This window comes from Papio anubis, chromosome 5 (assembly GCF_008728515.1).
Source record: "Papio anubis isolate 15944 chromosome 5, Panubis1.0, whole genome shotgun sequence".
In the NCBI taxonomy this organism is placed as follows: Eukaryota; Metazoa; Chordata; class Mammalia; order Primates; family Cercopithecidae; genus Papio; species Papio anubis.
Genome location: NC_044980.1, coordinates 167,224,126 through 167,296,214, shown reverse-complemented (window position 1 = coordinate 167,296,214; position 72,089 = coordinate 167,224,126). Strand labels below are relative to the sequence as shown.

The window sequence follows — 72,089 nt, the reverse complement described above, 5'->3', positions numbered from 1 at the left end:
AAGGTTCTTGAGAATTTTATATCAGCAGAAACACTGCCAGTTTGGACTGGCAATCCATGGATTAAATGAAAGATGGCTGTCAGGCTCCCAAAATTCAACAGACAGGAAACAGACTGATACAAGTACTCAGTGCCAAACATCTGCTAGCCTTCAAGAAAAAAGAATGATTTATAGGGCAGAATCATAAGATCAGAGGGTAGAGCCATGAACTAATGGAATTATGCCCAGGCCTGGAAACCTAATGTTTTCCTAACTGGGTTTTAAAAATTGTCAAAATCGGTAATTCCTTTTTCTCTTTTATCTTCTCCCTTTTTGAACAGGAATGCCTATAATGATATCCTATGCTTGTTCCATCACAGTATTTTGGAAGGAGATAACTTGTTTTCTAGTTCCATAGGCCCAGAGATGGAGAGGAATTTTGCCTCAGGATGAATTATGCTCAGAGTCTCACCCCTACCTGATTTAGATGGAGAGATTTGAGACTTTTGAACTGATGAGATTTTTGAACTTTGAGTTGATGCTGTAATAGGTTGAAACACTTGATGATGTTGAGATGAGTTGAATGCATGTGGGATGGGGGTTCATCTTTGAGGCTGTAGGATGGATAAATACAGTGACGTCTACTAGCAGCACTCCAGGTACTGCGAATGCTGCTGTCCATGGCTGCACACATTCTTCATCAAAGAAAATACTACATTTCACTTAGGAGTTTGTGAAAATAATGATGTCATTTTTTCACCAACCAACCTCAGAAATCCCAATGTTAAGAATTCCTAACTAGGGGAAAGAAGTTACTCGGTGGTACCAGGATCTTTGTACCTCTCTGCTGCTGCATCCTGGATATGTGGGCAAGGTTTTCTCTCATACCAGAAAATGGTTGCCACAACCCCCAACATCAAATTCTTTTTTTTTTTCTTTTCTTTTTTTTTTTTGAGACGGCATCTCACTCTGTCGCTAGGCTGGAGTGGAGTGGCATGATCTCGGCTCACTGCAACCTCCGCCTCCTGGGTTCAAGTGATTCTTCTGCCTCAGCCACCTGAGTAGCTGGGACTACAGGTGTGCGCCACCATGCCCAGCTAATTTTTGTATCTTTAGTAGAGACGGCCAGTATGTTGGCCAGGATGATCTCGATCTCCTGACCTTGTGATCCGCCTTCCTTGGCCTCACAAAGTGCTGGGATTACAGGTGTGAGCCAGCACGCCTGGCCCCCAAACATCACATTCTTATGTACCAGCTTCCCAAGCTGAAATAAAAGCAGGAAGGAGGAAATAGAATGCAAGGTCTTTTTCTGTAATGTGCTCTTACTTTTTGTCAGGGGTGAAATCTTCCCTGGAAGTCCCTAGCAAGGCTCTTTTGTCCCATTCACATGGTCACTCAGGCACATGACCACTGGCAAGGGGGAATTGAGGTACCATGATTAGCTTGGACCAGGGGTCAGCAAACTTTTCTGTGAAGGGCCAGAGAGTAAATATTTTAGGTTTTGTGGGCCATACTGTCTGTGTCACAACTATTTGACTCTGCCGTAATCATAGAAAAGCAGCCATCGCTAACATGTAACAAACAGGTGTGGGTAGGGCTGCCATTTACCAAGTCTAAATGCAGAAGGCTCCAGTTATATTTAAATTCCAGATCAGGCCTGGCACAGTGGTTTATGCCTGTAATCCCAGCAATTTGGGAGGCCAAAGTGGGAGGATTACTTAAGCCTGAGAGGTTAGTAGGTGTGGTGGTGCACACCTATAGTCCCAGCTACTTGGGAGGCTGAGGTAGGAGGATCACTGGAGCCTGGAGATAGAGACTATGGTGAGCCATGATCGTGCCACTGCACTCCAGCATGGGCAACAGAGAGAGACCCTGTCTCAAACAAAACAAAGCAAAACAAAACAAAACAAAAACCAAAAACCAATAACAAAAACTATTTTCCTCAAAAACAAATGATTTTTTAATGTATGTCCCATGTAATATTCAAGATATATTTAAGTATTCACTGTTTATCTGAAATTCAAATTTTCTTCTTGTTGAAATCAAAATTTCATCTTGTCGTTTACATGGCAACTATAGGGGTGACTATCATGATGACCAACTCTTGGTTTGCTGGAGAGGTTCCCAATTTTAGCGCCAAAAGTACTGAATTCAAGGGATCCTCTCAATTATCCAGCAAACTAGGACAATTCGTTACCATACCAATAAAACTTGTGAACAAAGAAATTTGAATTTCATGTAATTTTCATATTTGTTTCACAATGACTCATCTTTTGATTTTTTTCAACCATTTCAAAACAGTAGTCTTCCCTTATCCATGAGCGGTTATGTTCTAAGACCCCCATGGGATGCCTGAAACTGCAGATAGTACAGAACTCTGTATCTACTATGATTTTGGGATCTAATAACCAAGATGGCTACTAAGTGGCTAACGGGCAGGTGGCATAGAAGGCGCGGATACACTGGACAATGAGATGATTCACGTCCCAGGAGGGATGGAGTGGGACGGTGCAATATTTCATCATGAGATTCTGAATGGCATGCAATTAAAAATTATGAATTGTTTACTTCTGAAATTTTTCATTTAAGATTTTTGGACTGTGATTGGCCACAGAGAGTGGCCACAGAGAGTGAAACCACAGAGAGTGAAATTGCAAATAAGCAGGGACAATTGTCTTGAGAAAAACATTTTTAGCTCTCAGGCTGTACAGAAAACAGGCAGTGGGTCAAATTTGGCCCTTAGACAGTTGTTTGCTGACCCCTGGCTTAAACCATCCATGATTCATCCCCCGAGGATGGGCATATTGTTACTCAAACAAAATTAGCATTCTGTTAACTAGAAAGACAGGGAATGACTGTCGGGAGGCAACTGAGGGTGCCTGCCAAAGATTGGACATCTCCGCCTCTGAATACCTTGTGTGTTTAATTCTGTGAGGCTGCCGCGGGCCCGGATTACTCAATCTTTACCTTGCAGGCATCTCTGCTGCTTCTCAAGCTTGTGTTTCCCTTAAAAGCTTTTCAAACAAATTAGGGGTGTTCTAGGCCTGGAGAAAAACATCTGCCTCTTTTCTTCTCCTGAGTAGACTGTGATCTTCAGCAATTCTGTTCTTCTCTCTGGGTCACAGTTGTCTGAGAGCCCCTGGCTCAGTGTGACCAAGAAAAGACCTCTTTGGTCTTTAAGGGCGCTGGGGTTTCATGGTTCAACTCATACACATTTATGAAGGCGACCTAATTTGAATTGCAGGAGGACTCTGTAATAGGACATTATTTTCTTTTTTCTAGAGAAGGACATTGAACTCCAGCAGGTTCTCCTTCCTCCTGCGTCCCCACTGCTCCTCTTCATGTCTGATCTCCACCCTGGAAGACCAAAAGGGAGGAAAGTCACATATTCCAAAATAGTGTAGGTCTTATTGTCCCTGGGCATAAATTATCAACACACATAACTTCAGATGGTGCCTGTTTATTCGTGGTTCTAACCCAATTAGGACAAATTATCATTTCTTTGGTTCGATGTGTCTCCCGGCATCCTTAAATAGTCAGCAAAAACCACATGGAGTTTGTATTGTTTCAGCTTCTCCATCACCGACTTTTATGATCCAGTTTAGAAACTGGTTGTAAAAACTGGCTTTAGACCCCCACTTGGCAATGCCAGACAATTTACTTCTTTCCTGTCCAAAATTTAGAAGAATTCTCCCCTAGGCTGCCTCAAGAGGGAAGGAGAGTGAGTGAGATGCTAAATTTCTTGGCTCTTAAAAGGCCTTTCTCTTCTAAATCAGTGTATAGTGTTTCCACTGGTAGCAAGAGGAGGGAGATAAATGAATAGAAAGAAAACATACAGCAGCCCTCACCAACTAATCTTTCTGTCTTTTTGGTTTTTAAGTGAGCAGTCCTACATGCACGGAGTCAAAATCCTGAGAAGAAAGCTCTTGTCTCTAGCCCATGAGGAGAATCAGTTAGTGAAACGAATGGTCACACTGAGCAAAGTTGGGCATTTATCATTTATCTTGCTTTCTGGAACCTCACGTTCCCTCCAGCTGCAGGTGGGCTTTGAGGAGGCACCAGCGGCGGGGGCACCGTGGCACTTCCCCTGCCTCCTGGCGTACGGCTGCCCAAATCTCTCATGTCCAACAATCTCGTTGCCTTTTTCTTCCCCCACTGGCTCATGGTCGGGGGAGCAGTCTGGATGAATACAAGGAACACGCTGGCGTCCACGCTACCTAAAGTTTCTGAGCATTTGGGGCCACTGAGTTCATCCTGCCGACCTATCGTTCCTTCCCAGGGAGTACTTCAAGGGAAACAAAAGGAGTCCTGGAGGTGTCAAGCTGCTACTTGTTCTCTCCCCAAAGAGAACCTTCTCCACCAACAATTACCACATCATCATAAACACTCGGGAGAGACATGATGTAAAAATGAAATTACTGAAGACATTTTTGGACTAACACTCGGCTTTATATAAACTCACAGACAATCCTATAAGGCACTCAAGCAGATTATGGGTTTGAGCAAAGCTGGAAAATTGCTGCCATTATATTGTTATTATTAACACCTTGTAATTAGCCCTAAGGAATCCCAAAGTTCTCTTTCTTGATTTGGCTTTAATGAAGGAAAATTGCTACCTTTGCAAGTTGGATGGCGCCCGTCCTGATTAACCTTAAGTATACAGGACTATTATTTTGAAAATGTTTGCTGTCATGTGAATATTAGGGTTACATATGACTGGGAAGGAGGTGGGGGCGGGGAGGGTGGAGAGGAGAAGGCCCTCGCTACTCTTCTTTTTTTTTCCCCAAAGGAGGGTGAATCATGGGCTTACTTCAGCTGTGGTCACTGCTTGAAAGATCAAGAATGAAAGTCCCATGAAGGCCATGACCACAATGCCTTTACCAGGCTCTATGGGCAACACTGTTGGCTGCCAGTTTCTCTACCTGTTGACTGCACAGGCTGGAGGAGTAATTGTATGGGGTGGTTTTATCATTATTTTGAGAGTGACCCGTGGAGATGAGATCACACGGGAGTTAGCACCTAGTGCAATAAAGCACATTTTATTTGCATGTCCCAGAACTCTCCAGAGGGCCCTCTGCAGCCTTCACAGGCACCGTGTCTCCAATGAAACGCCGCCAACATTCATAAAAGATCCTTCTACCTATCCTTGAACTCTCCTCCCACCGGCCGTGCACTATTTTCATTACCTTCTCTGGGAAAACCATACATTAAAGAGAATTCGTTTGATCTTATCTATAATTAATTTGTATTTTGATAATATAGAGGAGGAATTTTTACATGTGATGACTTAGCTGCTCATTATTTTTCTCTTTTGAACTCCTGTGACCGCTTAATAACTCAAGCCAATGCATGGCAGATTAGGACATTTTCCCACCCACCTTTCAGGAAGGGGAAGGTGTTGCCTCTCACACAGAGACAAATTGCTTTAAATAATGACTTTGTGCAAAATTAGTCATACATAATTGAAAAATTCTATAGATGAATACTGAAGTAACTTGAGATGATCAGTTTACACAGTGCTTGGAGCTTGTCTTCCTGATGGAAGCTGTTCAAACTCACCCAGGACCTTGGCAGTTGGTCAATCGGTTTTTTAAATTTGTTTTTAGAGTCTTTTCCCCCTGTCTCCCATTTCTTCACGAGAAGGTGAAAAAGCTTATTTACAGGGAGGGATGGTACAAGAGTACTCATGTAGAAACTTAGTAACAACAGCAAAAATAATACCCTTAAGACAGCTGACACCTCCCCACTGTGGGAAGAAGGGATGGCGCTCCGGATCTGGACACTTTAGACATTTCATTACTCTCATCGCCCTCAAAGTTCACTGCGTACCAAAGGCAAACCTTTCTTGTGTTACTAGGAGCCAAAGTCTGAAAACCTCCTGAAAATCTGACATTTTGTACACCTTTCCAAGTGGCCATTCTCAATGTGGCCTCTGGGTGTGTGTGTGTGTGTGAGTGTGTGTGTGTGTGTGTGTGTTTAAGAGTTGACTCCTACCCAGCAGGCTGAGCCTATACTATCTAGCACCGCAGACAGACCGGGGTCGACTCTCACCCTTGCCTCTGACTAGCTGGGGCAACTTTGGGCAAATCTCTTAAATTGCCCAGCTGGCAGGGTTTCTGTGCATCTAACTGGGGTTCAAGAAAGATTAAAAATTGAATAATGTGACCAGGCGTGGTGGCTTATGCCGATAATCCCAGCACTTTGGGATGCCAAGGCGGGGGGATCACCTGAGGTCAGGAGTTCGAGACCAGCCTGACCAACATGGTGAAACCCCAACTTTACTAAAAATACAGAAAAAAAAAAAAATTAGCCGGGCATGGTGGCGCATGTTTGTTATACCAGCTACTCAGGAGGCTGAGGCAGGAAAATCACTAGAACCCAGTAAGCGGAGGTAGCGGAGGTTGCAGTGAGCTGAGATCATGCCATTGGACTCCAGCCTGGGCAACAGAAGCAGAACTCCATCTCAAAAAAAAAAGAAAAAGAAAAAAAGAATAATGCAAACCAATGGCTGTCACGGTGTAGGTGCTTCCTACATTTCAGCTCCTTCCCTGCCACCTGTTGGTGTAATGGGCTGCACTGATGTCTGAGCAAAGCCTTTGTTCTTGCCACTCCTTGGTGCTGGTCTGCAGAGAAGCATTAAATCTCCCTGTCTCAGTTTCTCTCCTGTATAATGGGATAATAAGACATGACAGCTGCCCATCGCTCAGGATAAGAAGAGGATTAATGAGTTAATGTTTATAAAGGACTTTGAGATCTCCCTCTGAAAGTCTCTTCAGATGTATTTTATTGGCATATTAAGACTTCCATCATCTGTGGGAAAAAAGTCCAAATAGGAAAACATAATCATAATTCAAAGGAGCTAATGAGGATATTACAAGTGTAAATTCACCCCCTCGATTGCTTGTTTATGAAGTCGTTTCAGATGGCAAGGAGCACACCTGTGCTGGTCCTGAGCTTGCCTTGAACTCCATTCAATTGTCATTACGTTCTCCAGGAGCGTGGCTGTCTCTGGTGGTGTTTAGAAGCCCATGGGCCCATGAAGGAGGAAAATAAAACAGAGCTGCCCCACCTGGTGTAAATTTGCTGAGGGAAGGGATGACTCCGTTTATATCTTCCGAGTGTTGTCTGACACAGACTTGCTCAATCCTCCATCCTGAAGTATGAGAAAAGTTACGCATTGCTTACCTTAGTCAGCAATTTGCCTCTTCCGGACTGGCAGTTAGGGGCTACAAGTCACTGGTCAGTAGGAAATAATAGAATAGATCTAGTCTGAGTGGACTTTTAACACGTTTGTAACATAGTGTTTATTATCATGCCCCTAGGGAGGCACTTTTAGAGGATTTTTTTTCCCCTGATCTTCAATCTTCCTCACCTTATGAAATTTTAATATCATAGATATACTGTCTGTTTTACGTACTGTGTGTATATATGTGCTTTATACATGAAAAGAGTAAGATTTTTTTTTTTTTTACCCTCCGTAAACCAATATTCACTCCCTGTGGGGAGATATCCAACCCTTTGAGCAGGCATGCTTTAGCATGAAGGGGATGACAAACATCTCATTGTTAACAAGAGCCCCAGTCCCGACTTTGCTTCCACTTTGTTCTCATGCCCGTCTCTCAAAATAAGCATAATTTATAATAGGGAAAACTTGGAAAGAATCTCAACATTCAAAATCAGGGACTGGTTAAATAAATTATGGTGTATTCATGAAATGGAACACTCTGCTGCCAATGCATGTGATATTTACACACCTATTGGTTTACACAGGGAGCTGCTCAGAGGACAATTATTAAGAGAAAACAGCAGGTTACCAAGTGGTATATATATTAGTCAGAGACATTTAGAATTAGGCCTAGAGTTGTACCTGCCATATTATTGCTGGGTTGCTGAATTTGAAGGGCTTCTTCGTCCTTTCCCCTCCTTCCCTTCTTTCCCTCTCTTTCTCCCTCCCCCCTGCTTCATTCCTTCCTTCCTTCCCTCCCTCCCTCCCTTCCTTCCATCCTTCTTTCCTTCCTTCTCTCTCTCTCTCTATTTCTCTTTCTTTTAATTGACCTATATTTTCTAGTTTTTCTATACAGAACATGTAAAATTGCATATTTTAAATGGGGAAATTAAAAGACATGGGAACAGCCCCCACAACATAGATTTCTCAGAGACAGTCTTCTGGGGGTCCAGGCCATCCATCTGGTGAGGACTGAGTAGCCTCTTAGGTACTCCCTGGAGGGTGATAACCACCTGCCCATTCTCCCAGTTGTTAAATCATCAGAATCCTCCTTGAAGCAGCAGCTCAGGATCCCCTGACTCCACCGCTTGGTCTAAGAAGATGATCTTCAGCCACTTGTTCAGGCTCTGTGAAAAGTCTGACTAAGGCAGGGGCAATGAATGTGGAGAAGCATGGGCCACAGCGTCTGGGTCCTTCGTCAGGACTTTCAAGGATCTCTGCTTAGACCCACTGAGGACTGGAAGGCTCAGAACTGAGCACAGCTCAGCCTGGTCCCTTGAAGAATAGTGTCCACTGAAGCCTTCTTTATCATTGCTTCCTCATACCAGGTTCAGCTGTTACACAAGTTGATGTCAAATTACTGTTGACTCTGGTTCTTCACTGCATTTGTTTAGCACTGAGGACAGCGTCAGATGCACAATAAACTTGAATGCTTTCCAAATAAACGAATACATTATTGGGCCTTGAGTTGATCCCTATCTCTGTAGAAGGTTCAACAGGGCCTAGCCCCAGTGCCTGCCGCAGAGTTAGCTCTAAAGAAAGATAAAGCAATTTCTTGGAGAAGTTAACACGTAAAAGTTTCCCTTAAAGAGATGTTATTCTTCCTACCATCAGGGATTAAGAATTCTAGAACTCATTCCATTTCCCTTCTTGGCTTTGATTTCTTTCTACTTGGGCTTTTGTACTTGCTGTAGATTGTACCCAGAAGCTAAGTCCCCCAAAATTATTTTCTGCTCTAACTCACCCCTGCCTCCAATGTCATTTTCCCAGGGCCCTCCTGATGCTCTCCATTAGGTCAGGTTCCCTGTTTGCTATTCTCAGAACTCACTATACTTCCCTCTTTCTCCCTTAATCCTTATCAAAGTTGTAATTATATAGTTATATGTGCAATTATCTAATGATATTAATAACCAGCACTTAATGAGTACTTACCAGACTCCCATCACTGTGCTAAATGCTTTAATTCTGAGGTCATCATCATTTAACTATCATGACAATATGATAAAATTCTATTATTATTGTCATTTTACAGAAGAGGACATGGAGGCCCAGTTAGCCTAAAGTTGCCTAACCAGTTAGTTGTAGAGTCAAGATTAGTATCCAAGCTGCTTGCCCCCAAAACCCTACACAGGGAGTTTCTGTAACAGGGGCCTGCACCGTGTGTCCAATGGGGGCAAATCTAGACATTAAGAGGTTAGGAACTTCCACATGAATACAGAGGTGTCCAGTTTATCTTGAAAAATCAAAAAAAGTGGTAACACTGGGTCACGTTCTTTCATGCCGACAATTGCTATATGACTGCTTCCCTATTTGATGGAACAAGCTCCCTCCAGCTTGCTGGCTCCTATCTGGCCCTCTTCTGCTATAGGCACTGGAGTTTGCAGTCCTGGCACATGCTGTGTTGCTTCCATCATTTCATTAATATTTATTCTCCCTGGGCTAGAATCCAAGCCATGCTGAAGGAGTTCACAGTTTAGTGGGGGAGGCAGATCTTTAAAGTCAATTACAGGGCAGTGAGATAAATTCAATAATACCAGTGGTATGACTGGGCTGTGGAAGTCCATAGTTCAACCTGGGTGCATGGTGGGTTTGGGGAACAATGTCAGACTTCTCAGATTAGGGCTTCTTGAGGAGTAGAATCTTGAGAGTTAGGGAAGAGTTTTCTGGAGAATTAAGGGACAACTCCCTTGGCAGACAAAATAGCACATGCAGAGACATGGAGATAATATACATAGGAAGCCTTAGAACTTCCAGTAGTGTAGTGTGGCTGAGGCCAGGGAAAGGGATAGAGGACTGACAAGGAGGATGCAGGCAGGGGCAGAGTCAGATGACAAAGGACCTTGTGTGCTAGGGTTGTGTCTTGGTCCATTTGTGCAGCTATAACAAAATAGTGTAGACTGGGTCCCTTATAGATAATATAAATTTGTTCCCCACAGTTCTGGAGGCTGGGAAGTCTAAGATCAAGGCGTCAGCATTTGGTGTCTGGTGAGGACCTTCTTGCTGTGTCCTCATATGGCAGAAGGCAGAAGGGCAAAAAGGGCCTAAGTTGTTTCCTCATAGCCCTTTTGTTAGGCACTAATCTATTCATGATGGCAGAGCCTTCATGACTTAATCACTTCCCCAAGGCCCCACCTCTAATGCCACCACAATGGTGATTAAGTTTCAACACATAAATCTTAGGAAACATTCACACCATTGCAGATCATCATTAGGATGTTCACAGGTATTCGATTCTTTTCCTCCTTCCAGGCTCATGGTAAGATTGCTCTTCTCTGCCCCCTTCCACATTGAAGGGTTCATGTGACTCTCCTGGCTGACGAAATGTGAGTGTGAGAGACACATGTTGCTCCTGAGTGACAGCAACTCAGTGCATTCTGCTCTCCCGCCTTGTGCGATTTTGGCACGTGTAGAGATGGGGATTTTTGTCTGCCTGAGCCCCTGAATGACTCTGATGAGAAGAGACTGTCCATCAACCTACAGTGGCCAAGTAGGATGTGCAAGAGTGAACATGCTATATTCACTGAGGTTTGGAAGATGTTTGTTATCACAGCATAGCAGGGCCCTTCCTGATGGATCCATCTGCCAATTGAAAGAACTTAGAATTTACTCTGCAGTCCAAGGGATCAAAATGTCAAATTTCCTAGAGGGACCATGTAGGTAACACAAATGCCTAAGGAGGCAGCGTAGGATGTTATGAGCACAAGAGCAGTGCTCTAGTCATTCAGTGTCTCCCCACTGATTCCAGGTATGTCAGGCTTTCTTGTCCTCCAAAATATCACATTCTTTTCTATCTCCCCACCTTTGCTCATGCCGCTGCCTGTCCCTCTGACTCCACCTGGAAAATTCCATGCCTTCTTTTCTTCTTTTTCTTTAACCAGAACTTAAAGTTCTTATTATTTATTTATTTATTTATTATATATTTTTGTGTGTGTGTAAGTGGTGAGAAGAAAGGGTCTCCTTCTGTTGCCCGGGCTGGAGAGCAGTGGTGGGAACATGGCTTACTGCAGTCTTGACCTTCTGGACTCAAGTAATCCTCCTGCTTCAGCCTCCTGAGTAGCTGGGACTACAGGTGGGTGCCACCACGTTCAACTCATTTTTGTAGTTTTTGTAGAGACGGGGTCTCACTTTGTTGCCCAGGCTGGTCTTGAACTCCTGGGCTCAAGCAGTCCTCTAGCCTTGACCTTCCAAAGTGCTGAGATTACAGGCACGTGCCACCACACCCAGACTATTTTTTTCATTTTTAAATTTTGTGAGTACATAGTTGGTAAATATACTTACGGGGTGCATGAGATGTTTTGACACACAAAATAATCACATCACGGAGAATGGGGTTTACAGCTGCTCGAGCATTTGTTCTTTGTGTTACAAACAATCCAATTACACTCTTTCAGTTATTTTTAAATGTACTGTTATTATTGACTGTAGTCACTTTGTTGTGCTATCAAATACTAGGTCTTATTAATTCTTTCTACTTTTTTTGGACCCACTAACCATCCCTAACTTCCTATAACCCCCTACTACTGTTCCTAGCCTCCGGTAACCATCCTTCTACTCTCTATGTCCATGAGTTCAATTGCTTTGATTTTTAGATTCCACAAATAAGTGAGAACATGCAATGCTTGTCTTTCTGTGCCTAGCTTATTTCACTTAACACAATGGTGTCCAGTTTCATCCATGTTGTTGCAAATGACAGGATCTTATTCTTTTTATGGCTGAATAATACTCCACTGTGTATAAGTAGCACATTTTCTTTATCTGTTCATCTGTTGATGTCTGTCTGTTTGGACAGACAAAATTTGCTTCCAAATTTTGGCTATTGTGAACAGTGCTGCAACAAACATGTGAGTGCAGATATCTTGTCCATATACTGATTTCCTTTCTTTTGGGTATATACCCAGCTGTGGAATTGCTAGATCGTATGGTAGCTCTATTTTTAGATTTTTGAGAAACCTCCAAACTGTTCTCCATACTGGTTGTACTAATTTATATTCCCACCAACAGCGTACAAGGGTTTCCTTTTCTCCACGTCCTCACCAGCATTGGTTATTGCCTGTCTTTTGGATATAAGCCATCTTAACTGGGGTGAGATATTTCATGGTAGTTTTGATTTGCAATATTCTCTGATGATCAATGATGTTGAGCACCTTTTCATATGCCTGTTTGCCATTTGTATGTCTTCTCTTGGGAAAAGTCTATTTAAGTCTTTTTTTTTTTTTTTTTTTGAGACGGAGTGTTGCTCTGTCACCCAGGCTGGAGTGCAGTGGCACAATCTCAGCTCACTGCAAGCTCTGCCTCCTGGGTTCACGCCATTCTCCTGCCTCAGCCTCCCCAGCAGCTGGGACTACAGGCGCCACCACCACACCCGGCTAAGTTTTTGTATTTTTAGTAGAGATGGGGTTTCACCGTGTTAGCCAAGATGGTCTCGATCTCCTGACCTCATGATCCACCCGTTTCGGCCTCCCAGAGTGCTGGGATTACAGGCGTGAGCCACCGCGCCAGGCCTATTTAAGTCTTTTGCTCACTTTTTATCAGATTATTAGCTTTGTTGCCATAGAGTTGTTTGAGCTCCTTATGTATTCTGGTTATTACTCCCTTGTCAGATGGATAGCTTGCAAATATTTTCTCCCATTCTGTGGGTTGTCTCTTCACTTTGTTGATTGTTTCCTTTGCTGTGCAGAAGCTTTTTAACTTGATGTAATCCCATTTGTTCATTTTTGCTTTGGTTGCCTTTGCTTGTGGGGTATTGATCAATGAATTTTTGCCCAGACCAATGTCCTGGAGAGTTTCTCCAGTGTTTTCTTGTAGTAGTTTCATAGTTTGAGGTCTTAGATTTAAGTCTTTAATCCATTTTGATTTGATTTTTGTATATGTTGAGAGACGGGGCTAGTCCATGCCTTTTTTTGGATGCAACTTAAATTTCAGCCTCAGATATAAATAATCCCCCAAATGTACACCCACTGCCACCAAGCACCAAGACGTTTTGTTATCATGGCTACCACAACTGTCAAGAGGGACGGCAGGCTGAAATGCCTCCCGGGCTTAGTAGGTAGGGAGAGAGTTGGGTGGGAGGGTGAATGCAGCTGTAATTGGAGAGCACAGCTCCCAACTTCACCAAGTAGACACATGGCTCCACTCCAGTAATGGCAGCCACGTGGGAATACAGGCCCTGTCTTATTCCATCTTTCGACTTTTTACAAGAATTGGGAAGTACGCAATTGCCTGGGAAATCTCCAGATCTGAAAATGTTGGAAACTATTTTAGATTTCAAAGAGATGTGAAAACCTAATGTATGTTTTCCCCAATCTGGCCCTCAGGTAATTAGTGAGTCTACTTGGTTGTGGGGGTGGGGGACTATGAATACATTTGTGAGCAGAGGTAGGGCTGGCCCAGATCAGAGTAGAGGAGACCCTTCAGAGATCTCTCCAGGGAGAGCAGTGAGGAATGAAAGGAGGAGTTGGACACTGTAGGTAGTTGGGTTCCATCAGGACTTGGTACCTGCATGAGGGCGGGGAGTCCAGTCACAGGCAGTTGACAGGTTCTGAGGGTGATGAAAATATCAGCTTTAGGCAGTGGTAGACGTCTAGGTGTTTCCTGAGGCCGCCTCTAACTCTGCATTTTGGTCAGTGCTTGAGCCTCTTTTGCAGGGCAGGCACCGGGCTAGAATTGGAGGGCACAAGGTGGTTAACATAAGGGCTCTGCCTTCAGGAGCTTTTGACATAGACTAGTTATCAGGTATAGTTAGGTTAAGCTGCAGATACCAGAAAATCCAAAATAACAGTAGCTTAAACAAGATGGAGGTTTGTTTTTCTTGCATAAGGGGAGTCTGGAGGCAGACAAGAAGGCAGTCCAGACTGCCTGGACAACTCCAGGGCTCTCGGGGACCCAGACCCTGCTTCTCTTGCTTCTTTGCTGTCCTCATGATGCAGCTTCCACTTCATGGTCCATGATGGCTTCTAGAGATACTGCCATCACATTTGCATTCCAGACAGTAGGAAAGAAAAAGGAGAAAGGGAAGAGTGCCTCTGTTTTTCTGCCATTAGCCCTAACTTAGCCACCTGATCACACTCAACTGCCACGAAAGCTGAGAAATATCTTTATTCCACGTGCCCAGCTACAATCAGAGGTTCTGGTACCAAAGAGGAAGAGGAGAGAAAGTATTTCAAGGGCTGAGTGTGGTGGCTCACGCCTTTTATCACAGCACTTTGGGAGGCCAAGGTGGGTGGATTGCTTGAGGTCAGGGGTTCGAGACCAGCCTGGCCAACATTGTGAAACCCTCTGTCTACTAAAAATACAAAAATTAGCCAGCCATGGTGGTGGGCACCTGTAATCTCAGCTACAGGGGGAGGCTGAGGCACGAGAAGTGCTTGAACCCAGGAGGTGGAGGTTGCAATGAGCCAAGATCGAGCCACTGCACTCTAGCCTGGGAGACAGAGTGACACTCTGTCAAAGAAAAAAAAAAAAAAGAAAAAAAGAAAAGAAAGTACTTCAGGGCAGCTAGCAGCGTTGGCCACAGATAGGGGCAGAATGTAGTCCTGTTGGCTGAGGGCATTTGGGAAGACTGAGTGTCCCTCATAGCCCCAGGTTCCTTATTCCAAATGAGAGGCTAAATTATAGATGTGTATTCCAGCACATAGAGCAGGTAATGTCTTCATCACAATGAACTCAATGAAGGGTGGAGCAGAGTGTGTATGATATCCCGGAAGCTCTGGCTGCAGAAGTCAGTCTCAGCAGTGGGCCACTGGGAAACAGCATGCAGAGAAGATCACATAAAGGCACAGGCACTAGCTGGGCGTGGTGGCTCACGCCTGTAATCCCAGCACTTTGGGAGGTTGAGGTGGGCGGATCACGACGTCAAGAGTTCGAGTCCATCTTGGCCAACATAGTGAAACCCCGTCTCTACTAAGAATTACAAAAATTAGCTGGGCATGGTGGCACGCACATGTAGTTCTAGCTATTCGGGAGACCGAGGCAGGAGATTCGCTTGAACCCGGGAGACGGAGGTTGCAGTGAGCCGAGATTGCGCCACTGCACTCCACCCTGGCAAAACAGCAAGACTCCGTTTCAAATAAAAAAAAAAAAAAAAGACACACACACACACTCTCCCCATCAGCCTGACAAGTCAGTGGGGGTCAGATGGACCACTTGTGGCTTTATGCCACCAACTTGCCATGTGACCTTGGTCAAGTCACTTTACCTCTCAGAGACTCACTTTCCTCATCCGTAAAATAAAGCAAAGCACAACCCCATTGCCAGCTATGGTGTCAAATAAATGAGAAAACACATGAAAAGCAGGTAGTACAACTCACAGGGGCTGGCACTGGCAGAATTGTTGGTTTTCTTCTTTCTCTTCACATTAGTTTAACAAAAACGTAATAGCCTATGGGTTTTCCAGGGAAGATGAAGCTTCGGTTGTGGCCTAGGTACTGGAATTGATCAATGATGTGACTGGGAACCCAGACAACATAGGGCCGGTTAGTTTCATAACAGGAGCATACGCTCGACAGGTTTGGCAATAAGAGTTATTCATTTCAACGGATATTTATTGTCCAGGGCTGGGCTATGTCTCAGAAACACTCAGCAGAGGCACCACGAAATAGCTGGCTAAATTTGGAGTTGGAAAACTGATCACATAGCTATCATCATTTCTGCACGGAAAGACATGTACGTCGTTTGTTACCAAAGGGAGAAACCCTACAAATGTTATTAAGAAAAGCGAAACCACTGGCCTCCTTATGTTCTTAGCTGTCTCTTACTTACAGCCGCCTGCACAAAAGGTTAGGTGAGGAGCCCGGGAGGCATACCCTCACTTTTAGGTCTTGCTCCCAGATTTTGCCCATAAAGCCAAAGGTTTGCATGGGCCAGCTAGGGAACTGTGAATTTTATCTGGAGCTAAGTTACGGATGTGTTTACAATTGGGAGGGGTGGCCCTGCTCTGTAATCTGCTCCATGGATGTATGTATTTATATTTTCAGGAATACCAAACTGTCTTGATTACTGCAGCTTTATAGTATGTCTTAAAAGCATCTGGGTCATAATGAGTCAATTAGAGGGAGGCAGCCTGGGTGCCTCCCAGGGGAAGGAGCTGGGTGACTGTCACCTTGTCATTAACTTGTAAAACTTCTGTAAGGGAGACTGTTGAAACTCCTAGGTCAGAGTGAGAGGTGAAGCCAGCTGGACTTCTGGGTCTGGTGGGGACTTGAAGAACTTTTCTGCCTTACAAGGGGTTTGTAAAATGCACCAATCAGCACTCTGTAAAAACGCACCAATCAGCGCTCTGTGGCTAGCTAGAGGTTTGTAAAATGGACCAATCAGCACTCTGTAAAATGGACCAATCAGCAAGACATGGGTGGGGACAAACAAGGGAATAAAAGCTGGCCACCCCAGCCACACAGGCAGCCCCCTCGAGCACCCTTCTACCTTGTGGAAGTTTTCTTCTTTTGCTCTTCGTGATAGATCTTGCTGCTGCTCACTCTTTGGGTCCATGGCATCCATTTTTAAGAGCTGTAACACTCACCATGAAGGTCCACAGCTCCATTCTTGAAGTCATCGAGACCACAGACCCACTGGAAGGAACAACTTCTGGACACAAGAGGGTCTGCTCTGGTACCCCAAAGAGTTCCTGAGTCCTTGGAGCTCTTTCCTTTGGGCCACACAGACAAGCTCTTCTAAGGGCTGCCCCTTTTTTCTGCAGAACAAAGAGACTATTCTCTCAGAAAGACAGCCAACTCGGAGGAAGGGCTACCCTTTTTTTTTTTTTTTTTTCTTTTTTTTTTTTGAGACGGAGTCTCGCTCTGCCGCCCAGGCTGGAGTGCAGTGGCCGGACCTCGGCTCACTGCAAGCTCCGCCTCCCGGGTTCCCGCCATTCTCCTGTCTCAGCCTCCCGAGTAGCTGGGCCTACAGGCGCCCGCCACCTCGCCCGGCTAGTTTTTTGTATTTTTTTAGTAGAGACGGGGTTTCACCGTGTTAGCCAGGATGGTCTCGATCTCCTGACCTCGTGATCCGCCCGCCTCGGCCGGCTACCCTTTAAACATCTCCAAAAGCAGAGCCTGCATTTCTGTTTCCTCTCCTTCCTTGGAACATCACTCATTCTCCCTGATCTGGCTCTCAGTGAGAGGCTGCACCATCCACTCCACTGTACAAGACTTACCAGCCCCTCCCGGCAGTCAGCCTCCACACTGCAGCCTGCGGTTCCGCTCTGTGGACTTGCTTCTGTCTGGAAACCTCTTCTACTTTCTTCTGTAGTTCCTGGGCACTCCTCTGGGCCTTTCCTTTGCCTTGGGCTGTTGGAGGCCTCCTGACCAGTGACCAGCCTCCCTCCCTCTCGCCTCAGCCACAAGGTCAGTCAACATTTCTGCTGTGTGGACCCTTCTCAAAAGAACTTCTGAAAACTGTCCTACCTTGTTGCCCTCCCTTTTTTTTTTTTTTGAGACAGAGTCCCCCTCTGTCTTCCAGGCTGGAGTGTAGTGGTGCCCTTCATGTTTGGAAGAACCTGGGTCCTTCCTTCAGCCCTTCGATCTCACCTTGCCTCTCTCTCTTTCTTTTTTTTTTTTTTGGGATGGAGTCTCCCTCATGTTGCGCAGGCTGGAGTTCAGTGGCACGATCTCGGTTCACGTAACCTCCATTTCCCAGATTCAAGCGATTGTCCTACCTCAGCCTCCCGAGTAGCTGGGATTACAGGCGTAAGCCACAACGCCTGGCTAATTTTTGTATTTTTGGTAGAGATGGGGTTTCACCATGTTGGCCAGGATGGTCTCGAACTCCTGACCTCAAGTGATACACCCTCCTCGGCCTCCCAAAGTGCTAGGATTACAGGCATGAGCCACCGCGCCCGGCCTGCCCTTTGTTTTTATTGAAATTATTTTTTAAGGCCATCAGTTTCTCTCTTTTGGTTTCTATATTTATATATAAAAACTTCAAAATCCCAGCTGTGAATAGGGTCAAGAGTTATTCCTTTCAATTCCTTTTCTGCAACTATCATTCATTTTTATGTATTCTTATGACCTATTTATCTCTGCCTATATTTACCTAGATTCATACAGTTTGGGGTTTCTTTAGAAACACAAATGGAGGGGTCGGGCATGGTGGCTCGCACCTGTAATCCTAGCATATTGGGAGGCTGAGGCAGGTGGATCACCTGGGGCCAGGAGTTCAAGACCAGCCTGGCCAACATGTTGAAACCCCATCTCTTATACTAAAAATACAAAAATTAGCAGGCCGAGATTGTGCCACTGCACTCCAGCCTGGGTGACAGAGTGAGACTTTGTCTCAAAAAAAAAAAAAAAAAAGAAATATAAATCGAATCATACTATGCATTTTTGTTCAATAGCTTACTGTTTTCCCCAAGCAACATCCCCCTCATGTCATTATACAGGGTTCCTTTGCATTTTTACATTTTTTAAAAAAAGAATTAATATCCTATAGTTTGGCACTTATTGAACCAGTACGTGCTGAAGGATATTCAGGTTGCATAGAAATTTAGCTGTTGAGGCAATGCTCTAGTGAACATCCTCAAACCCTTATCTCTGTGGCTATGCATGTTTGCAGGGGCAATTCCTGTGAACAGGATTGTTGGGTAAGAGGGTGAATTAGCTCTGTGAGGTGGAACTGTGAGGACACTGTTTGCTCAGAACATTCTATGGCTCCGCACAGCTCTCAGTCCGATCTCTTGATCCAGGTCTGGTCTGGCCTCATGCTCCTACTTGTCCCCTGCCCTGATCCCCCAGTGCCTCAACCCAGACAGACTTGCCTCTGTTAATATCTCATTCCTTCCTGCTCTCCTAGGCTAGACTATGTCCTCCTGGTCTTCTTCAGCCTGCCTGGCCCCTGCTTATCAATTAAGAGCACAGTCACTTTTCATGGTCTCTGAATCATCTTTCATCTGACTGTTCACGGTGCTTTGTTCACAAACCTTTGCTTTGGCACAGGGTACATCACGTGGTAGTTTTTTACTTGGCTGTCACTGCACCCCTTCACACACACACTAGCCCCTGAGCAACTCAAGGGCAAAGCTTGTTCTTATTTAGATCTATGTCCCTGGTGCCCCAAACTGAGCCTGGTCAAGTAAACATAGCACAGATGGTTGCTGAGAGAAGGGATGGAGGAGTGGGTCCGCTTACATTCCTAGAGGTTTTTTGGCATAGGAGAGGTTTATGTCCTGACCTAGCTTCCAGGAGAGAAGTGCCTCATTCTATCCCCCATGTCCATGACATATGGTGTGGCAGGCTGAATAATGCCCCCTTCCAAGGGAGAGTCAGGTCCTAATCTCCAGAACCTGTAAATGTCACCTTACATGGTGAAAGGGACTTTGCAGATGTGATTTAGTTACGGATCCTGAGATGGGGAGGTCATTCTGGATTATCTAGGTGGACCCTACATGCCATTGCAAAGGTCCTTATAAGAGAGAGGTAGAGGGAGAGTCGACAGAGAAGAGGAGAATGTGACCAGGAAGGCAGAGATTGAAGTGATGTGGCCACAAGCCAAGGAATGCTGGCAGCTGCCAGGAACTGGAAGAGCCTGGATAAGCAGCGTGGCCCAGCTGACTTCCTGATTCCAGCCTATTGCTACTGATTTCAGACTTGTGGCCTCTCGAACTGTGAGAAATTACATTTCTATCTTAAGCCACCAACTTGGTGGTAACCTGTTACAGTGGCCACAGGAACTACCACATGTAAGTGTTCCTGGTGCCTGAGAGGATGCCAGAGCTGTGGGACCGCTTCACCAAGTAGGGACATAGCTCTTTCCTTGTAGCTTGCAGCATTGCATTAGGAAGATCAGTTCAACCAGTGGGAGACAATCTGAGCAGTATAGCATGTAAACTAGGATTTTTAGCCTTAGTTTAAAACCTAAACTGTAAACGTGAAATGCCTTAGAAGGTGAGGAGGGGAGAGACCTCATACAGGGGGCAAGCTTTAGCTGTGGGAAATATGGTGAGAATTAGGAACGCATTAAGGCCAACCTGTAAATGGTGTTTTGTGGTTGTCCATACGCGGCGAGCCACACTGTGTGACTCTCTGACTCTTCTATATTTGGGCTTGTTGGGCCGGATTGCCTTAATGCTTCAGTTATGTCTTGGGAGTTAACTTGGTAAATTTGGAAGCAGCATTAACTTACTGGCCTTTTTTTATACTACAATTATTGTTATTTTAACATTCAATGGTCCCACAGTGGTAATTTAAAGAGTTAACGGAGCTCTCCAGAAGTTCTTAACATATTTTTAGCACTGGAGGAATTTGGCCTGATACAATCACAGAGCTATCATTTTTATGAGTGTGATGTTTTTCCTTCCTTGCATAAATATTGCATCAACTGTAACATAAAAAATTAGCCTCAATCCCACCACCCAAACAACCTAACTGGTTTCATTTTTTTTTTTGGTCCATGTCCCTTTCTTTTCTCTGTCCATTTGCAGATACACATTTTCATCATTTCAATCATAGCTTAGACGCCATTTGGTAGACTGCTCGCAAAAACATTTTCCATCATGCTACATAGCGTTGAGAATGAAAAATTTAAATGACTGTTAAAGTCTTCTAAATAGATGCCCCATGACTAATGAACGCAACAATTACTGTACTGTTGGGTATTTTGATGGTTTCTGATTTTTGTTTTGTTTTCTTTGTTATTCTAGTAGAGAAGGCTGCAGTACAGCTTTGCCTTCATTTTGCATTATTTACTTAGATTCATTTCCAAGCTTGGCATTACAGTTGAGGCATATGAAAATGTGGTTAACATTTGAAATATGCTGCCAAATGATTTTTCAACCAGGCAGAACCAATGAAACCTGCTTAACAGCTCTGCTCCTGTGTTTTAGTTTCTACTCATCTTTTCTAGCATTAGGTGTTATCATTATTTTCCACGGAATTTATTTGATATTAAATAGCAAATTCTTGTTTTCATTTACATTTCTTTGAATGTTCTCAAAGATCAAATTGGTTTTTAATTGCACACATTATGCTGTTCTTTGCTCACATATGTTAGGGTCTGGATTATTTTATGATCAAATGGAATGTACTTTTTATATCCAAGTAGGTGTTGATTTTGTCTAACACATTTACTGTAATTTTTTTTTTTTTTTTTTTAGAATGAGTCTCACTCTGTCGCCCAGGCTGGAATGCAGTGGCAGGATCTCGGCTCACTGCAACCTCCTGGGTTCAAGCAATTCTCTGCCTCAGCCTCCTGAGTAGCTGGGATTATGGGCGCCCACCACCGCACCAGGCTAATTTTTGAATTTTTAGTAGAGACGAGATTTCACCATCTTGGTCAGGCTGGTCTTGAACTCTTGACTTCGTGATCCACCTGCCTCAGCCTCCCAAAGTGCTGGGATTACAGGCGTGAAGCACTGCACCAGGCCTACTGTAACTTTTTTTTAACTTTTCAAGTCTCCTTTTCTTCCTCTTATTCTAATTACAGAATAGGGCTCAGTAGCTCATGCTTTGAAGAACAGCTATGGATTGAAAAACAACTCAGCTGCTGCTTGATCTTGGGCAAGTTACTTGATATTCCAGAGCCTCGGTTTTCTTATCTGCAAAATGGAGACAACAGTTTCTCCTCTCCATAGGTTCGGCTTTCATTTCCAGTCTGCTTCTTTTCTTCTTCTTCTTTTTTTTTTTTGAGACAGGGTCTCGCTCTGTCACCCAGGCTGGAGTGCAGTGGTGCCATCTCAGCTCACTGCAGTCATGACCTTCCGGGTTCAAGCTATCCTCTTGCCTCAACCCCCCTGAGTAACTGGGACTGCAGGCACATGCCATCATGCCCGGCTAGTTTTTGTATTTTTTTGTAGAGATGGGGTTTTGCCATGTTGGCCAGCCTGGTCCCGAACTCCAGGACTCAAGTGATCTGCCTGCCTCAGCCTTCTTTTTTTTTTTTTTTTGAGACCGAGTCTCGCTCTGCCGCCCAGGCTGGAGTGCAGTGGCCGGATCTCAGCTCACTGCAAGCTCCGCCTCCTGGGTTCACGCCATTCTCCTGCCTCAGCCTCCCGAGTAGCTGGGACTACAGGCGCCCGCCACCTTGCCCGGCTAGTTTTTTGTATTTCTTAGTAGAGACGGGGTTTCACCGTGTTAGCCAGGATGGTCTCGATCTCCTGACCTCGTGATCCGCCCGTCTCGGCCTCCCAAAGTGCTGGGATTACAGGCTTGAGCCACCGCGCCCGGCCCTCAGCCTTCTTAAGTGCAGGAATTACAAGCGTGAGCCACCAGGCCCGGCCTTCTTTGCTTTTTATATCAGTTCCTTTTCTCCCCCATCTCCCTCACACAGAAGTATTTTGTACGTTTACTGAGCCGACTCTGTCTTCTTATTTTTTTTTTTTTTTTTTAAAGTTCCCAGTGAACTGTCTCTGGTGCATGTTCTCAGGATCACAAATGATTATGACCCTTGGTGCCCAAATGTGTTCCAGATGGGCCATGCTCACTTGGTAGCATCGGTTCCAGGGCCAGCCTTTCAGCACGTAGGCTCCTCCTGTCATCCAAACAACGGGTGTCTAGACTCGGAAGGTGGAGATTTTCCAGTACAGAAGGAAAAATGGAAGGAGTAACTCAAATCCTGAAGGAACTGCCCATCAATGCTCCCAGTGAAAGTTAATATTGGTCTAGTCATGGGCAAGAATGCCAAGAATGCTTTGTAAAGTTTTATCTCTTTGCAACTCTCCATTTTAATTACTGTCAGGAGGTGACCTACATGCCTGCCAGGGAACTCTCACCCCCAACATAGTGAGTGCCGTGACCCACCAGGGATGGGGGGACAAGACCCTGCTCCCCTCTTCCTTGTCATTTGCTCTACTGTGTGAGATGGAGAGAGCTGGTCTTTGATGTTAGATGCACCAGGATCTGAATTCTGTCTCCACCATCTAGTGATGGTAGAGTCATTTGCTTCCTCAGAGCCTTAGTTTGATAATATAGAAATGGAAAGAATAATAGCTGCCTGGATTGACTGGTCACGGTGTTGCAGTGAGATCATGGAAACACAATGTGCTGCCTGGCTATTGGCTGAAATGAGGGCGACTGTCATCTTTCTGCCCAGTTCATTGTAAATCTGACCATGCCGCTTACTCAAAACCCTTTAGTGATTTTCCAGTTCTATAAGTTCCAATTCAAATTGTTTTTCTGAGACTTTTCATGATCTGAACTATATTCCTTCTCCGCTTGCATTTCCAGCTCTGCTGCTTACTAGCTGTGTGACCCTGTGCTCAGGGTCAAACTACTTCATCTTGCTGTGCCTCATTTTTCCTGTCTGTGTAACGGACTGACACATACTGCACAGGGTTGTTGTGAAAATGAAATCAGTTGCCACATGTAAAGCACTCAGGAGAGTATGTGGCATCTAGTAAGTGCTCAGTAAACATCAGTTGTTACGGTTATGATTACTTAACCCTCACTCTCCCCAGTGCACCCTGGGCCTTCTTGCCCATAGGTTTGTAGGCAATAGTTTCCATGCCTGCGAACTCAATTTTTCCCTCTTTGCTGCCTGCTTCATTCCTGGGCATCCTTCCAGACGCAGGCCATCTGTGCCTCCCCCAGGGAATCTGTCCGGGTTGAACAAGGAGGATCAATTATACCAGCTCTGCCTCTTGGCAACTTCACTATCTTGGGCAAGTTATTTAACATCTTCATGGCTTGGTGTTCCCAGATGCGAAATGGATGCAACAGAAGCTAAACCTCATATGATAAAATGAGAAGATGTAGGTAATGGGTTTAGAACGGTGCCTGGCACATGATAAGCACACAATACAGGAAACTATGGTTTTGGCATAACTTATTACACTGTACTGTAATTATCTATACTTTTCTCTTGCTCTCTCTCCAATGCTGCAAGTACCTTCATGGCGGAGATTGTGTCTTACTCATTTTCATCCCCAGTATCTGGCACATAATAGGTACTTAATACAATTTTTTTTTTTTTTTTTTTTTTTGAGACAGAGTCTTGCTCTGTCACCCAGGCTGGAGTGCAGTGGTGTGATCTCTGCTCCCTGCAATCTCCACCTCCTGGGTTCAAGTGATTCTCATGCCTCAGTCTCCCGAGGAGCTGGGACAACAGGTGTGTACCCCCAGACCCAGCTAAATTTTGTATTTTTAGTAGAGATGGAGTTTTGCCATGTTGCCCAGGCTGGTCTCAAACTCGTGGTCTCAAGTGATCCACCTGCCTTGGCCTCCCAAAGTGCTGGGATTCCAGGCATGAACCATTGCACCCGGCTATAATAGGTACTTAATACTTGTTTGCTAAATGTAACTATCCCAAAATGTCTTTATTTTTTTAATTTACTGAGCTTTCTGCTGAGTGAAGCATTTGAACTGCAAGAACAAAGTAATGGGCTTACATCTCAGACATATTTAAATGTGTGGCTTTAAGCAAGTTAGTGACTTCTCAGAGCCTCAGTTTACTCATTTGTAAGATGGAGATAATTATACCAACTTTATGGAGTTTTGTGAGTATTAGAAATAATGTATTTGAGGCCAGGCGTGGGGGCTCACGCCTGTAATCCCAGCACTTTGGGAGGCCAAGGTGGGCGGATCACGAGGTCAGGAGATGGAGACCACCATGAAACCCCATCTCTACTAAAAATACAAAATATTAGCCGGGCGAGGTGGCGGATGCCTGTAGTCCCAGCTACTCAGGAGGCTGAGGCAGGAGAATGGCGTGAACCCGGAAGGTGGAGCTTGCAGTGAGCCGAAATCATGCCACTGCACTCCAACCTGGGTGACAGAGACTCCATCTCAAAAAAAAAAAAAGAAAAAAAAAAAAAGAAGTTCATTTAGAAATAATGCATTTGAGTGACGTATCGTGGCAATTCTTTCCAACTAATTCTGTCCAAATCACAATAGAATTTTTCTTAGAACCAACAAATGGATTGTAAGTTTATTTGGAAGAATAGTAAAAGATGATTTTGTAAAAGAAGTGGATGAGCATTCTTTTCAGATGTTATATATGCATTAGTAAGTTGCAGTAATGAAAATAGTATACAATTTGAATAAGAATGGACAAAGTGGTTACTGGAATAGAATAGACCTTCTGAAACCAATTCCTGGGCATTTGAAACCCACTTTATGATAAGGAAGTACCACCCAACAGTGGGTAAGACACAAATTTAATCAATAAAAGGCATTGGGGAAATTGACTATACCATATTTCAAAATAAATTCCAGATGGATTATACAGTTAAACCTAACAAACAATATACATATAAGTTTTTTGAAAAACACTAGAAGAAAAATAGCCATGCCTTTTTTTTTTTTTTTTTTTTTAGATGGAGTCTCACTCTGTCACCCAGGCTAGAGTGCAGTGGCGCCATCTCGGCTCACTGTAAGCTCCGTCTCCTGGGTTCACGCCATTCTCCCACCTCAGCCTCCCGAGTAGCTGGGACTACAGGCGCCCGCCCCTACACCCAGCTAGTTTTTTGTATTTTTAGTAGAGATGGGGTTTCACCATGTTAGCCAGAATGCTCTCGATTTCCTGACCTCCTGATCTGCCCACTGAGCCTCCCAAAGTGCTGGGATTCCAGGTGTGAGCCACCACACACAGTCGCATTTTTTTGTTTTTTAATTTAACTCTACTATCCATCTGGAATCTCTCCTCAGAATAGAAAGTTACTTTCTTAAGACAAAAATACTGAAAGAATCTACACTTAAAAATATAACAACATATTTGTATAAAATTCAAACTGGTTTTTACTTTAAAAATCATAAAATCTTTAAAAAGGGAAATGAGGAACATTATAAAAATTGGAAGAGATTAAAACCCTTCTATGTTCAAAGTTATTACAAATAAAAAAAAATAAAAAAAAACAAGAAATACACACAGCAAACATGGAAAAACAGTCCAACCTCCCTAGTAATCAAATAAAAGCAAAATTAAATCATCAGTCAGGTAACTCCCCTGGTCAAAATCTTCCAACGACTCCTCACTGTCTTTGGGATAGAATCCAGAATCAGTAACCAACATCCACAGTCTCTTATGTTTTGGGGCCTGCTTGCCTCTCTCTTCCCAGTCACTCCCCTGAACATCCGAGGCCTCAGTTATACATGAATCTCTCCATTTTTCTTTTTCTTGTTTTTTGTTTGTTTGTTTGTTTTTGTTTGTTTGTTTTTTGAGATGGAGTTTTGCTCTTGTTGCCCGGGCTGGAGTGCAATGGCATGATCTCGGCTCACCGCAACCTCCGCCTTTCAGGTTAAAGCGATTCTCCTGCCTCAGCCTCCCAAGTAGCTGAGATTACAGGCATGAGCCTCCATGCCTGGCTAATTTTGTATTTTTAGTAGAGATGGGGTTTCTCCATGTTGATCAGACTGGTCTCGAACTCCCAACCTCAGGTGATCCACCCGCCTCGGCCTCCCAAAGTGCTGGGATTACAGGCATGAGCCACTGTGCCCGGTGACTCTCCGTTTTTCTGCACACAACACCTCCTTGCAAAGTTCTGAGGTTTCGCACATGCTGTTCCCTTTGAACTGGCCTTTCTGATCCTCTCCTTGGTGAAGCTCCATCTTTAATTTCTAGACTCCAATTCTTGTCTGTCTGTGCTCTTGGGAAAGAAGTGTTGGAAAGTGCCTAGCAATTCCTAGATGTATTACTCCTCTCAGGAGGAAGGGAGAAGAGAAAAGGTTAATTTCTCTAAAAGGTTAATTTCTCTCGAACTGACTGATCCACTTGCATTTTCTCTGGGAAGCAGGTATGAACCCTGAATCGGCCCTCAGAGCTGGGATAAGGAGGCGATGAACAGTGAAGGTTAAACTTCTGACAGGCTTGAATTAAGATTTGGAGAGTCTGCCTGGTTCCTTCTGTCCCTCTTCCTATCCAAGCTTGACTGATGCTCTGCCCCCAGCCAAACGTGGTGGTCAGCTGAAAGGAGGGTTATCAGATTTAAAAAAAAAAAAAAATTCAAATACTATTTGCCCCTAGATAATCTATCCTAATACTGAAAATGTATTTTTTTAAAATTTGAAATTCAAACTTAACTAGGCATCCTGCACTTTTATTTGCTAAATTTGAACATACTACCCCAGAAGGAAAGTGAAGGGCAACTGCCTAATTGTAAAGACTTTGGGAGGGACCCCTCGATGGGGATGGAACTCAGAGGGGCAAGTGCCTCACTGCTTGAATCGTGAGTGGTAAAGGAAATCAGAGCTGTCAGGGCTGCTCTGTACATGGTGGCTGCTACGTTCCCTGAATAAATGGCGTCTCGAAGACTCATATGCACACCACCTGTGGGCTGTCAGGAATATACAGTGGCAAGTGCAAGGCCTTTTGAGTTAAACGGATTTGGGTCCAATCCCAGCTCGTTAGTGTGTAACCTTGGGCAAGCTCTGGAACCTTTCTGAGCCACTGTTTTATCATCTGCAGAGCAGGGATCATGACCACTTCCCAAAGCCCATTAAATAACAAAGGATGTAAATGCACAGAGCGTGGTACTTGGCATTACAGTAGCCACAGGTGTTTTTCTTTGGAATATTTATAGAGAGCAGAGTAGCAAAAGTGTTCTACCTATCATAGTCAAAAGGAGCATGGGCTCATTTTGTTTTCTTACAATAAGATGTATGCTGGCTGGGCGCGGTGGCTCATGCCTGTAATCTCAACACTTTGGGAGGCTGAGATGAGCGGATCACTTGAGGTCAGGAGTTCGAGACCAGCCTGGACAATATGGTGAAATCCCCGTCTTGACTGAAAATACAAAAATTAGCCAGGCGTGGTGGCTCGCTCCTGTAGTCCCAGCTCCTCGGGAGGCTGAGGCACAAGAATTGCTTGAACCCAGGAGGCAAAATGAGCGGAGATTGTGACCCACTGCACTCCAGCCTGGGTGAGAGAGTGAGATTGTCTCAAAAAAAAAAAAAAAAAAAAAAGATGTTTGCTGTGCCATATGCTTATTGTTTAATGTTACAGACATTCTCTTCTTAAATCTTCTATGAAAAGCTTGGTACATAGATCTTATTATCACCATTTTAGAGTTCAGGAAATGGAGATGTGAAGGGGTCCAGGTCATGCAGTTGCCAAAATGAAATGTCAACTACAGCGTGGCAGCAGCCGTGGGAGCGGGGCCCTTCCCATGGGAATTCCTTACACTGAAGTCTTCACAGATCTGGTCTCAGTGGACTCCCAACAGCCCTTTGAGGGTTGTTCTGCTCACTCCGCCTCCTGGGCTCAAATGATCTCGTGGCTCAGACTCCCGAGTAGCTGGGACTACAGGATCATTTTTCCTGTTAAGAAGAATTGAAGCTCAGAGGGGGATTGGATGTTTTCACAGAGCAGGGAATGTTGGGAGCAGGATTCAAACCCAGACCTCTTTGGGTACAGATCCTTGGGTCTTACATTTTTTTTTTTTTTTTAATTTATTTTCTTTTGAGACAGAGTCTTGCTCTGTCACCCAGGCTGGAGGGCAGTGGTGTGATTTCAGCCCACTGCAACCTCCGCCTCCCGGTTCAAGCGATTCTCCTGCCTCAGCCTCCTGAATAGCTGGGATTAGAGGCACACGTCACCATCCTGGGCTGATTTTTTGTATTTTTAGTAGAGACGGGGTTTCGCCATGTTGGCCAGGCTGGTCTTGAATTCCTGACCTCAGGCGATCCACTCACCTTGGCATCCCAAAGTGTTGGGATTACAGGCGTGAGCCACCTTGCCTGGCCCTTACCTCTTGTAATCGCCCCACAACACCTGAATTGTAGAGGTGACAAGTTTTAAGGGCTTTAGGGGTTGCTATTCCAGCACACGCACCATTTCTTCTTCCTGCTGCAGACTACTCTCACTTCTTGGCATGTAGTAAGTGCTCAATAAATCTGCATTGGCGAAATGACTGGATGCATCAGCAGAGATGTAGGGAAATGGATTCCATGTGCAAAGCAAACATTTTCTGAGCTTTTGGCCATCTCGAGAAGAAAATTAATGTAGGAGAAACAGGTGTATGTCACCAAAGGTGCAGTTTTAAATGTTTGGCAACAAAATGGAGACCCCTAGGCACTGACTCTTAGAGACTTGGGCTGTGGCATCTGTGCAGCCCAAATCCAGAGAGTGGACGGTGGGATGTCAGGCTGGTAGCTTCACCTGTGCTGGGGGTTCTGGCCCACATCGACAAGATGATTGAGTTAATTCAGAACGCCCTAACACACATTCTTCAGGCATGTTCAGGACTCAGAGCAGGGGCCCGTAGGAAGATACCTTTGCAAGGTGCAGGATTTAGGACCAGAGCGGCTGGTTGAGGTAGAGGTGTTGTGAAACCTCAGAACAGTCTGTTCCAGCAAAAAAAAAAAAAAAAACCACGCGTAGCCAGTCAGTCAGGATTCCTCTGCATCCAGCAGAGGACAAACAAAACTGAGAAAGCCCAGCTGGGCTGCACAGACAGGAGGGTGTCAGGGTCGCCCAGCTGATCCTCCTCTTTCTATGTGAACCCAGGCATGGCTTCTTGTCCTGGCCTCTCCTGTGTGGCCCTAATGTGGCGCCACCCATCATGGGCCAAGGTCAGGCCATCTTTAGAAGACATTCTGGAGCAATTGCTTCCTAATACATCTAGCCCAGACATGGTAACCCAAATGAAAAGCCCTCAAAGCAAGAGGGAGCAGACATTTAATCAGTGCCAACTGTGTGCCAGGTGGTGTAACCAGCAACCCTCTGGTTGTCCTAACTGGCCTTTAAGTAACCACTGCCCTCAGCTTTGGACCACCTGCACTGGGGAAAGTCAGAGAGAGGAGGAGGTTCGCCTTCCCGGAAGCAATGCAGGAGCCAGACACACTAATGGTTCCTAGGACTTTCCTGGCCCTTGACCTTCTCCTCCATTTTTCAGATGATGAAGTCGAGGTGCCCTGAAGGGCCAGAGCAAAGCTCGGCTTTACCCACTGTAGAGTGGAGTTAGCCCTCAGCCCAGCACACAAGGTCCCCGGTGACCCACGTTCTGCACAGTGACTATACCCACTCCCCTCCACCTGTTTTGGATGGGGATCCTTGAACTGCGCTCACCATGGGTGCATGTTGTGCACAGCCTGCTGCCCTCTGCCATGGCACCCGCCGTGCCCTCTGCTCGGCCTGCTGTTCCTCTCTCCCTATCACTCCAGTCACTGAGTCCCAATTCACACAGCCCGACCCAGCTCAAAAGCACTGGTCACTGCTGTGGAGAAATTCTCCTTGATGCCCGGCTCCCTTGCCCCTAACCTTGCAGAGACTGTCACCCTGTCATGGACGACCTCACAGTTCCTGAAGAGAAGACTTTTTTTCTTCATGATACCTAAAAGATTGTTTTTATTATCATCAAAAGAAATGATAAATTATACAATTCTCATGAAACTCCAGTATCCTCAGGGATAAATTTCAGCATCCAGCAAGCACATCATACTGCACTCATTGTTTGCAGCTTGTCTCTGTTCTAGACCTCAGGCTCCTTGTGGGCAGGGCCATGTGGGGTGCCCCTGGCATCTCAGCGTTCCCCCTGCCCAACGTAGGATCCAGAGGCTGCACCCAGCACATGCTTGTGCAATAAACCAAGAAACAAGTGAGCAAGAAACTCCATAAAACCCATGTGAAATGACTTGCGCTGGGGCTGGAGCTCAGGTGTCCTGGTTCCCGGCCCAGCACGGGTTGTACTCCATGGCCCTGCCTGGCCTCCATGGTATACTCCCTTTCTAGAGGTGCATTCCGCCACACTGCTGGCCTTCCCAGATTTCCAGTTTACATCTGAACTAATTTTCCTGTGGGGCAATGAATGGTTCTGGTGCACTTGAGGGTTCTTTTTTTCTTGCTTGCTCCTTTTATTAATATGTAATTTTTTATTATTTCCCATGACAGTTCACATTATAAACCAAGACAATGCACGTAAATGAAAACACACTCTATCTAGCACCACAGCGTTACTATAAAGACCTTTTTTTTGATATGGTCATTTACTTTTTTGTTGTTTTTTGAGACGGAGTCTTGCTCCGTCGCTCAGGCTGGAGTGCAGTGGCACCATTATGGCTCACTGCAACCTCCGCCTCCCGGGTTCAAGCAATTTTCCTGCCTTAGCCTCCCGAGTAGCTGGGACTACAGATGCCCACCACCACACCTGGCTAATTTTTGTATTTTTAGTAGAGACAGGGTTTCACCATGTTGGCCAGGCTGAATTCGAACTCCTGACCTCAGGTGATCGCCCACCTTGGCCTCCCAAAGTGCTGGGATTACAGGCATGAGCCACCACGCCCGGCCGGTCATTTACTTTAATAACAATACATATACCATGTTATCACCATGGAATGTAAATTCAAGTTAGACAAGAGAATTTCACAAGTGAAATAGCATTCTGTAGTATATAGAAGTTTGGGTATACTGTCTGACCAAACCAGCTTGTTCATAAGTCATTAATAAAATCCATTATAGGTGTTCAGTTTAATATTTACAATTTTTATGGAAAAATCAGCAATGCACACACTTAAAAAGTGTTCATTTGCGTTTGCATGAGCGCTTAAAATACATATTTCTATTTCAAGATGACATTTAAAAGTTATTCTAATGTAACAGCAGCAAAAATATAGTTTGCAATTACCAAAGAACTAAACTAGAATCTATAAGTTATTCTCATGTTTACAATTGTGATTCTTTAATAAATACTGCTATCATGCAGCTCTATTGTAAGCTTTCTAGATTTGGTTTAAACACACACGTATATATGGTCAGTTGTGGGAAGCTTTACCAGTTATATTCCATGCACTTTTGGGACAGAGTTCTTAAAGAGCCAGCCAGTCCACAAAACAGGTAGAAAAAAGTTACATTAACTGGGGCAAATAGGACGCTTATATAACATCCAAAATAGGTGAGATTCTGCAGCAAACTGGGAATACTACAGGGTTGGCTTGTTATCTTCTTTAGAACCAAGTTCATCTTAACAATTTTTTTTTTTTTTTTGAGACGGAGTCTCGCTCTGTCGCCCAGGCTGGAGTGCAGTGGCCGGATCTCAGCTCACTGCAAGCTCCGCCTCCCGGGTTTACGCCATTCTCCTGCCTCAGCCTCCGAGTAGCTGGGACTACAGACGCCCGCCACCTCGCCCGGCTAGTTTTTTGTAATTTTTAGTAGAGACGGGGTTTCACCGGGTTAGCCAGGATGGTCTCGATCTCCTGACCTCGTGATCCGCCCGTCTCGGCCTCCCAAAGTGCTGGGATTACAGGCTTGAGCCACCGCGCCCGGCCCATCTTAACAATTTAAGAAGGTGAACATTTCAACACCATCAAGTGCATTTAGGTGACATGTTTCTTTTAAGTCAACGTGACTCCCTTGAATGACCTAGTTAGTAAACTAATCACTAGTAATTCGGTTACCAGGCAAATCAAGCCTGCAAGAAAGGAAGCCAACATTCAAAATGCCGTGTTACCATCTAAACCCATACAAATTCGTTTATTTTCAACGCTCATACGTCACTTCAGTAATGAGGCGTCTACCTAAAGCAAGCTCCTGCAGCAAGACCAAGGCAGCATCTCTTCATTAAAGGCTTAGGTTTGGCCCAGAACTCCTGGTACATGGAATAGCCCATAACAACAGTCATTGCTCCTACAACACAGCCTTGGGCTGCCCCATGCATGTGAATCAGATGAAGGGACATTTGAGTATTTCCCCTGCTCTTCAGTGTATGTAATCCGTATGCAACAATTGCTGCAAAACCTGCCATTCCAATGGGTACCAATGGGCCTCTTTGGCTTTTCGAATAAGTTTGGATCCCTGATCTTCATCACATGAAGAAAGGGAAACATCTGTGTCTGTTGATATAGGGATTGATTGAAGATTCTCCCTAGAGCGAGAAAACCTCTCACGACAACCGGCTTCTGGTCCCCACCCATGCGCCCAGTCCTGCCGGCTTCTCCTATAAAGACCTTTTTAATATAGACAAATTAGTTGCTAAATGCAGAAACTGAAGTTACGCTTCTGGATATCTCTTGTAGCCGAAGAAGAAAAAGGTTTTAGAATCAGTAAAGATTTTATTATAAGCCTGCTATTAGCTTTCCCTTACTAGCAATTAAGGTTCACAGGAGAGGGAGAGGCCAGGGACAATGGCAAGGACCCAGATGCATCCAGGATGGTCTGGGCTCAGACTCAAGCCTCTGCCACTTCCCAGCCAGGTGACTTTGGGTTATGAACTCCTCACCCTGACTCTCTGAGTCCATTTCCATCAGATGGGAAAGGCCACCAGGACCTTGCTCCGCTATTACTGGGAGGATTCATTAAAATAAGGCTTGGACTAGGGCTAGAGCACACATATTCAAAGCTAAATACTGGTGATTTTTAATTAATGCTTATATGAGTTAGCCAAAAAAACTACTTGACCAAAGTGAATTCGAACAAACATGCAATTTGGAAGAAAGCTAAGAACAACTTAGCCCCAGCAAAAATACCACTGCAAAGCAACACCCCCAGTAGTGAGCACTGGAAACCCTGCAGATTAGTCTTCCTCTATGCAAAGCATTTCCATAGTTTTCCAGAGATTTTCTATTGTCTTTCAGCTGTAGTTTGAATTGATTTTATTTCATTTATTTATTTTTTTATTTTAGACAGAGTCTCACTCTGCTGCCCAGGCTGGAGTGCAGTGGCACAATCTCGGCTCACTGCAAGCTCTGCCTCCTGGGTTCACACCATTCTCCCGCCTCAGCCTCCCAAGTAGCTGGGACTACAGGTGCCCGCCACCACGCTCGGCTAATTTTTTTGTATTTTTGGTAGAGATGAGGTTTCACCGTATTAGCCAGGATGGTCTCGATCTCCTGACCTCGTGATATGCCCACCTCAGCCACCCAAAGTGCTGGGATTACAGGCGTGAGCCACTGCGCCCAGCCTGAATTTATTTTCAATAATTTTTTCTTGCTCTTCATTGTAATGGGAAATCTTAGGACACAGTAACTGTTCATTAATAAGAAAACAACTTAAATGGCCAAGAAAAGAGAAAATGCTTGAGACAATCTCTCCTACTAAGGTGATTTAAGTGAATTATGGAGTCTCACAAAATACTATACATAGCATGAGCTCTTTTTTTTTTTTTTCTTTTTTGAGACAGAGTCTTGCCCTGTTGCCCAGGCAGGAGTGCAGAGGCGCAATCTCAGCTCATTGCAACCTCCGCTTGCAGGTTCAAGCAATTCTCCTGCCTCAGCCTCCCAAGTAGCTGGGACTACAGGCGTCTGCCACCATGCCCAGCTAATTTTTGTATTTTTAGTAGAGATGGGGTTTCACCATGTTGACCAGGCTGGTCTCGAACTCCTGACCTTGGGATCCACCCACCTTGGCCTCCCAAAGTGCTGGGATTACAGGCGTGAGCCACCGCACCTGGCCAGCATGAGCTCATTTTTGAAAAGCACTGTATCTGCAATAAAAGGGCATGGTGACATCCTGGCCGAGCACAGTGGCTCACTCCTATAATCTCAACACTTTGGGAGGCAGAGGCGGGCAGACCCCCTGAGGTCAGGAGTTCGAGATCAGCCTGCGCAACACGGTGAAACCCAGTCTCTACTAAAAATACAAAATTAGCCGGGTGTGGTGGCACATGCCTGTAATCCCAGGTACTCAGGAGGCTGAGGCAGGAGAATAGCTTGCCTGGGAGGCAGAGGATGCAGTGAGCCGATATCGCTCTGTTGCACTCCAGCCTGGGCAACAAGAGTAAATCTCCATCTCACCAAAAAAAAAAAAAAAAGGCACGCACGGTGACATCCGTACCAAAGGACTGCAAGTGGATGGAGAGCGAGGTGGGACTGTGGGGGCTCCCTTTGCTTCTTTTGCTTTCTTTCTATTTTACTGTTTCTGAGATGAGAGGGCATTACATTTGCCTTAGGAAATAAACTAAAAGACAAAGCTCAAATAATTTTTCAGGCGCACCTGTAATCCCAGCACTTTGGGAGGCCGAGTTGAAAGAATTGCTTGAGCCCAGGAGTTCAAGACCAGCCTGGGCAACATAGTGAGACCTTGTCTCTAAAAAAATTTAGTCTTTTGATTAATTTTTTAACATTAAAATATCTCATTTGTTTCAGTCCAATTCTACTTTTTCTGACTTTTTGATATTTTAAAATGTTTTCAAACAGGGATAAAAAAAAAATTAAAGTTGTTCCCCAGTCTGTGAAATGGGAATAATTATACCTACCTTGAATGGTGATTGTAAAAGTTAAGTGAGATGTTTTCTTTAAAATTTCTTGCATAGTCCCAGGCACATAACAGATCCTCAGTAAGCAGTGATCAATGATTCTTCTCTTGTGGACATTGGATGTGTCCTTTTTTTTCTTTTTTCTTTTTTATAGATAGAGTTTCACTCTTTTTGCCCAGGTTGGTGTGCAGTGCTGTGATCTCGGCTCACTGCAACCTCCACCTCCTGGGTTCAAGTGATTCTCTTGCCTCAGCCTCCTGAGCAGCTGGGATTACAGGTCCACACCACCACATCAGACTAAGTTTGTATTTTTAGTAGAGATGAGGTTTCACCATGTTGGCCAAGCTGGTCTCGAACTCCTGACCTCAAGTGATCCACCGGCCTCGGCCTCCCAAAGTGTTGGGATTACAGGCATGAGCCACCACACCCAGCCAACACTGGATGTGTTCTAACAAGCCTTTGTTGTTGGACATTCACTTTGTCTCTTCTTTGGCCTGCAGGTTGTTTTGGTGAATTCTTCTGGGTGGACATTAGGGTGTTCTCTCATTACTTTTACTGGGAGGCCTGTGATGTATTTCCAAGTGATCGCTGTCCTTCCACTCCCAGCCCACTTCCCATTCCAGGCTATTCACACAACAGCCAGAGTTGCTCCTTTTAGAATTTGAATGGGATCGTGCTGGTTTGCAATCCTCCAACGGCTTTTCATCATTTTTGAGACTGTGGTCCACAAGCCCCTGTGCTCTCAGGCCCCGGCTGCTTCCTCAGACTCACGTCCTGCCTTGGTTCTCCCTTGTTCCCTGTGGACCACCCGCTCTGATCTCCTCACTGCTCTCCAACACACCAAGGCTGCTCTGCCTCAGGGCCTTTGCACATCTCGTCCCCTCTGAGGAGCATCCCAGCAGTGCATGAAAGCATCTGCTCAATTTCCCCTCTCCTAATCTAGGCCTTCCTTGATTGCCCTCTCTGAGGTCATACCCCTTCTCCCTCTATCTTTTTGCCTCTCTTCATGGCATTTACTACATGATATTAAATATTTATATATCTATTTGATGCTCTCTTTCTCTCACCAAAATGTGAGCTTCCCAAGGAGATAGACTTTGTCAGCTTTGTTCATACCTGTTTGCCCATCCGGGACTTAGAAGGACACCCATCACTGAACTTTCAGTAAGCATTTGTTGAATGAATGCATGAATAAAATAAGTGAATGAAGTATGTTCTTAATATTGGCTACAAATAGTATAAGTAGGAGTAATGTCCTGAACATAGATTAGAAATAAACAACTTTAATCTCCCAAAGAGGAAACAACCCCTGAAACATGGTTGAGATTCTTAAAGAAGTCCAACCACTTGCCATACCACCCACTGATGCATCAAAATGAGTAACAGTTGGCCAGGCACGGTGGCTCACGCCTGTAATCCCAGCATTTGGGAGGCCGAGGCAGGTGGATCATCTGAGGTCAGGAGTTTGAGACCAGCCTGGTCAACATGGTGAAACCCTATCTCTACTAAAAATACAAAAATTAGTTGGGCATGGTGGCATGTGCCTGTATTCCCAGCTACTCACGAGGCTGAAGCAGGAGAATCGTTTGAACGCAGGAGGCGGAGGTTGCAGTGAGCCGAGACTGCACCACTGCACTCCAGCTTAGACAACAGAGTGAGACTCCTTCTCAAAAAACAAACAAAAAAAAAGTAGTAGCTGACAAATAGGAAACGAGGATTTTCATTTCCAACCAATCATCATTTTGACCAGTTTGTCCAGCTTGCTTGTGGTCTTTCGGCCATGTCCCCTGGGATCAGTGTGAAGGTGTGGCCCCAGAAATTACTCAAGCTTGGGAGTAATTTCTCCCAAGGCTAACGTACATTCCCCAAAATGTACATTTTGCGGAGCCCTGGGAGAGCCTGCAATGCTGCCCACCCAGCTCCAGGAGGGCAAAGTCCAGATTCTCCAGATCTGGGGGTCAGGCTGTATTTCTATGGGAAAACCACACTTTCTATCCCACTTCAATTCCACCTGGGGTGTCCCAGCTCAGAATGACCCCTCCTCTCCCGGAGGCATACAGGGTGCCTGCACCATCATTTCCAGAAAGGTGTGAAGAGTCAGTTGTGAGGATGGCGGGGGAAATTTCTGTTGGAAGAAGAAAGGCTAGGGTAAGGTGGAAGAGCGTCATGGAAATGGATAGGTGGAGAAGTTGGGAGGATTCCTTGGTCCAGTTTCTATTGTATATTTTGCAAGTGAGTGTGAGTGTGTGTGCGTGAGAGAGAGGGCGTGAGAGAGAGCCCACCTGTGTGCTTCTGTATAAATGTGGGTGTGTTTTTGTGTCTGGGTCTGTTGACTGTTCTTCTGGGCATCTTCTGGTTATTTGCTTATTACGTGCTTGTTTCTGTGTGTGTGATTGTGTCTGTGGGTTTGTGTCTGTCTGTCTGCTTACTCACGTGTCCTTTTGGTTAGCTCTCTCTCACTGCGTGCATGTGTGTAAGACTTGATGCCGGTGTTGGGGTGGGGGGCAGGGAATCACTTCTACAGACAAACAAATATGAGTACAGCCTTCGCCTCTGCTTGCTGGAACTCTTCAGAAAGTTTGTGCCTGATTTGGAAGAAGCTGGGGAGATGGACAAGACACGGCGTTACATTGAGCCACAAGGGAGGGAGAGGCTGGGTCTGGGAGTTGCAGCTGGAAAAACGGCATGAAATGAAGTGTCCAAATCCTACCCGGGGCCAAGCAGAGACTCTCCTGAAGGTATCCAGACTCCTGAGCATGATCCACAGGGGCCACCTGATGGGTCACTGATGATCTCTTACTACCCTGCCCTGTGCTTGCCACGGCTTCCCAAACACCCTCTGCTCTTCCAGACTCAGATCTTTGCTACAGACACGGCTTCGTCCTTCCGAACTTTGCTTGAACAGCCCCTCCTTCCTACTTCCCCAGAACTCAGCCTCCCTTGCCTGTATGCCCACAGGCCTGGCCACCCTTGTCTCTGTGCACTTCCATCCTTGCTGCCTCCACTCTCACCCCAGCAGGTCTGGGAGCTCCTTGAACCCGGGGTCCTGGCTTGTCTGATTTCGTACAATCAGAGCCCAGCACTTGGCTTAATGTAAGTAGAGTAGGTCAAGTCGGCAGCAGGGAGGGAGTGGGCTGAGCCCAGCAGACTTGGGTTCCATCCCTGCTCTGTCACGAGCTGACATGGTCTGTCTCTTGTACTTGTTGGGCCTCGTTTCATCCCCTGGGAGGATGAGGAGGAGGTGGAGAGCACATGAGAACCACTTGCACACATAGGCCCTCAGCAAATGGCTCCCGTGGTTGTACAGAGGCTTACAGAGAACACTCTTTTTTTCTATCCTTCTCAAAATTACCCCCTAGAAAAGAGGGAGTTGTCTTTTGTATTGAGCTCTTGCAAAGTGCCTCGTTTTTACCGAGAACTCTCTCAATTGCTTTATTTTGAACAGCAAAGAAATGTTTGGGGAATGTACATTAGCCTAAAACCACCTCAAACAACATGGGTTTAGAATTCTTAAAGAGATAATCTGACAGAATCTGTAAGAAAAGGAGTCAGAAACATTTTACACAGATTTAGCAATTCTTCCTCGGGGTATGACCTCAAATTACAAGTGCTGGATGTCATGGCAAATAAGCCTTTTAAAGCTCGGCTTGAAAAAGCAATGCTGAGTGGTTCTTTTGTGGAGAGCACGAATATACACACACCCGCAGAATGAATACAAATCCCGACTGTGCTCATGTCATGCAAATGGGATGGAGACCTTGTTTCCAGCGACAGCCTCAGATGTGGAAGCAAAAAGTGCTGGATCTCAGGGCAGTCAGAAGGAAGAGAGGAGTAAGGTCTGAAAAACTAAACTGTACAATGTAAAATGTGGCTCTCTGTGGAGCAGACACTTAAAAAAGTTTCCAAAAATTTTAAAATTATTTTATTTTATTTTTTAGAGATGAGGTGTCACTCTGTCGCCCAGGCTGAAGTGTAGTGGTGCAATCGTATCTCACTGCAGCCTTGAATTCCTGGCCTCATGCAATCTTCCCTCCTCGGCCTCCTTATGTGTGGCAAAAAATGGAGTAAAGCTGTTTACTCCATTGCAATGTGTATATATATAGGAGAAAAGCGATGTCTCTAAATGAATATTATTATAAAATTGTAAGTAATTTTCTGTTTACTTCTACATTGCACAACTGAGCTAATACATTGAATAAGTGGGCCTTTTGCCTAGTTTATTGCCATGCCTCAAAGTTTATATATTCAACCAGGTCCAACCACATGTGTTTTTGGTTCCTCGATTTAGGAATGGAAGGCATTGCTTTATATTTGGGCATATTCGGGAGACTGAGCTTTTAAACCCTAATGCGAACTGACAAGAGGCTGAGTATCTGGGACCAGTTTGAAGATGTTTTCCCCTTAGATTTGTCTCTGTATTTGGAGAAAGATAAAGAGGAACATTGAGAAAATACTCTCCTAAGGAAGAAAGGAGAGAATTCCAGAGGAACTGCACAAACACCATCACGACATGGGAGAAGCAGCTGCTTTCTAAGGTAAGACAGACAACTACGGCTCCATCTATTGGATACTCACTATGAAACTAGCATCGTGCCAAGCACGTTACCTAAATTACTGTTTCCCCCAATCCTACTTATAAAGCAGGCATTATTATTATTTGCACTTTACAGATAAAGAAACTGAGGTTTTAGAACTTGCCCACGTCCCACAGATAGGACTTGCTGAAGTTAGAATTAAGAACCAGGCCTGACCTCTTAATCACGGCCTTGTAGCAGCTCTTCTGAACATTTCCTACTGTTTGTGCAAAGTGATTACATCAGAAAGGCAGGAAAGTGTTCTAGGGAGGAACTGTAACTCAATCCCTCTGGTCACTCCTCGTTTGCTGGGCCTTGTGGATCTTCCCACATGTTTCATCACTAGAGAGCTGGGGTCTCGAAGCCACTACTGCCGGCTGATATGGAGGCCATGAATGCAATGGAGAGGAGTGAAGGGGCCTGGGGCAAGCAATCAGGAGAGGTGGCGGCTGTGGAAAGACAGAGTGCCCATCCCTTTCTCAAGGTGGGTGGAGATACTGCTCCAGCCCATTGCTGTCATTCAAATCATGGGCCCACTATGACCACGTCTTCAAATATTTTCAGAGGATAGACAGCCAGATTTTTGAGTGAAGGCTTATATTTAAGAGTCGATCGCTAGCTCAAATGAGATTTTCCAAACCCATGTAGAACGAAAAAAAAGCACATGGGGTGCTGGAGCTGCCACTTGAGCTGCTGCATTGCCATCTCTGTGTCTGGACACTGCTCCAGCATGAGGCAGGTGGGAGAGCGCCGACGTCAGCATCCTAAAACGTAGATTCACATCCCACCACTGCCCCTATGTACCTGGGTAGCCTTCCCGAGCCTCAGTTTTCCTGTCTGTAAAATGGGAAACACTGATCATCCTTACTTTATGGGTTGTTGAGAAGAGCAAGAACACACTTGAGTGTCTGAGGGACGTGGCAAACCTACCGTGGCCAGTGGAAAATTTTCATTTCCCTGCTCCCTGTCACCTGTACTGCCTCCACAGTCTCCCTGATCGGAGCACCACTGTCTTCTTTCTGCCCCCTCTGGCAGAAATGCAGACATCTTCTTTGAGCCCTGTTTTTTTTTTTCTTTCTTTTTTTTAAGACTCTGCTTTCAGAGCTTTCCATTGGCTGGCTCCTTCTTGCTCACATGCCACTTCTTCAGAGGGCGGGGGCAGTCTACCTTTTTGATGTTGCCACCTGTCTCCTATGGCACACCATCGTCACGCTGCTACCACATTGCTTTCTCAGTAGCCTCATCGTGATCATGTTTATTTACTTGTTTCAGAGTTTATTGCCTGTTTTCCCAAGTAGAGCAAGAACCTCACGGGTCTTTGTTCACTGCTGATTGCCAGCACCCAGAAGACTTGGCACATAATTGGCACTCAATGGATGTCCGCTGAATAAGTGAATGCATGCAGAGTGCTGTGTAAATATGACATACAATATGATACCATGGCTATTAGGAGCTGTTTTCTTAGACAGCAGAAAGGAGGGAGGCTGCTTAGAGAGGGCTCTGGGGCTGGCCTGGAATCTTGCTTTAAATCAGCACCAGGTCATGCCCATTCCTTGCTCTTTTACCCAGTAAAATGTTTTTGCTTCAGAAGCTATTACAGAGATAGAGATAATGCCTCCTGGAACACAGATAGAATCAGAAATACAGAATTACACTTTAAGCAGGCTGAACATCTCACAAAATCAGGCAAGCCAGCCTGGGGGAGGCGAGGAGGCTGGACTCGGGGAAGGATGAAAGAAGAAGGGGACATCTTAGGGATGTCGAGGGCACTGCTATCTGAGGAGGGAGCAACTGGCACTTTAACCCATTCCCTTCCTTCTCTTTTCCAACATTGGGGTCTCAGGTTTTTAGATTGTTTGAAGGACCCCTTACTATCTTCTGGCCTCTTGCAGTTTGGAGATGTGACTAACACCCCTTCTCAATGTTCCGTTACTCTTTCTGAGGACCTAAAAAGAAAGTCTGCATTGTTGCTACTTTGTGCTTAATACTGCCTCTGAAATTTGCTGACCTAGCTTTTCACCAGATTCTGCTGGGGCAGGAGTGTCTAGTGAGACTTAAAAGTTGTTTACTTTGACAATTTGTCTCTGCCTGTGACAGGTGCCACTTCCATTTCCATTAGTGAGCACAAGTTTCCTTTTATTTAATTAATCAATTAATTAATTTTGAGACAGAGTCTTCCTCTGTTGCCCAGGCTGGAGTGCAGTGGTGCGATCTCAGCTCACTGCAACCTTCGCCTCCCAGGTTCAAGTAATTCTTCTGCCTCAGCCTCCCAAGTAGGTGGGACTACAGGCATGTGCCACTACTCCTGGCTAATTTTTGTATTTTTAGTAGAGACGGGGTTTTGCCATGTTGGTCAGGCTGGTCTGGAACTCCTGACCTCATGATCCACCAGCCTAGGCCTCCCACAGTGCTGGGATTACAGGCGTGAGCCACTGCGCCTGGCCAAAAGTTTCCTTTTAGAATAAATGCTCTTATGTTTAAAAAAGAGGGAGGGTAGATTTATCTTAAAGGAGGATATAAAGTAAGGAATTGCACATGTGGTATGTGGATGTGATACTCCTGCTTTTGGGGTGGGAGTGCGAATGGCTGGTGTTAAATGCAGCCTCACTGGACACGTTCTCAAACAACTCCAAAACGTGGCCCCGGTGCAACTTGCCAACTTTGTTTCCTTTTATTCCCCTTCATTTAGGATATTTGCCCCAAGCTTAACTCCTCCCTGCTTTTCCGTGCCCCTGCCTCTGGGCTTTACTCACTCTGTTCCCCCTCCTGGCCTGCCCTTCTTTCACATACATGGCCTACAAGATGCAACTCAGATTCAGCCGAACTACCGGCCTCCCTTAACTCTTTGCACCGTCTTTACAATAATAACAGCTATTGTGTAAGCACTTCTTATTGGCCAGGCACTATAGGCACAGGCATATTGAAGGTTGCAACAATCAGAGAGATTTGTTCTTATTGAGGGCTGTGACCAGGACCTGAGCTGAAAGCAACAGGTGCTTAACCTCCTCACTCTTGGTCACCCTTGCCTTTTCTGTGCAGACTCAGAGTCACCTGGGTTTGTCTGCTGCTCTGACGATAGGGAAGTCCTTTTTACTTCTTTTCTTTTCTTTCTTTCTTTTTTTTTTTTTTTTTTTTGAGACAGAGTCTTACTCTGTTGCCCAGGCTGGAATGCAGTGGCGTGATCTCAGCTCACCGCAACCGCCACCCCCCCGGTTCAAGCAGTTCTCCTGCCTCAGACTCCCAAGTAGCTGGGATTACAGGTGCACACCACCACACCTGCCTAATTTTTGTATTTTTAGTAGAGACGGAGTTTCGCCATGTTGGCCAGGCTGGTCTCAAACTCCTGACCTCAGGTGATCCTCACACCTCAGCTTGCTGGGATTACAGGCGTGAGTCACTATGCCCGACCTGGGAAAGCCCTTAAAGACACATTTGTGAAACACTGTCCAACCGTGGAGGGGCTGGCATGTTTCTTGGGTTCTGTGAGCCTCGAGCCAGATTTTGTTGACACTCTCTTGATATTCAAGCTGGGTGGGGCTGCAGACCTTTAGTGGGAATATGTAACAAAGAGTTAAGTATACTAATTGTTTCAGGGGACAAGTCCTCACTTACCTTCGCATCCTTGTAAAGGTGGGGTTCCCCCTGGGGGCGCTGTCCCAGGGTAGTGGAACAGCCAGAGCTTGAGTTTTCTCTCCACAGGACCCTGGGCAACCTTCTCCAGCTCTTTGAGCCTCAGTTTCTTCATCTGTAAAACAGGGCTGCTGGGAGGCTGAAGTGCAATCAAGAAAATAAAATGTCTGACCCTGGGCCTTCACATAGTAGGTCCTTCATTCATCCCAGCTGGCTTTCTGCTCACCTCTTCTCATCCTCCCTGCCCTTGGCTTGCGTGGCACATTCCCACATGCACAGGCCATTCAGACGGTTTGGATAGACGCCTCTTTCACTAGCAGGAGACCCTTGAGCAACTGACTCCTGAAACCTCACTTTCCTAATCTGTGAAATGGCGATGATCATCTGTTTATCCCCAAGGCTTGTTACGAGCGTTAATAAGATAATGTGGGATTCGTAAATAGTACCTGGCACATAGAAAATGATCTCTTACAAGACATGCCTCTAAACCACCTCATTCATCAACCAAATCTGAACCATCCAATCCCCTTTAACTTCTTGTATTTTTCCCGTCTTTCTTGCTTACAGTCACAAAAGCATTTCAAATTCCACAGTAAGTACCAGGTATGAAGATACAGAGATAGGAAGGAAATATATGTACAAAGTTGAGGGCTCCTAACAGCTTGAATTATCGAACATGGGACAAAGACATGGACAATCTGACTTAAATGTGTAATTCACCTGAAGATCTCTTCAAAGTCCATTTTTTTTTCACTTTGTTCCAAATGTTCTCAAGACAAACAGGTGCTCCTAAACTGGGAAAATCCAGGTGACGGTAAAATGAAAAAAAAATGTTCAGTTCAAGGCCTCATGTACCTATTTTACATCCACTGAGGGCCTTTGGACCCAAAGTTGAAAGATCATCTTGGTGGGTCCAGTCTTACTGGCGAAGGCAGACATGGGAGGAAGTGCTGCTGGAGGAGCTCCCTGGTGCTGAGTGAGGTGGTGCTGCAGGAAGGAAAGAGTAGAGGTCAGAGCAGTTCCAAAAAGGCAATAGCCAAGACACTGATGCGGCAGAATGAGCATTTCTGGTCAGACTCCAGTAGCTGACCTTGGAAACCATGCCCTGGGACATCATTTAGGATTTGTCATTTGCAAGCGCGGAAACAGACATTTTCTGGCCAAGGGGAGAAGGAACATACTGGAGGGATGTTGAGCAGCCATGAAGTGGACAGAAAGGCACATTCGGAAAAGGGCAGAAACTGGAGTTCTCTGGGGCTCCTGAGGGCCAGAACCCATCGGTGATGGGATGTGATGGGCTCCAAGGGCTTGTGTTTTTTCTTTCTCTGCATCACTTGGCTTACAATTCCAAGTCCAGGGAGGGAGACCTCGACTGTTCTAGCTGAGATCACATACCCACCCAAGCCTACGAGGTGAGTGGCAGGCACTTTGGGTGACAGCGACCCCATAACCGCACCTAGAAAAGGAGGGTACTTCTCCAGCTAGAAATGAGAGTGATACAATGATGCGGGACTACTATATCCAGTGCAGTGTCTAGCGCGGTGAGTGGGCCAGCTCCTGGAAAGTGACAAAGAATGATGGTTCACTGCCTTTTGATCCTGTACTTATTAGCCTTTAGTCTAAGCTAGTCCCTGTGTTAGGTGCTAGGAGAAAAGGTGAATGAATGAAGGAGCCCAAGGCTGTGAACAGGTTCTTTGATGCCAATTCCCTGCCCTCTAGGAGTGAATTTTCTAGAGCTAGGGAGGTCTGAAATCAGAGACAGCTAGAGGATGGGAGTGGGCCCCAGGGGCTGCCCATGATAGGTCCTTATCGATGTTTGCTGAAGGAATGGATGTCAGAACAGCAAGGACAGAAAGAGCCTTGCTTAGGGAAAACTGCAAGAAGTGGCTGCCCCAGGCCATTTTTATTCCCACACCAATGGAGTCTCAAGACTTGCTTGGCTGAGACATCTTCACAAAGAGATTGTCAAAGCCTAGAATTTTTGGCAAACACAGGGACAAATCAGGCCTAGGGAAGCACAGGCCAAAAGCCTCATTTTAGGAGGTTGACCCTAGAGGAGGTGGTCTCACTTGTCCCTCCCCAGCAGTCATCTGTCAGGAGCCCCATGTCCTGATGGCAGGGTGACAGGGCACACAGTAGGCTCCGCACATGGTCATGGAAGGAAGGAAGAGACGGGAGGAAGGGAGGAAAGGACAGAAGAAATGCATAAGCAAGAAGAGAAGGAACTTCAAAATGAACAAGTAATGGGAATATGGAAAACTGAATATACAAATGAATTATGAGAGGAGAGCAGGCAGGCAGCGGGAAATGGAAGAATAAATGTATGCAGGTTTAAGAGAAGCCAGACCCTACTATTTACTAGCTGCATGATCCCAGGCTCATCCTATTACTTAGCCTCTGGGGCTTCATTTTCCTCATCTGTAAAATGGGCCTAATTCTGGCACCTCTCCCAGAAGGTCATGGTGAGGACCACACGAGGGGATAGATGCTAAGTCCTTGGCTCGGCGGGAGAGCTCAGAGCATGTCAGGTATTGTAACTAACAGGCTGCAAGATGGAAGTGAATAAATTAATGAATAAAAGAAATGAGGAGGAGGGAGAGAGGATCAGGAGAAGACAGTGCAGGGCCTTCATCTGGTTCTCTCTCTATCTTTTGTGGCCAGCCAGGGCTACAGACTGTCAGCCTCACAGACAGGGTACCTCTCCCTCCCTGCCCAGGCCCAGCCTGTTTGATTTCAGGAGGAAGATAAGATGCCTGCACTGCTTTTTCATCTCCTGCGTCTCCAGCCCTTCCCCCATTTCACCACCCCCTTGGCAATTGGGGCCTTCAAAGTCCCTGCTGGCTCCAGATCTGTAGATAATCGTTTGCTGTAATCCTACCCAGGAAAGGAGCTGATAAAGTCCAGATGGAGTGTGAGGTCTTCAAACTCACTTTCCCTGCCCAGATAACGCTGCTGGGGCCTCTCAGGAGTCCCCTTCCCTCTTGGGGGGAGAGGCAATGCGGGCAGTGGTTGTGTAGCACATGCACTGTAGTAACTGACTCGTTTATTAGGAAAACCTCTCGATTTCCTGTGCATAGTTCAGGGAGGGTGGGTGGATGGAGAAGGAGCACTAGATTTGAAGTCAGAACAGATTGGGCTCCAATTAAAATGGCAGCATGAATCCCCATTTTCCAGAGTACTGGGAGCATTCAGGGATGCACTGGACATGGAAAGACCTGGGCCAGGGGGAAGGCTCAGGCCTTACCTTTGTTCTGTGAGGGTCTGGCACATCGGTCAGACTTCCCCAGGTGGCCCAGGGAGGCTCTCCCTGCACCTGAGCCACAGGACGGAGACAAGTTGGGTCCCGGACCTACCCACAGGAGGCAGCTATAAGATCCTGCCTTGCAGTCAGGCAGGCCTGGTTTGATTTCAGCCCTTTCCTTCACTGACTGTGTGACCTTGGGCAGGTTGCCAAAGCTCTCTGGGCTTCAGTTTCCTCATCTGTAAAGGGTGTGCTAATAATCTCCACCTCAGCGGCTGGTTGAAAAAAGTCAAATGAAATAGCAGACAAGAAAGCACGCTGTGATTAGGAAAACATGCAAAAGCAAGAGGCTACTCTTCTCGCCGCTATCAAAGTGGAGAGGCCATGTGGTTAGACGTGGTCAGGGGATGCGGGAAAGGTCCACCCACATGCTCAAGACCCAGTGCTCCCAGCCACAGTAACCTCCATCGGCCCATCTGATCCCTGAGCTCCCCTGAGGAGGTCCAGAGGCCTGACTTTCCAGGTCAGGGTGTCGCCCTGGGCTGTGGGGTGGAGGCACAGGGCAGTGGCAGCTCTGGACATGCTCTGCAAAGGGTGAGGGATCAGGGGTGGGCTAGGGGCCCCTGAGGGGGAGGCCTTTGACTTAGCATGATTCCCCCACCTCACCCCGCTTTGACTAATTTTCTATCCCTTTCATAGACCCATTATGTAAATCCATCCAGATTGAAGATCTGACCCTACCTACTTCTAAGAGGATTTAGGGTATTTTAAGATTAAAACACAGAGCAAAATAAGACTTTTAAAGAGGTTGTCAGGCCGGGCGCGGTGGCTCACGCCTGTAATCTCAGCACTTTGGGAGGCCGAGGTGGGCGGATCACGAGGTCAGCAGATCCAGACCATCCTGGAAGCACGGTGAAATCCCTCGTTTCATTGTAAATACAGTGGAATTAGTTGGCGCAGGCACTCAGTTCCCAGTTGCTGAGGTGAGAGCTGAGGCGCGGAACTGGAGGCCGAAGCAGCAGTGAGCCGAGATCGCACTGCACTCCAGCCTGGGCAACTGAGCGAGACTCTTCAGAAAAAAAAAAAAAAAAAAAGGCTGTCTGCTGCTTAATCTCTTTTTTTTTTTTTTTTTTTTAGAGCATCTTGAAGTTCTGTTTGTCCCCTGGCTGGAGCAGGGCGCTGACCTCGCCACTGCAAGCTCACCCCGGTTCCTGCCATTCTCCTGCCTCAGCCTCCCAAGTAGCTGGGACTACAGGCACCTGCCACCGCTACCGGCTAATTTTATTTTAGTAGAGACGGGTTTCACCATGGTCTGGATCTCCTGACCTTGTGATCCACCCGGCCTCCCAAAGTGCTGGGATTACAGGCGGAACCACCGCTCGCTGGTCTTGAACTCTTGAGCTCAAGCAATCCTCTCACCTCAATCTCCCAAAGTGCTGGGATTACAGGCGTGAGCCACCGCGCCCGGCTGCTCAATCTCATAATGAGAAAAATGCAATAGAAACTACAAGAGATGCCCTTTGTACTTATCAGATTGGCAGAGATGAGGAGCCTGATAATACTCTGAGTTGGTGAGTTTGTAGGGGAGCAGGCATGCTCACCACTGTTTGAGACAGGGAAACGTGTACAGCCTCTTTGGAAGGCAACTGGGTTACAGTTATTAAAATTAAAATGTGCTTTTTTCTGGACCCTGCAATTGTAGCATTTTATCTCCCAGTTATACCTGCAAACATGGGCAAAGGCGTGAATACAAGGAGTTTCGCCGTGACTAATGCCTGTAATCCCAACATTTTGGGAGGCCAAGAGAGGCGGATCACTCAAGGTCAGGAGTTTGAGACCAGCCTGGCCAACATGGTGAAACCCTGTCTCTGCTAAAAAATACAAAAAGATTAACTGGGTGTGGTGGTGGGCGACTGTAATCCCAGCTACTCGGGAGCCTGAGGCACGAGAATTGTTTGAACATGGGAGGCAGAGGTTGCAGTGAGCTGATATCGCGCCACTGCACTCCAGCCTGGGCAACAGAGCGAAAGTCTTAATAAAAAACCAAAAAACCAAAAAAAACCCAAGAATTTTAATCGTATAATTACACATTGAGAAAAACATGAAAAGTACCTAAATGCCTATTATTAGGGAACTGGATTAATAAATTACATCGTAATCATTTACAGAAACATAACACAGTCTAGGGCATGTATAGTATGCTCTTCTGGGTGTGTGTAGAGGAGATACACAGAGGTTTGTGTGTGCACAAACAAGCTTTGAACTGACTACAATAATTGCGTCTAGGGAGGGAAGCTGAATGCCTGGGGCTCACAGGTGAGGGGAGATATACACATCACTATATTTTAAAACTGTCTGAACTTTTTACTATACGTATGTATGAATTATGTATGTATGAACTATGTATGTATGAATTGTAAAATAAATAAATTTCTAAAGATGCTCCTGTCAAATAAAAAAAATCAAGAAAATATCAACAATCAAAACCAGAAAACACACACACACACACAGACAACACATCTGAAATTCCCCATAGAACGGCACAGCAGTTTGCCTACTCAAACACTCAATAAATATTAAAAACAAAGTTTTGAATTACCTCATGAAGGAAGCATAGTAAATGTTCTCTGGCACTTGAACTGAACAGATTTATAATACTTGTGCAATACATTTTGCTGTCAGTTTGCGGATACAAAGAAAAAATGGCAAACAGGTTACGCTACATAGTTTGCATTTTCTGACATCAGAAAGTCCATACATTAGTCTACTGAGATAACATTTCTCTTGAACCAACAAGCAATTAGCAGCTTTCCCCTTGCTCTCTGGACTCTCCCCAAAAACCTGAAATACTGATGGGTGTGGTGTCACTCTGTGAGTCTCAGTTCCCTGATCAGCAAAACAGGCAAAATAACCTTTGCATGGTGTTGTGAGGAATAATTGGAAACATGTGGATACCAGCACATTGCAGAAACTTTGAAGGCACACAATAGGCATTAGTTTCTCTCCCTTCTTTTAAACACTGGAAAAGACTAATTCTTCTGAGCCAATGACATTTACCTTCATGTCTCACTTGATATAGCAAATTTCAGTGCAGTTACAATGACTATTTTACCTCTGGATTAGTGGAAAATGGTCATCCTTATTCAGAAATGAGGGTGCTGTCTTCCTGGAAACAACCGGCCAAGCCTGATTACATGTAGCAACTATGAATTACACATTGTAGAATACTGACATTACTTTTCAGTTCTTGTCTAGAACTGACATTATTTTACAGTTTTTTATATTCAATGGAAACTTGGCGAAGTTGACTACTCCTCACTGATATAATTAAGATTTTCTATTCAGGTGCTCTGGGTTCCAGGTTTTTTCTAGGAGAGTCATGTTATATTCAGATGCATTTAGGCTGGATGTGGTGGCTCTTGCCAGTAATTCCAGCACTTTGGGAGGCTGAGGCAGGTGGATCACATGAGGTCCAGAAGTTCAAGACCAGCCTGGGCAACACGGCAAAACCCCTTCTCTACCAAAAATGCAAAAATAAGCCAGACGTGGTGGCACACGCCTGTAATCCTAGCTACTTGGGAGGCTGAGGCACAAGAATCACTTGAATCTGGGAGGTGGAGGTTGCAGTGAGTTGAGGTTGCGCCACACTGCACTCCAGCCTGGGTGACAAAGTGAGACTCCGTCTCAAAAAAAAAAAAAAAAGAAGATGCATTTAGCTGCAAGCAACGGCAACCCTAACTCAAGGTAAAACAGAGTGAGCTTTAGGTACAATTGATTCAGCAGCCAAATGATCACATCAGAAACCCAGGTTTCTTCCATGTTTCTTCCATCTTTCCAGTCTGCTATCCTTAGGGCTAGCTTTACCCTCAAGTTGGTAGCAAGATGGCTGCTGCAGATCCAGGGTTCCATCTAAACACTAAAACATCCTGAGGAAGAAAAGAAACCATCATTTTTCCTAGTTCTGTCTTAGGAGCAACAACACTGAAGAAGTTGCTCAGTATACTTCTCACATCATAGGCTGGAGATGGGTCACATGCTCATTCCTAAACCAATCATGGAAAAGAGCATGGGTTGCCTTTGGACCAATCAGGCTTACCCCTGGAGCTGGGGGGTGGGCTGGCTGCCGGGGAGCAGCAGAGTGTACCTGCTGCATTGTCACGTGCAGACAGATTTTAAAATGGCTTCCAGTGATCCTTAACTCTCACACCTTTGTGTAATTCTCTCCTTTTAAGTGTGGGTGGGACCTTTGGTTTCTAACCAAGAAAATATGACAAAAGTGATGAAATGTCACTCCTATGATTACCTTACATTGTGAAAGTTTCCGTCTTGCTAACTGACTCACTCCAGAGACTCTCTTTGCTGGCTTAATGAGGTGAACAGCCATCTTGGAAAGACTATATGGCAAGGAGAAGCTGCCTCTGGGAGCTGAGAGCACCCTCTAGCCCACAGCCAGCAAAATGCTGAGGCCTTCCCTCTTCCAACCACAAGGAAATGAATTCTGCCAACAGCCCAAGTTAGTTTGGAAGTGAAATCTTCCCCATCAAGCCTCCAGATGAGAACACAGCCCATCAACACCTTGACTGCTATCTTGAGAAGATCTTAAACAGAAAATCCCGCTAAGTGGTGCCTGGTTTCTGGACTTACAGAAACAGTAAGAAAATACATGGGTGTGTTTGTTTTAAACTACTAAATATGTAGTAAGTTGTTACGCAGCAATAGAAAACTAATATAGTCAGTATCTTTTTTGTCTTAATGACAGTGACAATAATTTAATTTTTAAAAAAAGTTTTGTGACAATGAGGAAGAAAATAGCTCTGCCTGGAGAAATATGTTGAAAAGAGCTTTGGAGCAAGGGGTCTTCCCTCAGGGGCTGGGTGGCAGCAGGTGGCAAATTCTCAGAGGATATGGGAAACTGCTCTGTAAAAAAAAAAAAAATATATATATATATATATATGGAGCAAGCTCAGAAGGAATTTGAGCTTCCAGGAGCTTTGGGAACAGAGAGTGAAGGAGGAGAGTCTGAGTCATCAGGGATGATGGAGGGTGTGCACTGCAGGAGTGGCCTTGACTTGCATCCCCCTCAAACATTTGGTAAGTTCACCTGTGCTTCATGTGAGTGCCCAGCAGTGGGTCAGGCAAAGAGGAGCCCAGTTTGACTTCTGTGTCGAGCAGGTACAGAAAGAGGCAGAGCTCCGGCGGCGGGTCCTGGAGAACCAAAGCTCCCATCACACCATCTCCTCAGTAGGGGCAGAGTGTATCAATTCGCTAGGGCTCCCATAACGAAATACCACAAACTGTAAGACAGTGGCTTCAGCAACACAATTTATGGTGTTACAGTTCTGGAGACTGGAAGTCTGAGATCAAGGTGTTGGTGGGGTTGGTTCCTTCTGAGGGTTCTGAGGAAGGAACTGTTCTATGCTTCCTGCCTAGCTTCTGGGGGCTCCTGGCAGTCCCTAACATTCCTTGGCCTGCAGCAGCACCATCCCAATCTCTGCCTTCATCTTCCCATGGCATTCTCCCTGTTTGTGTGGGTTCGAGGGGTGGGGCAATCTCCAAATTTCTCTTTCTAATAAGGATGGCAGTTACATTGGATTAGGGGTTCATCCTACTCGGATGCGGCTGTACCTTAGCTAATTACATCTACAGCAACCTATTTCCAAAGAAGGGCACATTCCAAGGTACTGGGGGCTGGGACTTCAACATATAAATTTGGTTGCCAATCTCCATAACGTGGAGGTTGGCAGGAATCTGGGGTAGCACTAGATTTCCACCAGGTATGGACTTGGGTTAGAACAGGCAATTTGAGCTTCATTTGAAGAGGTCGATAGGGCCTAACTGACATCACTGTGTGAAGAAACTTTCCAGGGTTTGTCTGAAATAGCTCAGACATAACAGTATTCTTAGGAGCAGTTGCTTCCTCAAAGCATTCTGCAAAATGCCCAAAATAACCATTTCCCTGAGAACAGTGTCTCCTGCTGTCCCACAGCCCTGCCATGCCATCATTTTAACTATGATTTGTGTCTCATCTATCCAGCGGCAAGGAGAAAGTGCTTGAACTTCGCTCTCTTGGTGGGAGAAAAGTCTTGCTGCTGAGGTCAGGGATGAAGAAGCCAGCCTCCCTGGAGACAGGACTGGATGCTCCCACACTTCCTGGATGCCACTGTCAAATGGCGGAGCTCAGGGCTTTCTTGCCAGAGATGAGTAACCTTTGGGTGGTTCTCTTATCTGGAGACCCAGCCACAAAGACAACAGGTCTAATTGACTGCAATTAACCATCTACATGTCCTTTTTGAAGAGCACTCTTGCTTAAATTCTCTGACTCATTTTCTTCTGTGACAACACAGGCTAAAAGGTGGTATTTCAAGGGAGAATGAGGCAGAGCTTATTACATTATCAACAATTCAACTCAGCACGTGCCGAGGAGATAGAGGCAGTGTCCTTGGAGGTAGAAAAGACACTCGTTCTTGTCTCTATGAAAGACAGCTTTCGCAAATTGATTTCTCCCTCCCTTCACCTTTCCCTTGCTTTCTTTCTCTCGCCTTCCACTTAGTGTGTGCCAGGCACTAAATTCACAGAATGTTAGAACTATAATGATCTTAGAAACTATCTAACAAGATTTCCAGATAGGGGAACTGAGGCTCAGAGAAGGGAAGCAACCTGTCCAAAGATACACAGCTTTGTGAATACCAAACTGAATTCCAGGCTCGGGGGTGACTTTAGGACCATCATGAATATTTTGGGAAGAGATTACCCATATTGGATTTTGCTGTAAAGGAGAGCTATGAAAAGTTCTTCTCTATTCACCACCACGGCCCTCCCCCGCCCCTTCTGCCCCACCCAGAAAATGATCTGGTCAATCGATTGGTTTCCGAATTCGCTTTTTAAGACGCTAGCTTGCTTTCTTTGTTTTCTCATTGGAACCGAGATGTTTTTCTAAAGAACAACAACTCTGGAGATGTGCCTGGTACAAACCTAGAATAAAGGCAGAGAAAGAGCCAATGGCAAGAAGATTCATTACACAACAACAACAACAACAACAACAACAACACAAGCGAACAAAGCAGCAGCAGCAGCAGCAACAAAACCACGGTGTTTGTTGGCAAAAGCTGGCGGAGCTCAGGTTCTGAAATCAGGTTCTGATTTCAGGTTCTCTGGAAGAGCGGCCCAACCTCTGTGAATCTGGATGGAAGCCACTCAGAGTCAGCCACTACATTCACCTTACGAATGGCCTCGGCCCAAACTTACTGTCACATGACACTGAGCAACAAGCCCAGAGCCATGAGTCCCTGGCGTGCTTCAGAAGGCGGGCTTCGTGGAGACGATGAGCCGAGATTCCAATGCCACATGGGTTCTCCACTTCATCTCGCCGTGCCATGGCACAGATGGACCTGTTACAGGTCAGTACCAGTCTTCCCTACCCTGGTTTGCTTTCAGCCAGCATTCCCTCCTTGGTCTCGGCTGAAGAAGGGCGAGAGTAGCAGCTGTGTTCTTACGCAAGAACTTTGGAGTCAGTCCCAGGTCGGAATTCCAGCTCTGCCACTACTGGTTGTGTGATCTAACACACGTTACTCAAGCTCCTCATGCTTCAGTTTCCCCACCTGTTTCACGGTGGTAATAGCAGTACCTGGTTTATTGTGAGGATGAAATGAAATGAGGTATGGAAAGGGCTTAGCACAGTGCCTGAAAGCTGGAGGTGGCTCAGGAAGCACTGATTCCTTCCCCACTCCAGGCCCCAGAGAATGCACTAGACCCATGGACTCACAGCTGCAAGCCACTGGGGATGATCCTTTCCACCACGACTGCAAGAGCTTTCATGTGGCTCAGGCATCCTCCAGGGAGATGGCTAAAAATGGAGACTTCCGGATTCCACTCCCGGAAGATCTGATTTAGCAGATTTGGGTTGGGGCCCAGGCATTTTTCTGCATCTTAACCAGTTTCTGAGGGACCCATGAGGCACACGTTGAGAGACCTCTGCGTATAGTCAACCTGTGACTGCAAGAAGGGAAGGGTCATGTCACCTCTGCCTGCTTCACTGTTTTTCCCCAGGGGAGTGTGTGACACATGATAGGGGCTCCTGGGCCAAATCTCTTAAAATAAAATGAAATCAGCCAGGCTCAGTGGCTCACACCTGTAATCCCAGCACTTTGGGAGGCCGAGGTAGGTGGATCACCGTAGGCCAGGAGTTCAAGACCAGCCTGGCCAACATGGTGAAACCCCATCTCTACAAAAAACTAAAAAATTAGCTGGGCGTGGTGGTGCGCACCTGTAATCTCAGCTACTTGGGAGGCTGAGGCGGGAGAATCACTTGAACCTGGGAGGCAGAGATTGCAGTGAGCCGAGATTGTGCCATTGCACTCTAGCCTGGGCAACAAGAGTGAAACTCCATCTCCAGAAAAAAGAAAAAAGAAAAAAGAAATCTCTAGTTCAGAGGCCGCAAACTCAAGTGGTCACAAAATCAGCAGGCTGGAAGGAACTGTCAACTACTGGGACTTAGGCTTCCTGAAGAGGTGGCAGCTGCTACCCAGCTCCTGCCCACATCTGCCCTCTTGGACAGTAGGCCCAGCATTGTCAGATTTCCCAGATTTTTGCAAAAGAATAAAAAAAATGTAGAAATTAGTGTTGGATCTCCTAATTTTTACAAGTTGGAAATAATTGACAACTAATTTTTTTAAAAAGCCGGGCACGGTGGCTCACACCTGTAATCCTAGCACTTTGGGAGGCTGAGGCTGGCGGATCACCTGAGGTCAAGAGATTGAGACCATCCTGTCCAACATGGTGAAACTCCGTCTCTACTAAAAATACAAAAATTAGCTGGGCGTCGTAGCGTGCGCCTGTAGTCCCAGCTACTCGGGAGGCTGAGGCAGGAGAATCGATTGAACCTGGGAAGTGGAGGTTGCAGTAAGCCGAGATCATGCTGCTGCACTCCAGCCTGGCGACAGAGCGAGACTCTGTCTCAAAAAAACAAAAACGAAAACAAAACCAAAAAAACACACACAAAAACAAACAAAATAGAAAACAAAACAACAACAACAAAAAACTCACTTATGGGCCAAACAAGACATGTCTGTGGGCCTGACTTGGCCCATGGGCTGCCAATTGGTCATCTGGGGTCTGATCCCACATTCTCATGTGACGGAAGAAGAAACTGGAGAGAAACTGGGGACCCAAGAGGGGATGGGAGTTACCGAAGCTGCGCAGTCGGGGAGCCTTGGAGCCAGGATTGGACTCTGCTTTTGCTCTGCAGTGGTCGGTGCCTTTACCAGGCACAGAATGGCAGGGAAGTCTCTGCCTTCAGAAGCATCCACAGGGCTTCCCCCAAGCCAGGTCTCCAGGCTCTCTGGGTCATCTCCCTAGTCCTGCTCAGCCACCACTGGGAGATGAGGAGAAGGCCTCTGGGGCCGAGGCCAAGCCTGCAGTGGAGCTTACTCATCGCCCTGCTGCCACCTTCGCCTTTGATGTCTGGATGTTCCAGTCCTGGCACCCGGGAGGCCGTGGCACCAGGCTGCCTGCCCCTGCAGCATCCTCACACCAGAGCGGCTCTTGGCAGGCTTTTCCGGGGACTTCAAAGGTGGAAAATTGCCCTGGGATAACTTCTTGAAGGCGCCGTACTGGTGTGAACAGCAGCAAGGGGAACAGTGAGATCAAAGTGGGCCCAGCCTGCGGTTACAGGAAGATGAGGCCCGAGCCCACTCTGCTGAGCACGGAGCACGATCTGGGGCCTTCGGGGGCAGTGCACAGTTATGTGGTCGGATTCAGAATCCACCTTCTCACCCGCTCCCCTCTTGGTATTACCAGAAGCCCTGATGTGATTGGCAGGGATTATGCTGACTAAGTGTTTCTCACCCTGTCTTCTGAGCCCGTGGCCTTTTCTTTGGCTTTCTTGGGCCTCTCCAGGCACAGCCCTGTGTCTGAGGAGGAGGGGCTGCTCGGTGTGACCTACTGGGAGTCCGTGATTGCGTGAGGGCAGGGCAGCCAGCCAGTGCTGATAAATCTCTTCCTCTTGGGAAGTGCCAGGCAGTGCCCCACAAGGGAAGTGATCTGTGGGCTGATCTCCTAATGATTTATTGCCTGGTCCTCAGACCTGGTGCCTGTGGCACCAGCTGCAGCCGGGCTGTCTGGAGAACCCTTCCAGCAGGCATCAGGGAGCCTGAGGTAGGAAATCAAGCTACCAGCCACCGACCACCAGCCACTGCCACCACCGCCGCCCTTGCTGCCCAGAAAGGGTTGCTTCTGTTTGTTCTGTCTCTTTTTTTCTTTTTTTTTGAGATGGAGTTTTTGCTCTGTTGCCCAGGCTGGAGCGCAATGCTGTGATCTCGGCTCACTGCAACCTCCACCTCCTGGGTTCAAGTGATTCTCCTGCCTCAGCCTCCTGAGTAGCTGGGATTACAGGTGCCCACGACCACGCCCAGCTAATTTTTGTACTTTTAGTAGAGACAGGGTTTTGCCATGCTGGCCAGGCTGGTCTCAAACTCTTGACCTCAGGTGATCCACCGGCCTTGGCCTCCCAAAGTGCTAGGATTATAGGAGTGAGCCACCACGCCCAGCCTGTTTTGTTTCTCAAAGCAGGCACAAAGCACAGAACAGGAGCAGGGCTCTAATGACTGGCACAGGGCAGTCTGTAGAGTGATGTGGTGGCACTCAGCTCTCGGGCTTGCTTGGTGCTGTCAAAATTATCTGGGAGCTCAATGCTAAAAAGCAACTGGACCGAGAGGAGGAGCCCTACCTACCCTGTGGCGGCTCACCAACTGGTCACTACCATGTTTTAAACATGAATGAACTCATTGTTTACAAAAGCAGTAAGTGCCCATGGTAAAAAATTTTAAACAGGCTTAAAATGAAAAGTATCTCCGCTTTTCCAGTCTCACCCCCAAGAAATAAACAATGTCAGAAGTTTCCTGTTTGAGAAAACATGTATTTTTTCTTTCTTTTTCTTTTTTTTTGAGAGGGAGTCTCTCTCTGTCGCCCAGGCTGGAGTGCAGTGGTGCCATCTTGGCTCACTGCAGGCTCTGCCTCCTGAGTTCAAGCAGTTCTCTGCCTCAGCCTCCCGAGTAGCTGGGATTACAGGTGCCTGCCACTGCACCCGGCTAATTTTTTTGTGTTTTTAGTAGAGACAGGGTTTCACCATCTTGGCCAGGCTGGTCTCGAACTCTTGACCTTGTGATCCACCCACCTCAACCTCCCGAAGTTCTGGGATTATAGGCATGAGCCACTGCGGCCGGCCAAAAACGTGTTTTTTCAAATGCTCTTCAAAAATCAGCTGTCACTAGAGACAGTCTTCTTCAATTTTATTTCCCTCTAATACGTCTTTCCATCATGAGGAGACACATTTTGTAAGCACCTCCATGGTGCTCTGCTGTATGAGTGCGATTTATTAATCAGGTGTCTGTGGCTGATCTTCTGAGTTGCTTCTAGTTTTCCACTTTTACAATCAAGTGACAATAAACACTTTTTAGATTCTATGCAATGGTGTACTTGTTTGAGTATATTGCTGGCTTTCATAAGCACATGAAAACTTTTCTCAATAACACTTTGAGGGAGGGATGATGGCAGGCGTTTTCTAGATGAGGAAAATAAAGCTCAAAGAAGTCAAGTGATTTGCCCTGGCTCACCTATCTGGAGTTTAGAACAAAGGTTTACTCATTTAACATGGGTTATAGACATGTGCACGAACGTGACTACTGTCATTTCCAGCCGCAGCACTGGACACAGGATCAACAAAGCAGCTAAAGTTCTGCCCTCTTGGTGCATACGATCTCCTGGGAGAGCTTGGACTTGTACAAATTGTGCTAAGTGCTTTGAAGGAAAAGCCAGGGTGGTATGAAAGATAATATCAAGTAGACTGAGTTTAGATTGTGCAGTCAAGGAAGACTTCCTGGGGAAGGCCACATTTAAACTGAGTTGTGAGTAGCGAAGAATGTGAGCAGTGAGAAGTTTCCAGGCAGAGGGAGAAGCATGCGCAAAGGCCCAGACTGGGCAGGTTCCTGCTAGTGAACTTGGCTGCTGAGTGGTGGATCCAGAGGGAGAGTGGAGAGAGAGGAGGTCAGGGAGACAGGCAGAGGCAGGACCACACAGGGCCCCAAGGACAACGGAAAGGGATTCCGGATTTGATCAGAATTCCGTGAAAAGAAACGGGGGCTGGAGGAGGGAACCTGTAGCTGTTTTGTTTTAGCCCTTTTATGGGGAAGCTTTAGGACATTGTGGTCGAGCCCAGAATAAAACAAACCCAGCCGCTAGCAGGGTTTTCACTTTTCGAGTGATGATAATAAAAGCTAAATGTATGGCATGTGTACTGTGTGCCCGCCGCTGTGCTTAGGGCTTTCCGTGTTACCTACTTGAATCCTGACAACAACCTTTGGAGGTAGTGCTATTTCTGTTGTCCCCTTTTATATATGAGTAAATTGAGACCAGAGAGATTAAGTAACTTGTCTAAAAGCATCCAGCTAGTTAACTACCCATGGTACGTATGTCAAGATAGACCATGTCCTGGGCCATAAAACAAGTTCTAATAAATTTACGAGGACTGCAATCATACAAAGTGTGTTTTCTGACTGCAGTGGAATTTAATTAGGAATTAATAATAAAAATGTATCTAGGAAAACCCCAAATGTGTGGAAATTAAATTACACATTTCGAAGTAATTTATAGACCAAAACCAAAATTATACAAGGAAGATTACAACATATTTTTGTTTTTTCATCTTTTGGGTTTTTTTGTTTATTTTTGAGATGGAGTCTTGCTCTGTCGCCCAGGCTGGAGTGCAGTGGCGCGGTCTTGGCTCACTGCAACCTCCACCTCCCATGTTCAAGTGATTCTCCTGCTCAGCCTCCTGAGTAGCTGGGATTACAGGAGTGCATCAACTTGGACAACTAATTTTTGTATTTTTAGCAGAGATGTGGTTTCACCGTATTGGTCAGGCTGGTCTCGAACTCCTGACCTCAGGTGATCCACCCACCTCAGCCTCCTAAAGTGCTGGAATTACAGGTGTGAGCCACCATGCCCAGCTTAGATTATAACATATTTTGAACTGAAAGATAAATACAAATGCAATACATCAAAATAATGTCAGGTGCAGCTAGTGTTTAAAGGGAAAATTATAGCTTTAAATGCTGACATTAGAAAAGAAAAAAATGTCTAAAGTCAATAACCTAAGTTTCTACCTTAAGAAAATAGGACAGGGCCGGGCGCGGTGGCTCAAGCCTGTAATCCCAGCACTTTGGGAGGCCGAGATGGGCGGATCACGAGGTCAGGAGATCGAGACCATCCTGGTGAACACAGTGAAACCCCGTCTCTACTAAGAAATACAAAAAATAGCCGGGCGAGATGGCGGGCGCCTGTAGTCCTAGCTACTCGGGAGGCTGAGGCCAGAGAATGGCGTGAACCCGGGAGGCAGAGCTTGCAGTGAGCTGAGATCTGGCCACTGCACTCCAGCCTGGGCTACAGAGCGAGACTCCGTCTCAAAAAAAAAAAAAAAAGAAAATAGGACAAAAGAACAAAGTCAATCAAAAGTAAATATAAGGAAAGGTATGATCAAAAGGACAAAAACTTACGAAACAAAACAGACAATAGAGAAAATTAGAAAGTCCAAATCTTTTTCTCTAAAAATGATTAACAAACTGAAAAGTCCCTAACTAGACTAAGTCATGAAAAAAATCAATCATCCATATCAGAAATTTAAAACAGACGATGACCACACATCCTAAAAAATCGAAAAATAAAATAAAATACTATGAACACCTTTATGCCAATAAATCTAATAAATTAGATGAAATGAGCAAATCTCTTGAAAAATAGAACTTATCAAAATTGACATGAGAAACATAAACTCTGAATAGCCCTAACCTATTTAAAAAATGGGATTCGTTACTTAAAAACTTTTCCTCCCCAAATACTCCAGGACCGCGTTATTTCACTAGTAAATTCTATCAAACATTTCAGGAAGAAACAACCATATTTCATAAATATTTTTAGAATTAGAGAAGGCACAATCATTCCCAATTGTTTTGTAAGTCTAGTATATCCTAAGCACCAAAATCTTGCAAATTTTTTTTAAATTATAAACAATATTTTTATAAGCATACACCAAAAATTAGCAAAGTAATAGAAAATTGAATCCAACAATATATATAAATGTTAATAAATCATGACTAAGTAGGATTTATTACCCAAAATGAAAGCTTAGTTTAATATTTGAAAATCAATCTGTCAGTCGGGCATGGCGGCTCACGCTTGTAATCCCAGCACTTTGGGAGGCCGAGGCAGGTGGATCACAAGGTCAGGAGTTCAAGACCAGCCTGGCCAACACAGTGAAACCCATCTTTGCTAAAAATGCAAAAAATAGCTGGACATGGTGGCAGGTGCCTATAATCCCAGCTACTTGGGAGGCTGAGGCGGGAGAATTGCTTGAACCTGGGAGGCGGAGGTTGCAGTGAGCCAATATCATACTATTGCATCCCAGCTTGGGTGACAGAGCTAGACTCTGTCTCAAAAATAAAATAAAATAAAACAAATCTATCAATGTAATACCAAAAAGCAACAGAATAAAGGTTAAAAAAAAATCATAGGATGATCAATAGATTCTGGAAAAGCATTTGAAAAAAGAAATTCCACCCATTCAAAATAAAAACTTATAGCTACCTAGGAATAGTAGGGAATATCCTCAAACTGCTAAAGGTCATCTATTAAAAAAAAAAATCTATAGCGAACGTCATTCTTTTTTTTTTTTTTTTGAGACAGAGTCTTGTTCTGTTGCCCAGGCTGGAGTGCAGTGGTGCAATCTCAGCTTATTGCAAGCTCCGCCTCTCAGGTTCATGCCATTCTCCTGCCTCAGCCTCCCAAGTAGCTGGGATTACAGGAACCTGCCACCACGCCCGGCTAATTTTTTTTTGTATTTTTTAGTAGAGATGGGGTTTCACCGTGTTAGCTAGGATGGTCTTGATCTCCTGTCCTCATGATCCACCCGCCTCAGCCTCCCAAAGTGCTGGGATTACAGGCATGAGCCACTGCGCCTGGCCACATCATTCTTAATAATGAAAGATTGAATTATTTCCTTTGAAATCCAGAAAAAGGCAAGGACGCCTGCTCTCACAACTTGTATTCAACATTATTCTAGAGAATCTAGCCAATGCAATAAAACAAGAAAAAGAAACAAAAGGCATAACATTTGGCAAGGAAGAAATAACTCTACACCTGCTTTCAGGTGCTATAATAATTTATGCAGAAAATTCAAGGGAGTCTAAAAAGTAACTACTGGAACTAATAAGTGAATTTAGCAATGCTGCAGAAGACAAGGTTAATATACAAAGTTATTTATAATCCTTATGTTGGAACATCAAACAACTGATAACATTAAGCAAACAATTCTGTGTGTGGTAGTACAAAAACATTAAATAACTAGGAAAAAAATCTAACATAAGACATGCAAGAGGTGTGGTGGCTCACGCCTGTAAGCCCAGCACTTTGGGAGACTGAAGTGGGCAGATCATGAGGTCAGGAGATCGAGACCATCCTGGCCAACATGGTGAAATCCCATCTCTACTAAAAATACAAAAATTAGCTGGGTGTGGTGACATGTGCCTGTAATCCCAGCTACTTGGGAGGCTGAGGCAGGAAAATCGCTTGAACCAGGAAGTCAGAGGTTGCAGTGATCTGAGATTGTGCCACTGCACTCCAGCCTGGGCAGCAGAGCAAGACCTCATCTCAAAAAAAAAAAAAAAAAAAAAAAAAAAAAGACATGCAATACTTCTACACTGATAATTACAAAGCAATGCTGAAGGAAATTAAGAAGGACCTAAATAAATGAAAAAAATATGTCCTGTTTGGTTTGGAAGACTCAATATTGTTACAATGGTGCTTTTCTCCAAATTAAGCTACAGATTCAATGCAATCCCAACAGAAATTTTAGGAAGTATTCTAGTGGAAATTGACAAACTGATTTCCACGAGAAAGTGGGTGTAGAATAACAAAAGCAAAGGGTATAGAATAACAAAAGCAATTAAAAAAAATGTTGGATAATCTACCCTATTTTCTTTTAAGACTTACTATAAAACTACAGTAATCAAGACAGTTCAGTATTAGTGAAAATATAAACATATAGCTCAGTGGAACAGATTAGAGAGTACATAAATTGACACACATGTATTTGGTCAGTGTTTTGACATAGGAGCCAAGGCAATTCTGTAAGCAAAGACGACTTTTCAACAAATGGTGCTAGATAAATATGCAAGAAAAAAGTGAATATTAACACATAACCCACACCATGCATAAAAATTGAATCAAAATTAATTACAGATTCAAATGTAAAACTTAAAACCACAAAACTTAAAAAAGAAACAAAACCACAAAACTTTAAAAAGAAATGATAGGAAAATATTTTTGCATCCCATTTCTTACATAAAACACAACAATCACAAATCATAAAAGAACAAATGATAAATTATACTTCAATTAAAATAAGACACTTTTGTGCTTTGAAATACACCGTTAAGAAAGTGAAAAGGGTCTGCAACCCAGTGAGAAAATAGGCAAAGATTTCAACAGATACGTCTCAAAAGAAGATGTGAGAATGACCCGTAAGCACATGAAAAGCTACGCAACACCATTAGTCATCAGGGAAATGTAAATTGAATGACAATGAAATACCACTAAATACCCACTAGAATGGCTGCAATCAATGTTGGTAAATGATTAACAGCTGTTCTGGGTGGCGTAGAGGTGAAGGAAGTCTGATTAGTAGCATTTGCCAATTTCGATGGAGTAAATATTTCCACCGTGGTTGACTTCAAGCTATCAACAAGAAGTCGCTGAACCCAGAATTGGGAAAAGATGCATAGAGTTGGCTCCCACAAGCTGGTGCAAGCTGGGTCCAGCACACCACTGGCTAAAATTTTTAAAACTGTACCAAGTGTTGGCAAAGATGTGGGACAGCCAGAACTCTCATACACTGCTATAAGGGACATAAGAAGGTAAAACCACTTGGCAAAAATGGTTTTGCAGTTTATAAAAAAAGTTAAACATCATCTGCCATGCAGCTCAGTCATTCAACTCCCAAGTGTACCCAACTACACATGGCTGTTCACAGCAGCTTTATTTGTCCTAGCCAAAATTGAAAACAACCCAAATGTCCATCAGCAGGTGACTGGACGCTGTGGCATTCATACACTGGAGTATTAATCAGCAATAAAAAGGAATGAACTGTTGATGTGAACTATGTGGATGAATTTCAAAATCATTGTGTTGAGTGACAGAAGCTAGACAACAAAAAGAGTTCATGAGATAGGATTCAATATATAAAGGTTTTTTTGTTTTTGTTTTTGTTTTCGTTTTTCTTTTTTTGGTTTTGTTTTGAGACAGAGTCTCGCTCTGTCACCAGGCTGGAGTGCAGTGTTTTGTTTTTTTGTTTTTTGTTTTTTTTTGTTTTTAAAGTATGCACGAATAGAGTGACGAAACATATCAGTAGTTGTCGGGTAAAGGGATGGAAGGTAGGCTGGATTACAAAGGGTACAAAAGTCATCTTTGGTGGTCAAGGAATTTTGTTTTTAAGGAGAAGTCTTGCTCTTGTCCCCCAGGCTAGGGTACAATGGCATGATCTTGGCTCGCTGCAATCTCTGCCTCCCATGTTCAAGCGATTTTCCTGCCTCAGGCTCCAGAGTAGCTGGGATTACAGGCACCCAATACCATGCCTGGCTAAATTTTTGTATTTTTAGTAGAGACAGGGTTTTACCATGTTGGCGAGGCTGGTCTCGAACTCCTGACCTCAGGTGATCCTCCCGCCTCAGCCTCCCAAAGTGCTAGGATTACGGGTGTGAGCCACTGCGCCTGGTCAGTCAAGGAAATGTTCATAATCTTGGTTGTGAAGATGGATTCATGGCGGTATACATGTGTCAGAACTGACTACATTGTGCACTTTCAATATATGCCAGTTAGTGTACTTCAGTTGTATCTCAGTAAAGCTGAAAAACATTTTAAAATACAAACTCCGGGGTTTGACCCCAAAACTGGGAAATGGGAGAACTGAGAGGGATTCTGGGTTTTCAGTTTAACAGGCTCATCAGAGGTGGCTTCTGTAAAGTGTGAGACCTACTAAAGAAGAAACCCCCAAATTAGATCGGGTGGAACAAGTTTAATTCTTAAGGTTGATAAAGGAAGGTGTGTTTACACTTCAAGTGGGGTTTGAGGAGTTGTAACAGTCGAGCAGTAGTATTTGCATATTCTAAGCGTCTGTAGTGGTGCTGGGTGCTCTCACCTGCAGGGAGATTTGCCTGAGTTTTCCAGCAAAGCTGGGCTATTTGATGCAGTGCAGCTGAAAGCTACAGGACTAGCTTCGCCTCCACCACTTTCTAGCTCTGTTTCTCTGTATCATTTATCTTGAAACAACCACAGTCGTTTATTTTGCTCATGATTTTGTAATTTGGGCAGGGCTTGATGGGAATGGTGAGTCTCTGCTCCACGCGGGGTCAACGGGGGTTCTCTGCTGGAGGCTGAAGGAGCCTCTTTCAAGCCACCTGCTTTTCACCTGGGAGCTCTGGCACAGCTGTAGGGATCTCCATAGAGATCTTGCCATGGGCTGCCCTGGAGGGCTTCCTTGCAGCACAGTGGCTGCCTTCCAGGAGAGAGTGTTAAGGAGCACCAGGCTGAAGTTGCAGTCCTTTTAATGATCTGGCAGAAGTACAAAGTGTTACTTTGACCACCTGATCAACCTCATCCTTTAATACCCTCCCTCTTTTTCACCCTCCTCCAGGCATCCTGTTCTTTCTTTTCTCTCAGACTCCAGATGTGCTCCTGTTTCAGTGTGTCTGCACCTTCTGTCCCCTCTGCCTGAAGCACATCTTCCTGCCCCACAGACCTGCCTCCTTCCCACCCTTCAAGTCTCAGCCAGACGTCTTCATCTCAGAGGGGCTTCGCTGTCTCCTCTTTCCTTCCCACTCCTGCAACTCTCACCAGCACTGTGCAACAAACAGAACTTTCTGCAGCGATTGAAATATTCTTTATCTGTAACATTCGATGCAGTGGCTACTATCCATGAGACTACTGAGCCTCAGAAGGTGGCAAGTGTGTGACTGCAGAACTGCATGTAAAGTTTTATTTAATTTTAACAAATTGAGAGTTAAAATTAAGTAGCTAAAGAAATGTAGCTAGTTGCTATCATTTGGAGAGATCAGCTCTATCCTACTACTCCATCTTATTTTATTTTTTATTTTTGGTTTTTAAGTTTTTTATTTTTAATTCTCATGGGTACACAGTAGGGGTATATATTTATGAAGCACATGAGACATTTTCATACAGACATCCAATGGGTAATAATCCCATCAGAAAAAATGGGGTATCCTTGTGTTTCAAATAATCCAATTATAGTCTTCTAGTTATTTAAAAATGTACAATTCCTGACTGGGAGCAGTGGCTCACGCTTGTAATTCCAGAACTTTGGGAGGCTGAGGCAGGCAGACCACGAGGTCAGGAGATCGAGACCGTCCTGACTAACATGGTGAAACCCTGTCTCTACTAAAAATACAAAAATTAGCTGGGCGTGGTGGCACACGCCTGTAGTTCCAGCTACTCAAAAGGCTGCGGCAGGAGAATCGCTTGAACCCAGGAGGCGGAGGTTGCAGTCAGCCGAGATTGTGCCACTGCACTCCAGCCTCGGCGACAGAGCGGGACTCCGTCTCCCCCTCCCTAAAAAAAAATGTACAATTACATCTTGTCTTCTTCATAACAGTTATTAGTATTCACAATTATCTTATTTACATATTTTTAAAATTCCCGTAAGAACATTTAACATGAGATCTACCCTTTTTACAGATTTTAGGTATGTAATATGGTATTGTTATCTATAGGTATCTAATTTATTTTATGTTTTTAACTAGTTATTATGACGAATGTAATTCTATAAAAAAATGGCCCGATTGCTAGTATAAACCTGTGTCTATCCATCTGGATTAATTTTTTTTTTTTTTTTGAAATGGAGTCTCACTCTGTCACCTAGGCTGGAGTGCAGTGGCGTGATCTTGGCTCACTGCAACCTCCACCTCCCCTGTTCAAGAGATTTTCCTGCCTCAGCCTCCAGAGTAGCTGGGAGTACAGGCACGTGGCACCATGCCTGGCTAATTTTTTTTGTATTTTTTTACTAGAGACAGAATTTCACCTTGTTGGCCAGGCTGGTCTCGAACTCCTGACCTCAGGTGATCCACCAGTCTCGGCCTCCCCAAGTGCTTGGATTACTGGCATGAGCCTCTGTGCCTGGCTCATTCATTGTTAACATTTTGTCACATATGCTTTATTTTCGGTGAGAAGGAGGAATAAGTTTAGGAGATCTATTGTACAACATGGTGATTATAGTTAATAACAATGTATTGTATACTTGAAAATTGCTAAGAAAGTAGATTTTAAATGTTCTCACAAAAAAAGTATGTGAGTATGGCATATGTTAATTAGTTTGATTTTTAGTCATTCCAAAATATATGTATATACATCAAAAAATCATGTTGCATACTATAAATAGATACAATTTCTGTCCATTAAAAAAGTATAAAGAAGATAAAGTATGTTTTATCTTCTATGTGGGCATATATAATCTTTTTGAAGGGCTGGCTGAGCCATTTGAGAGTCAGTTGCAGACATCATAGCACCACCCTAAACACACCAGTATGCATCTCCTAAGAATAAGGACATTCTCCTAAATAACCACAATGCCATTATCACATTCAAGAAATGTAACACTCACACAATCCTTCTAATATTGATAGATACCGTTGTTTGGTATGTAGTCCATATTCAACTTTCACAAATTGTCCAAGAATGTCTTTCTGGCAGTTTCTTCTTCCAATCTGGGATGCAATTCAGAATCACAGATTGTGTTTTCTTGTCTCCTTCCTGTCCTTGAATCCGGAACAGGTCTCAGCCTTTCTTTCTTTCATGAGTTTGGCAGTTTTGAACGGCAAGGACAATTGTTTTAGAAACACCTTCAGTTTTGTTTTGTTTTCCTGTTTCCTCATGACTGAATTTAGGGGTTGTGTTTTTGAGCAGAACTACTTAGTGATGCGGTAGGCTTTTCAGTTTGTTGTATCAGGAGGCACACAATGTCTGTCTGTTCTATTATTGAGAATATTCACTTTGATCACTTGTCAAAGATGATCCTCCCAGAGCACTCCATTGTGAAGGCACTATTTTTCCCCTTGGCAAACTATAACAAATACATAGGAAGATCCTTTGCGAATATTCTGCTTCTCATCAAGTTTTCATTCAATAGTTTTACATTCATGGATTCATACCTGAGTCAGTTATTGCTGTGGACCTTGCAAAATGTTTTTTTCTCTTTATTTCCTTCTAAGTTTATTTATTTTTATTTATTTATTTATTTTTGAGACAGAGTCTGGCTCTGTCATCCAGGCTGGAGTGCAGTGGCACGATCTTGGCTCACTGCGACCTCCACCTCCCAGGTTCAAGCAATTCTCCTGCCTCAGGCTCCTGACTAGCTGGGATTACAGGTGCCCACCAAGCCCAGCTAATTTGTGTGTGTGTGTGTTTTTTTTCAGTAGAGATGGGATTTCACCATGTTGGCCAGGCTGGTCTGGAACTCCTGACCTCAGGTGATCCTCCCACATCGGCCTCCCAAAGTACTGGGATTATAGGTGTGAGCCACCATGCCCGGCCTATTTCCTTCTAAATTTATTAGTTGGCATTCCACTTTAAAGAAAAGCTTTCCCTCCTCCTTTTATATGAATGTATTTATTTGTTTGTTTGAATTAGAATGGACTTGAGATTTCATTCAGTGTATTATCATCCATTACTGTGATTATTCACTTTGATCTTAAAATGTATCTAGATCAGGTCATTGGGGTCTCCTGTAAGCTGGTGTCTATGTTCTTTTGACCTGTCTTCATCGTCTTTGAGGTCTTACCTTACTTTCTGGCACAGTAAGCTGCTCCAGGCTTACCTTATTTGTTTCCTTGTTAAAATACTTACTAGGTGTTAAATACTAGCTGTCTCTCTCCTACTAGAAGGTAAGCTCTTCCTTCTCTGCCACCATTCTGAGCACTTAAACCCTTAGATACAAATTGACCAAGAGAAGCCCTAGAAATCCACTTCTAAAACTCCTAAAGATTATTCTGCATGAACAGCTGAGAAAGTTCAAATTCCATGCATTTCTTAGTTGTTTGATCCTAAGAGCAGAGTGTGGAGCCATAAGGCAGCCTAAGTGGTTAAGAACTTGGGCCATCGGGTTAGACCTTCCTAGCTTCCTCTCTGAACTGTATTACTTCTTAATTGTAGACCTGGACAAGTCACTTCTCTCTGAGTCTCCGTTTCATCTTCTTTAAAATGGGACACTGCTAATGTACCTAGCCACGTGGTTGTCATAAGGACTAAGAGAATATGTGTAAAGTGCTTATCACAGTGCCTAGAATATGATAGATTACCAATAAATAGTAGCTATTATTGGCCAGGTGCAGTGGCTCATGCCTGTAATCCCAGCATTTTGGGAGGCCAAGGCAGGCAGATCATGAGGTCAGGAGTTCAAGGTCAGCCTGACCAACATGGTGAAACCCCGTCTCTACTAAAATACAAAAAAAAAAAAAAAAAAATTAGCTGGGCATGGTGGCAGGCGCATGTAATCCCAGCTACTTGGGAGGCTGAGGCAGGAGAATCGCTTGAACCCGGGAGGCAGAGGTTGCAGTGAGCCGAGATTGTGCCACTGCACTCCAGCCTGGGCAACACAGCAAGACTCCGACTAAAAAAAAAAAAAAAAGCTATTATTATAATGTACATTTTCTCCTCTCATCTTTCCAGCAGCTCCATGAGGTGACACCATTTACAGATGAGGAAACAGTGAAGTTCAGAGTGGTGAAGTAAATGTGCATAGTCACACTGCTAGATGGTGAGGAAGCACAGGTAGGAACAAAATGAGAGGTTTTTCCAGGTATAAATAAGGGAGAATTAGGGCTGGGCACAGTGGCTCATGCCTGTAATTCCAGCACTTTGGGAGGTCGAGGCGAGCGGATCATGAGGTCAGGAGATCGAGACCATCCTGGCTAATATGGTGAAACCCTGTCTCTACTAAAAATACAAAAAATTAGCCGGGTGTGGTGGCACACACCTGTGGTCCCAGCTGCTTGGGAAGCTGAGGCAGGAGAATCACTTGAACCCAGGAGGCGGAGGTTGCAATGAGCCAAGATCGCACCACTGCACTCCAGCATGGGCAACAGAGGGAGATCTCATCTCAGAAAAAAAGAAAAGAAAAGAAGAAAAGAAAAAAGAGTGGAGTGGAGAATTAGGAGTAAGCGGGGCCCTGGAAGGAGCTCGGATGGAGCAGAGCCCTTTCACCCAACTCCCTTACTCCTGTTTAGGCAGGGGGAGTAACTGTCCATCGTACAATGGTGGAGGTACTCAGTACATTTTTACTCTCAGGAACTCATCTGTGACACCACAGACCATCTGAGGCTAGACTAAGAAAGGCGGCAGAATAGTGGTTAATTAAGATCATGAACTTGAGTTTGATCTGGGTTTGCATTTTGGGTGGGAAATCTTGGGTAAGTTACCGAACCTCTCTGTGTCTTATTTCCCTCATCTGTAACATTTCAGGGCATTTGCACTGGCTGTTCCCTCTGCCTGTAATGCTGTTACCTTGAGACCCATATGGTGAACCCCTTTATCTGCCTCACATCTTTATGCAAGTCACTAAGGCCTACCTTGACCACTTTACTTAAAAATAAAATTCATCCTGGTCATTCTATTCCTTTTTAATTGCTCTATTTTTTTTTTCCGAAGTATTTATCACTAACACTACATCACTTACTTATTTTTTATTTGTATTGCATATTATCTTTCTCACCTCATTAGAAAGAATGTCATCTGCACTAGAACAGGGATTTTGGTCTATGGATCACTGCTGTATTTCCAGCACTGAGCAAAGTGCCTGTACGTGGTAGAAGCTCAGTAAGTATTCCTGTTGTTGTTACTGTAAACAAACCACACTAGGGGCTAAATTTGAAGGAAAAGCTCAAAACAAGCAATGCTATCAAGTCATTCTGATATTCATGTCCCTCTGGAATTTGATCACAATTTTAGTCAAATTCCTATCATTTTTAGTTCTAGCCGGAGGCCTAAATATAGCCAGGGTGTCCTCCCTCTGTACCATGCGGGGTCCAGGAACCAGAAGCATTGTAGAAATGCAGAATATCTTGGGCCGCATCCCAGATTAACTGGGTCAGGATTTGCTTTCTTCTAAGATCCCTGGGGTGACCCGTGCATATTCAAGTTGGAGAAGTGCTCATTTAGACCACTTTCTTCTTTCCTGGAATCTTTCTCTTTTCTAGCTCCCCAAGCCTTCATCCATCTCTTCTCTCCCTTGCTTCTAACTCAGTTTGAAGCTTCCTTTCTTTGCAAGTTTCATCTCTGCAAGCAATCACTCCCTATTCCAATCCCTCTTAGCTCTGTGCCTCTGCTGCTCTGAGCGCACGGCCCACATTCCTCTGTCTACATATCTTATCTCCCTGGGTTCCTCTTCATTAAATGGCAAGCATGTTGAGGGCAGGGCTTTATCCCGTTTATCTCCTGATCCTAATTTCTTCATCTACCTTAACTTAATTAGGATCTGTCCAAGGAGCAAAGAGATCATTTTGTCTTTGTCGCCTTTGTTTATTCTAAGGATCTAAGTTGTTTCATTGTTTTCATGCATTCTTCGGTCTTCTACTGCATGATTCCTAAAAACAGGGCCATCCTATCTCAGACCTGTCACCGTACTCAAGCTGGGCTTCTCTTGCCAGTCTCCCGAAGAAGGGTCTGCCAGGGAAATAAACTTGGTTGAGACAAAATTCTTGTAAATAAGCTCATAGAGGGGACAGATTCCTCCTGTCCCGATCCTCCCACCCCCTCACAACAAGGGTCTTCCAAATTAGTGGAAAGCAGTCTAAATGTCCATCCATGGGAATAAAACATTTATGGCACAAGCATACTGTAAAATTGTTAAAGAGAATGATATAAATATGAAATTACAGCCAGGGAAAGATCTCTAGGGCATGACGAATGAACCAAAAAGCATCTTGCAAAATTTGTGCCATTTGATATCAATTACACTTTAAATATAAACATATTTATATTTATCACATGCAAAAAGGTTTGAAAGGCCACAACACATTAATGACAATGACCAAAGGAAACTTCAGCTTTGTCTGCAATGTGTGTTTGTTTTTATGTGGAGAATATATATGCGTGTTATTTGCATAATTGTAGAATTCATAGTAATTTTAAAACATAACTGTTAAATTGATTTAAATTTTAAAAGTAAAATGGGGCAAAAGCAATTAATGTTGGTAGAACTGGGAGGTGGGGAGACAGCAGAGGCTTTGGAAATGACTCCACGCAGCCTGGCTCTGACTGGTCCCAGTTTACAGATGGCTTGACTGAGAC

The 72,089-nt window shown here is 44.9% G+C and overlaps 1 pseudogene; it reads right to left on the bottom strand.

Moving 5' to 3' along the window:
- Positions 1-32,232: 32,232 nt before the first annotated feature.
- On the bottom strand, positions 32,233-46,720 carry LOC110743608 (annotated as a pseudogene).
- Positions 46,721-72,089: the final 25,369 nt, after the last annotated feature.